We start from the raw sequence: 72,089 nt of genomic DNA, 5'->3' as shown, positions 1-72,089 counted from the left end.
CACGTACGACTATAGATTGTTAAAGATAGAAACAGCGCCGCTCAGTGCCAGTGGCGCTGAAGCCGAGGGGTGGTGAACACGACATCTGGAGCAGCGCCCTGAGAGCCGAGCCCTGGGTCCTCGTGTGCTGTGCAACTCAGTTCCAGCAACTCAGTTCCATCAACTCAGTCCCCTCAACTCAGTTCCATCAACTCAGTTCCAGCAACTCAGTTCCATCAACTCAGTTCCATCAACTCAGTTCCATCAACGCAGTTCACTCAACGCAGTTCCATCAACTCAGTTCCATCAACTCAGTTCACTCAACTCAGTTCCATCAACTCAGTTAACTCAACTCAGTTCCATCAACTCAGTTCCATCAACTCAGTTCCATCAACTCAGTTCACTCAACTCAGTTCACTCAACTCAATTCCATCAACTCAGTTCCATCAACTCAGTTCCATCAACTCAGTTCCCCGTCCCTAACGTTGAACCCCTCCCCATCGCACCCCAGTCCTCTCGTCCCGGAGTCACACATGGAACCCCCACTTTGTGCTTGACAGCGCTATGATGCCAATCATATGAATTCAAGTTGAACGTCTTTCGCACCGTACGTAGCCAACCGTGCTCATGGGAGGTGCGGGGAGAGGACAACTATCTAAATACAAAAAGAAGCTCTAAAAAGCTGAGTGTTCAATCTCGATGTAGAAGTGCATGTGGATGTGACGAGTGTGTGTGCGTGTGTGACGACGTCTCTAGTATGTGTGTGTGCGTGTCTGTGATGTGTGCAGTTGGGGAGCGGTGGCGCAATGGTTTGCGCGCTGTGCTACGGACTTTGTAATCCGAGTTCGATTCCCACTCATAGCCAACACCTGTGACGATTATCTGAACGAGTCCTGGGCCTCCCCTAGGTCGGCTCAGCCTCAAATGAGTAGCGTGTAGGAAGAGAAAACATCGAGGGCGGTCTAGCGTGGTGCTGGCCACCCTCCCGCTCGTGTTCAGTGGCGGCCTCCACAGGAGCCTCCAAACAGCACTTGCCCCAGCAGTCTGTGAAGGCTCTATGGGGGACCTTTGTCTGTGAGAGTGAGTATATGTGGGTGCATGTACGAGTGTGTGTATGTGGGTGCACGTACGAGTGTGTGTATGTGGGTGCATGTACGAGTGTGTGTATGTGGGTGCATGTACGAGTGTGTGTATGTGGGTGCATGTACGAGTATATGTGGGTGCATGTACGAGTGTGTGTATGTGGGCGCATGTACGAGTGTGTGTATGTGGGTGCATGTACGAGTGTGTGTGTGTATGTGTATGTGTGTGCATGTACGAGTGTGTATATGTGGGTGCATGCACGAGTGTGTGTATGTGGGTGCATGTACGAGTGTGTGTATGTGGGTGCATGTACGAGTGTGTTTGTGTAACGTGTCATTACGTCCTTAATAGACGTTGTTTTGGGTTAGATCGCGTAAATATGTAAATGTGTCGTTTAAACCGCCACCACCCGACACAGCCAACTAGTAAGGGTTGTAACGTAAACAGAACGTGCCAAATCGTCACTAGTACAGCGCTAACCGGTGTGTTGGAGAGCCAAGCCACAACATTTACAATCCGAGTACGACGTTTCGCAAGTAATTGCAACTAGCTTCATCAGGCGACAGCCAGATTTGTGGAGAACGACACGGTAACGACACATTAATATTTACGCGATCTAACCCAAAAAAACATTTCATGGATGATATTGGTCGCGAAAGCCTGCTACGTGTTAAAGTGTCATTACGTGTTGGCTATGTGTTGTATGTAACACACTGAACACCCTTGTTAAATGAGATGTTCCATCTGCAGCCATTATCCAGGTAAACGTTTTAATTGTAATAGTAATAATTACAAACAAAGAAGAGTGCTAAATGGTGGCGTCGCCCCTTGACACAAGGAACCCGGTGCTCGTGCCAGCCCAGCTCGCCAGGAGGAGGCAGGAGAGCAAGTGGACGTATCGCCATCTGTATCCATCTGTACGGGGACGGAGCGTTGTTGTGTGTGTTGTCTCCGGGTGCTCCGGGTTCCTGCCAGGTGCATAGTGAGCACAACTAACCATCGAGTGGCTGACACATGTTGACAATAACAACCCAACGTGGCAGGACCCTCCTAAAAGGTCGCACGACTCAGCGTGGCTCTCGTTTATAAATAAGAACATTATTCAACTTAAAAAAATGCCATTATACAGTATTACGACGATGGCAACTCGCTTATATCGGTGGCCCACGTGGGTGGGCTGAGCGCTCACCCCACGACTCGAGAATTCCCAAGGCGCAGGGAGGGGCTGCGGGGGGCGAGGGGCGGGGTGTGGGTGTCTGGGGGCGAGCCTGGAGCCATCGGAGTGAGATGAGAAGTTTACACGAGCCTGACTGCTGATGAGACACTTCATGTCGAAACCGGTCCAGGGTTGTGCTCGTGTGGAACCAATGCTGCTGGAAAAGATCGTTCACAGAATGTCTTGTGGCCGGTGGGGGATTTTTCTTCTTTTTAAGCGAAGAGACAGATGTGGGAACGAGGTGAATGCTGTTAAGTTGTTGAGATGTGTCAGGTCGTGAACACACGCGCACACACACGGATACACACACACACCCATGGACACATGGCATAAACAAAAACAAGTCATACATACACACATACACACATGCTGACTCACATACACATTCATAGACAATACACTCACTCGCATATTTACTTACAGACACAAAAGTTCACGCACACTCATGTACATCTCCACACTTACACACACACAGTCATGTCCACGCACATACACGTACTGATTCACATACACAGACACGTGAGCACCCAAGCACGCTTATATACGGCCATACACATACGTGCAGCCACACACAGATAAGGACACACGAATACAAAAACAACACATTCACATAGGCACACACTAAGACAAAGATCCCCCGTATATCCTTAACTGACTGTTGGGGCAAGTTCTGTTAGCGAGCACCTATGAAGGCCAGGACGGCACACAAGGGGCTGGGTAGCCTTCACCACACACACTTATACACACACTTACACCTACACAAAGACCACCCTGTATCCTTTATAGACTCTAAGCGACGTTTCAGCAAATGTCCCTTCTTCATAGCAGAGTGACAAAAAAGATGGCAATTGCCAAAACGTTGCCTATTACTTGTATAATTGTAATTTTCTGGTAGTAGCATTCAGGAGAAGTTTCATTTAATTCAAACCACAACTTCCATTGTGAGCCCCCCCCCCACAGCTACCCCCCCACCCACCCCCCACTTTTCCAATGTTTGCTCAGCAATTACCAGCGCCGCTCGCCTCATCGGGGTGAATGATTAAGCCGAGTGGTCCAGGGTGCAGCAGCCCCACGCATCTCACCGCCAGCAAATAATGAATGAATGAGTGAGTGAAAGAGACCCTTGTCTCTTGCAGGCAGAGTGGTTTGCAGAAACGTGAAGCTGCGCACGCGTCTAGGCAACGTCAGCGCGCGTCTCGTCACCCGATGGGGGCTGTGACTTCGTCTGCGTTATCTTCTTGTTGTTGCAGTTATTGTTGTTGTGCATCACAAGCTGATTTAAGCGAGCAAAGTCCACGATTCATGGTCGTGAGGTCGCCCAGTAGGCGGTAGTGCACACGAATACCGAATGCCATTTCAACAGAGCCGCCAATCATTCCACTCTGGCCCTGGAACAACAACAACAACAAAAGCAGGCGACGTTTCGGGCAGTGGCCCAGGGTTTGGCACCTTTACCACTGTAGACCAAACCCGGACATATGTCTCAATCAGTAAAATGACGTATTGTTATTATTATTATTATAAACATACATATTTAACAGAGAGCCACACTGAGTCGTGTTACTCTTTTCAGAAGGGGTCCTGCATTGGGTTTAATTTCAAGATGTTTTCAGTCAATCAATGATGACGAGTGTTCATACTGTCAGGTCTACGCATATTATAACAAGCGCGCAGCAAACTGTGGAATAAAGTCCATCACAGCAGTACGGCGACGGGATCTAGGAATGAATCGACTCGCGCCGCGAATCGAACCAAGACGCCCAATCCCTGGACTGTCCCGGCCAAACACGGACCGGTGGTGACCAGTCCCCTCGTGTCCCTGGAGGCGAGAGGCCGACACAAGGAATGAGCTGCGCCGGGCCGTACCCAGAACGAGCTGGCCCGCTTCCTTGTGGCCGTGGAAACGCGTCTCGCGTCTCGGGGCGTGCTTTCTAATCTGCCTCGGGTCAGGTGTAGAGCAGCAGTGCTCCGCGGTGATTAGTGAGTTTGTTTAGGGTCCCTGATAGGGGCGAGAGTCTCACTGGCCAGTGCTCTACTTCCCCCCACCGCCAAGGGCGGTCTTTACACGTGTGGGTGCTGTCGTTATTTTAGAGCTGCGGGTTTAACGAGTCTGTGGGCATGGGTCACAGGCGCGTATGATCGTGTGTCATATCTCTAATTAAAACAATAAACGGCCATTATTCGTCAATGTTAATGGTTGCCTCTATCCAGCAGCTTACGCATAAGCCTCCCCCAGGTTCTTGATGAACGTTTGCAAAACGTCGGGAAACAACTTGGCGGTTAAGAAGTCTGAGTCCGCTCGCGACGGAGACAGCACCGGGAACACGAGCGCCGTGTCGAGAAGGTGTAGGCGCAGCCCTGCAATTTCCTTCTCACGACGTTCTCACGGAAGGGCCTCGACTCGAGCGAGCCCGCGAGAGCCCCTCTACGGAGGGGTGTTCTGCCCAGATGTCTCGCGAGAGGTGGGAGATGTCCCCACCTTCTACCCCACCCCTGCCGAGCGACTTCACTGCGGCGAACCCGCTTGTACGGCTGGGTGGACACCGTCAGGTTTGACGGAGGGGGAATCAACTCGCACCGTAGTTCCAACTGCCGCGCCTGGTGGTCGAGTTGAACCCGACATCTGCGGTATGCGACTAGTCCAGCAGCAGCAGTATTCACGCTGCACAGCAAACAAACACTGTTCACCGCGTTCCCCATAAACACTGCGACCTTAAAAGGGCAACGCACAATAGGCGACGTTTCAGACAATGCCCCTTCTTCCGAGTACAACAATGACAAAGGGTTTGAGTGTGTTGTTGTTTGTTGTTGTTGTTGTTGTTATTGGTGCTTGTGCACCACTGCCGATGTGCTTGGGGTTAGAGACCACGGATTGACTGACGAGATAGCGGGCGTCAACGTGAGTCGTGGTGTAGGGAAGGTCGCGCGGAGGAAGGTTTGGCCGAGCCATGCCCGGTGTTGCTGCGCACTACAACCACGGCGGCCTCCAGCTACTGGACATCAGTGAAAATTAGCTTCATGGGTCATCGGATTCCTCCACTCTGAAACACAATTCTCACACAACAAATCAGCCGCGCTGTGTCCGCCGTGTCCGCTGTGTCCGCCGTGTCCGCCGTGTCCGCCGTGTCCGCCGTGTCCGCCGTGTCCGCTGTGTCCGCCGTGTCCGCCGTGTCCGCTGTGTCCGCCGTGTCCGCTGTGTCCGCCGTGTCCGCCGTGTCCGCCGTGTCCGCTGTGTCCGCCGTGTCCGCCGTGTCCGCTGTGTCCGCCGTGTCCGCCGTGTCCGCTGTGTCCGCTGTGTCCGCTGTGTCCGCCGTGTCCGCCGTGTCCGCTGTGTCCGCCGTGTCCGCTGTGCGTGCGGGGCTGCGACGCGCCCACGGCGGCGATAGCGCGATGGGATTTCTGATGACCTCGGTGGCTGCGTGGCTCGGGAAACAAAGGCCCCTTTTTTCAGGAGGCTAATCCATGGTCAGTGGTTTATTACCCCGTTCCGCTCACAGTCCAGATTTCACGCGGGATATACACGCGGCGCTATTGCGCCTCCGCCGCTGAAGAAACGCACAGAACGACTCCTCGCTAGGCACCAAATTCATCCCCGCACGCAATGCGAGGATGCTGCCCCGGGGGATGCAGTGAATCGTCAGCGCACCGGACTTGCAATCCAGAGGTCGCTGGTCCGAGTCGATCTCGCGGCACGGCAGCTGAAACGATGGTTTCTTAAATCGCCCTCCAGCCTCCGGCCTCTGTCCTCCCAGAAGCATGAATGAGCATAAGCACAGTGAGTCGCTCGCTATGTCACATGTAGTGGAGTGAAGTGTGGGTGCTCTCACCTCTCTAGAGCTCCCTGAAGTAGAGGCCCTTCCCACAGCAGCGGCATAGGTATGCAATTGCGGGGGTGGATCCTTACCTTTAAGATATATTTGTATACTGTGTATATGTGTTGTTATATATATATGGGGAGTGGTAGTGTTGCGGTTAGTGTGCTGTGCTACGAATCCATGATTACTGTCCAATAATCAACTAAATCTGTTATTTGAAGCGAAGTTTCAAATATCTAACGGGGGTTCTCTGCACTTACGAATCCGGTTTGATCACCACTGTTGGCTGCAAACGGGATTCGAACCCAGGCTCTCAGCAGCGGTGCCGCGGAGAGAGCTACACGTGGGGTCACCCGCCCGAGCACCTCCGTCTCACGGTATCACTCCGTGCAGAGCGGGGCCCATCTCGGGAGATGTGGGCCGCGAGCGTTGCCGGGGCGTGCGTGGACAACAGCCCTCTCAACTTTTACACTTTTTTTAATTTGATCAGGTAAAGCGACCTGGCTATCACAAATGAAAGCTCAACGAATTGGCTGATCATCACGTGGGAATGTATAGCAGCCAAATACTCTAAAGGCCTGTCTCTAAATGTGGAGGGGCAAACTGAAGGACCCCGAGAAAGTCCACGTGACCACGGGGAGAGAGAAAGAGACACACAAACTCCAAATACACAGCAGGCGTCAGGGTCGGGATCGAAACCACGACCTCGTTCGTGCACATCCAACTGCCTCGTGCAGCTCGCGGGTCGCGGGCTTCCACGTGGCCGGCCCGTGGCAGCACGGGACGCGGTTTGGCGACGCGGGGCGTGCGATCTCCCCTCCCGCGGGATCCTGGGTCGCCTCCTCCGACTTCTCTGCTTCCTTGCCACGCCAAGCCAGACACTCGCGCCTTCTCTTTTCAAACTGGCTGGTGCAGGACCCTTCTGATGGGAGAGGACTGAGACTCATTGGAGAACAATTATGTTGCATTATATATATGGGTTATTGAATGGCATCCATTAGACCGGTAACCGTTTTCATAATCGAATGGAGATGCCGAACTTTAGGAACCGATGATTGTTTCCAGTAGAATGTTCGTCATGAGTGGACTGAGATTTTGTCAGGCGAATTGTGCAAACCGCATGGCAGTTAAGTCAGCGCGCGTGGTACATTTGGCCTCGTTTCTTAGATGGGAGGTAAAGGAGCATCTCTGCAATTTCTCGCTTGTGCCACTGCCGGCGGAAATGTCTCCACAAGAGGGAGGGCCAGAGGGTATTTGGCCTACTCTTCCACGTTGACCCGGGGTGTTAGAAGAGGCGGAAGCACCCACACTTCACCCCACCACTCGCGAACTACCGATCGAATAACTGTGGCGGAGCCATTGACGCCGCTGGCTGCACAGAGGCGGAGTGGACGATTTAAGGGTTCGCACCTGCCGCGCTGGGACTTGGCAATTGACCCGGCGACCTCTGAATCGTGGTCTGCTGACCGTGACCCCCACTGTGGTAGAGGCTGACTTCGCTTCTCCGTTAAACAACATTCCCATCACGTCGTGTTCACGGCTCGAGACGGTGATCTGTGTGCAGCAAACCCGGCGGAAACCGGGCGCTTAGCGGCGTCTTCCATTGCGCCCCCCCCCCCCCCGGAGCGTTCGCTCCGGGAGGTTTGAAGGATCTCGCCCGATGTCTCTAATCGCGCACCGAGGGCCCCGGCTGTCCTCGTTACGTCGTGGCGCGCCGGACACGCGCAGCGCTCGTTCGTGACCTCGCGATATTAACGCGTCTCTCTGTGATTAGTCACTAGGCGGTGTGTGAGCGTCTCTCTGTGATTAGTCACTAGGCGGTGTGTGAGTGTCTCACTGTGATTAGTCATCAGTCACTAGGCGGTGTGTGAGTGTCTCACTGTGATTAGTCACTAGGCGGTGTGTGAGCGTCTCTCTGTGATTAGTCACTAGGCGGTGTGTGAGTGTCTCACTGTGATTAGTCATCAGTCACTAGGCGGTGTGTGAGCGTCTCTCTGTGATTAGTCACTAGGCGGTGTGTGAGTGTCTCACTGTGATTAGTCATCAGTCACTAGGCGGTGTGTGAGTGTCTCACTGTGATTAGTCATCAGTCACTAGGCGGTGTGTGAGTGTCTCACTGTGATTAGTCATCAGTCACTAGGCGGTGTGTGAGTGTCTCACTGTGATTAGGCATCAGTCACTAGGCGGTGTGTGAGTGTCTCACTGTATTTAGCCACCAGTCACTAGGCGGTGTGTGTGTGTCTCTCTGTGATTAGCCACCAGTCACTAGGTGGTGTGTGAGTGTCTCACTGTGATTAGCCACCAGTCACTAGGCGGTGTGTGAGTGTCTCACTGTGATTAGCCACCAGTCACTAGGTGGTGTGTGAGTGTCTCACTGTATTTAGCCACCAGTCACTAGGCGGTGTGTGTGTGTCTCTCTGTGATTAGCCACCAGTCACTAGGTGGTGTGTGAGTGTCTCACTGTGATTAGCCACCAGTCACTAGGCGGTGTGTGAGTGTCTCACTGTGATTAGCCACCAGTTACTAGGCGGTGTGTGAGTGTCTCACTGTATTTAGCCACCAGTCACTAGGCGGTGTGTGTGTGTCTCTCTGTGATTAGCCACCAGTCACTAGGCGGTGTGTGAGTGTCTCACTGTGATTAGCCACCAGTCACTAGGCGGTGTGTGAGTGTCTCACTGTGATTAGCCACCAGTCACTAGGCGGTGTGTGAGTGTCTCACTGTGATTAGCCACCAGTCACTAGGTGGTGTGTGAGTGTCTCACTGTATTTAGCCACCAGTCACTAGGCGGTGTGTGAGTGTCTCACTGTGATTAGCCACCAGTCACTAGGTGGTGTGTGAGTGTCTCACTGTATTTAGCCACCAGTCACTAGGCGGTGTGTGAGTGTCTCACTGTGATTAGGCACCACTCACTAGGCGGTGTGTGAGTGTCTCACTGTGATTAGGCATCAGTCACTAGGCGGTGTGTGAGTGTCTCACTGTGATTAGTCACCAGTCACTAGGCGGTGTGTGAGTGTCTCACTGTGATTAGTCACTAGGCGGTGTGTGAGTGTCTCACTGTGATTAGTCACTAGTCACTAGGCGGTGTGTGAGTGTCTCACTGTGATTAGTCACTAGGCGGTGTGTGAGTGTCTCACTGTGATTAGTCACTAGTCACTAGGCGGTGTGTGAGTGTCTCACTGTGATTAGCCACCAGTCACTAGGTGGTGTGTGAGTGTCTCACTGTATTTAGCCACCAGTCACTAGGCGGTGTGTGAGTGTCTCACTGTGATTAGCCACCAGTCACTAGGCGGTGTGTGAGTGTCTCACTGTAATTAGCCACCAGTCACTAGGCGGTGTGTGAGTGTCTCACTGTGATTAGCCACCAGTTACTAGGCGGTGTGTGAGTGTCTCTTTGTGATTAGCCACCAGTCACTAGGCGGTGTGTGAGTGTCTCACTGTGATTAGCCACCAGTCACTAGGCGGTGTGTGAGTGTCTCTCTGTGATTAGCCACCAGTCACTAGGCGGTGTGTGTGTGTCTCTCTGTGATTAGCCACCAGTCACTAGGCGGTGTGTGAGTGTCTCTCTGTGATTAGCCTCCAGTCTCTAGGCGGTGTGTGAGTGTCTCACTGTATTTAGCCACCAGTCACTAGGCGGTGTGTGTGTGTCTCTCTGTGATTAGCCACCAGTCACTAGGCGGTGTGTGAGTGTCTCACTGTGATTAGCCACCAGTCACTAGGTGGTGTGTGAGTGTCTCACTGTATTTAGCCACCAGTCACTAGGCGGTGTGTGAGTGTCTCTCTGTGATTAGCCACCAGTCACTAGGCGGTGTGTGAGTGTCTCACTGTGATTAGCCACCAGTTACTAGGCGGTGTGTGAGTGTCTCTTTGTGATTAGCCACCAGTCACTAGGCGGTGTGTGAGTGTCTCACTGTGATTAGCCACCAGTCACTAGGCGGTGTGTGAGTGTCTCACTGTGATTAGCCACCAGTTACTAGGCGGTGTGTGAGTGTCTCTTTGTGATTAGCCACCAGTCACTAGGCGGTGTGTGAGTGTCTCTCTGTGATTAGCCACCAGTCACTAGGCGGTGTGTGAGTGTCTCACTGTGATTAGTCACTAGGCGGTGTGTGAGTGTCTCACTGTGATTAGTCATCAGTCACTAGGCGGTGTGTGTGTGTCTCTCTGTGATTAGCCACCAGTCAGTAGGCGGTGTGTGAGTGTCTCACTGTATTTAGCCACCAGTCACTAGGCGGTGTGTGTGTGTCTCTCTGTGATTAGCCACCAGTCACTAGGCGGTGTGTGAGTGTCTCTCTGTGATTAGCCACCAGTCACTAGGCAGTGTGTGTGTGTCTCTCTGTGATTAGCCACCAGTCACTAGGCGGTGTGTGAGTGTCTCTCTGTGATTAGCCACCAGTCACTAGGCGGTGTGTGAGTGTCTCTCTGTGATTAGCCACCAGTCACTAGGCGGTGTGTGAGTGTCTCACTGTAATTAGCCACCAGTCACTAGGCGGTGTGTGAGTGTCTCTCTGTGATTAGCCACCAGTCACTAGGCAGTGTGTGAGTGTCTCTCTGTGATTAGTCACTAGGCGGTGTGTGAGTGTCTCACTGTAATTAGCCACCAGTCACTAGGCGGTGTGTGAGTGTCTCTCTGTGATTAGCCACCAGTCACTAGGTGGTGTGTGAGTGTCTCACTGTAATTAGCCACCAGTCACTAGGCGGTGTGTGAGTGTCTCACTGTAATTAGCCACCAGTCACTAGGCGGTGTGTGAGTGTCTCTCTGTGATTAGCCACTAGTCACTAGGCGGTGTGTGAGTGTCTCACTGTAATTAGCCACCAGTCACTAGGCGGTGTGTGAGTGTCTCTCTGTGATTAGCCACCAGTCACTAGGCGGTGTGTGAGTGTCTCTCTGTGATTAGCCACCAGTCACTAGGCGGTGTGTGAGTGTCTCTCTGTGATTAGCCACCAGTCACTAGGTGGTGTGTGAGTGTCTCACTGTGATTAGTCATCAGTCACTAGGCGGTGTGTGAGTGTCTCACTGTGATTAGTCATCAGTCACTAGGCGGTGTGTGAGTGTCTCACTGTGATTAGTCACTAGGCGGTGTGTGAGTGTCTCACTGTAATTAGTCATCAGTCACTAGGCGGTGTGTGAGTGTCTCACTGTGATTAGTCACTAGGCGGTGTGTGAGTGTCTCACTGTGATTAGTCATCAGTCACTAGGCGGTGTGTGAGTGTCTCACTGTGATTAGTCATCAGTCACTAGGCGGTGTGTGAGTGTCTCACTGTGATTAGTCACTAGGCGGTGTGTGAGTGTCTCACTGTGATTAGACACCAGTCACTAGGCGGTGTGTGAGTGTCTCACTGTGATTAGTCACTAGGCGGTGTGTGAGTGTCTCACTGTGATTAGTCATCAGTCACTAGGCGGTGTGTGAGTGTCTCACTGTGATTAGTCACTAGGCGGTGTGTGAGTGTCTCACTGTGATTAGTCATCAGTCACTAGGCGGTGTGTGAGTGTCTCACTGTGATTAGTCATCAGTCACTAGGCGGTGTGTGAGTGTCTCACTGTGATTAGTCACCAGTCACTAGGCGGTGTGTGAGTGTCTCACTGTGATTAGTCATCAGTCACTAGGCGGTGTGTGAGTGTCTCACTGTGATTAGTCACCAGTCACTAGGCGGTGTGTGAGTGTCTCACTGTGATTAGACACCAGTCACTAGGCGGTGTGTGAGTGTCTCACTGTGATTAGTCATCAGTCACTAGGCGGTGTGTGAGTGTCTCACTGTGATTAGTCATCAGTCACTAGGCGGTGTGTGAGTGTCTCACTGTGATTAGTCACCAGTCACTAGGCGGTGTGTGAGTGTCTCACTGTGATTAGTCATCAGTCACTAGGCGGTGTGTGAGTGTCTCACTGTGATTAGTCACTAGGCGGTGTGTGAGTGTCTCACTGTGATTAGTCACCAGTCACTAGGCGGTGTGTGAGTGTCTCACTGTGATTAGTCATCAGTTACTAGGCGGTGTGTGAGTGTCTCACTGTGATTAGTCACTAGGCGGTGTGTGAGTGTCTCACTGTGATTAGTCACCAGTCACTAGGCGGTGTGTGAGTGTCTCACTGTGATTAGTCACTAGGCGGTGTGTGAGCGTCTCACTGTGATTAGTCATCAGTCACTAGGCGGTGTGTGAGTGTCTCACTGTGATTAGTCATCAGTCACTAGGCGGTGTGTGAGTGTCTCACTGTGATTAGTCACCAATCACTAGGCGGTGTGTGAGTGTCTCACTGTGATTAGTCACTAGGCGGTGTGTGAGTGTCTCACTGTGATTAGTCATCAGTCACTAGGCGGTGTGTGAGTGTTTCACTGTGATTAGTCATCAGTCACTAGGCGGTGTGTGAGTGTCTCACTGTGATTAGTCACTAGGCGGTGTGTGAGTGTCTCACTGTGATTAGTCATCAGTCACTAGGCGGTGTGTGAGTGTTTCACTGTGATTAGTCATCAGTCACTAGGCGGTGTGTGAGTGTCTCACTGTGATTAGTCATCAGTCACTAGGCGGTGTGTGAGTGTCTCACTGTGATTAGTCATCAGTCACTAGGCGGTGTGTGAGTGTCTCTCTGTGATTAGCCACCAGTCACTAGGCGGTGTGTGAGTGTCTCACTGTAATTAGCCACCAGTCACTAGGCGGTGTGTGTGTGTCTCTCTGTGATTAGCCACCAGTCACTAGGCGGTGTGTGAGTGTCTCTCTGTGATTAGCTACCAGTCACTAGGCGGTGTGTGTGTGTCTCTCTGTGATTAGCCACCAGTCACTAGGCGGTGTGTGAGTGTCTCACTGTGATTAGCCACCAGTCACTAGGCGGTGTGTGAGTGTCTCTCTGTGATTAGCCTCCAGTCACTAGGCGGTGTGTGAGTGTTTCACTGTGATTAGTCATCAGTCACTAGGCGGTGTGTGAGTGTCTCACTGTGATTAGTCACTAGGCGGTGTGTGAGTGTCTCACTGTGATTAGTCATCAGTCACTAGGCGGTGTGTGAGTGTTTCACTGTGATTAGTCATCAGTCACTAGGCGGTGTGTGAGTGTCTCACTGTGATTAGTCATCAGTCACTAGGCGGTGTGTGAGTGTCTCACTGTGATTAGTCATCAGTCACTAGGCGGTGTGTGAGTGTCTCTCTGTGATTAGCCACCAGTCACTAGGCGGTGTGTGAGTGTCTCACTGTAATTAGCCACCAGTCACTAGGCGGTGTGTGTGTGTCTCTCTGTGATTAGCCACCAGTCACTAGGCGGTGTGTGAGTGTCTCTCTGTGATTAGCTACCAGTCACTAGGCGGTGTGTGTGTGTCTCTCTGTGATTAGCCACCAGTCACTAGGCGGTGTGTGAGTGTCTCACTGTGATTAGCCACCAGTCACTAGGCGGTGTGTGAGTGTCTCTCTGTGATTAGCCTCCAGTCACTAGGCGGTGTGTGAGTGTCTCTCTGTGATTAGCCACCAGTCACTAGGCGGTGTGTGAGTGTCTCTCTGTGATTAGCCACCAGTCACTAGGCGGTGTGTGTGTGTCTCTCTGTGATTAGCCACCAGTCACTAGGCGATGAGTGAGCCGCATTCACCTCCATTAGCCCACGCCTCCAGCAAAGCCGCTCGCGACAAACACAAAGACGCGTCGCCAGACCGCCTGCGCAAGTCCCGTGAGCGACGCCGCACGGGAGCACGAGGTGCTGGTGTGGACAGGCCTACGCCCACTCGCCTTCGTCTCCCCAGGATGATGGTCTACACATCGCGCAAGTTCCTCGTGTAAGGCCGAGTCCACCAAGGGGATGCACAAGACCGGATCAGACATCCCTCACCGACGTTAGTCGTGAACCGGAATCGAACTTGGGGTCGCCGTGTTCGTAGCGCAGCACGCAAACCACTACAACTCGACACGTACACGCAGACACGTGCAGCGCTCACCACCGGCGCTCACCACGAACGCTCACTAAGCTCGATTCTTGAATCAATACAATAATCGATTATTTCATCGAATTCGTCTGCACAATGTGGCTATCTCCATGAGCCTGAAGGGGACACCACCATCTGTCATTTGTCTGAATCAGCGCCGACTCTTACATCGGTGAGTGTTAAGAATCGGGATTCATCAACGCATCGAGACTTTCACGAGGCGTCCTTTTATTTGGCACCAAGTCGGTGGAGCAGCTTCCTCGGACACATGACGCACGCACCCAGACGTCCTCCGTTTGAGAGAAATGATCTTGAGATTCGTGACAGGTGGCGGCGGCATGGAGAAGGCGCTCATCCAGCAGTGGATTGGCCACGGCTGCTGCTGCTGCTGCTGACGATGAATTAGTGAACAAGCGAGCAGACAGGACCGGGTGAATGTCAACACGCGCTCATGTTGGTGGCGCCTGGAACTCCCACAATCCCTTTTCCTTTTCGCCGTCGTGAATGTTTAAGACTTCTTGCCACGCACCGGGCGTTTAATTTTGATGAAGGCTTCTATGAATATTTAAATTAACGACTTCCACTTTACTTTGATGAAAGCTCTCAGGCAATGACATCAGTCCAGCTCGCCGGCACGAGGTGGAGAGCGGAGCGGCGTCCAAGCCACGGGATGATTCTCACTCCACACGCTCGGCACGCCTGGCGTAAGGCACTAGCACTAGAGTTCAAGGTAGGCTTGTGCATATATTATGAAGTTTAAGTTAATTTTATGTAACAAGGTGAGAACTCAAGAGGCGAGGGTCATCTCATTTGCGAGATTGACGCGGGACATTAGTCTGCCAGTAGGTAGCGATTATTGATTATATTACGTGTGTATGATTATTATTTATATTGTGTGTGTATGATTATTGATTATATTGCGTGTGTATGATCCCAATTGAGTAAGTTTACAGTGTCATTTTCGCCTTCGTACGATGTGTAGTATGACAGCGGCACACAGTGGCATCCTCTTGCCAATGACGCCACGGGATCTTTAACGTGCACGATGAGTGAAGCAGACGGCGCGTAGTAGTAGTAGTATCATGATGGTTCATACACCGCAGTAATAATCAGGGCGGCCGCTGTAGCTGAACCGCGAATCTCTGCAACTAGCGGGGAACGCGCGTTGCAGGAACAGCGTTCCGTCTGCTCTGGCTGGGAGCAAGCAGTGACCCTAAGACGCATTGTGAATGGGCTCCGGTGTCAGATCGAAAATCACAGAAGACGCCCGATCTCGTCACATCTCGGTCGCCTAGCAGGGTTGAGCCTGGATAATACCGCTGCGGTGGGCGGCCACCATGCATACCAGGTATTATAGGCTGCGTGGTGAGCAGCAGCGTGCGTAACAACTTCATTGTTGCCCTGTCCGTCCATGCCTCCCACGTCTATGCTCCCCGCCTTCAACCACGAGTTGACCAGCGTGGTGAAGTATGGTCGAACAACAACCCCCCTGCACAGACATTATCATCATTAGCAGCCACGATACATCCACAGCTGGATGAAGGCTTCACCACGCCACCGCTCTCTCTCTCACGCAGGATGAAGAACTTCTAAATGTTCAACGTTGCTAATTGAACTCGCTCTCCGGTGGCGAGGGGGCCTTTAGAGCGGGCCCGAGTGGCCCATGCTGAGGGCTCCTCGCTTCAAGGATGAATGGGGAGGGGGGGGGGGTCGTAGACTCGTGGTTACGCGGGGATTACACTTTGTCCCCGCGTTTACTGCCCTATCGCTCGCACCTAATCAACTTTTAATCCCTTTATTCCTCCGCTCTCTGAGCCACTGTCAACACCATAATCCGTGTGCGTTTGCATGTATGCATTTGGGGAGCGGTGGCGCAGTGGTTAGCGCACTGCGTGAAACGAGTTTGATTCTTTGTTCACGACCAATAACAGTTGCGAATTTCTGAAATGGTCTTCGGAGGCCGAAGACCATTTCATTAGGGAGACAAAGGCGGCCAGTTGTGGTGCTGGCCACCCACCCCTCGTGTGCTGTGCCAGCCTTTCAGGTGCTCGCCAACAGCACTTGCCCCACCAGTCTGTTGCAAGCTATACGGGGGATCTTTGTCTTTGTGTGTGTGTCAGTGTGCTCACTGCGCACGTCGCTTCGATAATTACAAAACCAAACGATCCGCGCCGTAGCCGTGTCGGAACTATAAAACTATAAACGCCGGTTACGATCGCGGTAAAACGAAACGCGCCAATTAAAGTAGATTGTCTTTAATTCCCTAAATTGGAAGGAACGGTCGTCATAAAAATAATAAAACGGCGCTGCTGTCGAAAACACGGAGCGCGGTTGCGGTGGGGATGAGACGGCCCGCCCGGCGCCAACTCGTGCCGTGTCCGGCTGTGTGCCTCTCGGGCTGCGCGCCTCTCCGATGTGGCTTCGCGAGGTGCGGGCACGATGTCCGACGTTTCGGCCATCCGAACGTGCAGGTGGAGCGCGTGCGAGTGTATGGGCATGCGCTACAGGGCGATCCTTGCACGCGTAGGTGTCTATGACCTTGGTGTATGCATGTTGAGCTTCTTTCGTACCGCACGTAGCTAACCGGAAGGAAGAGCGTTCCAGACGTCCGCAGAAGCGCATCTGAAAGGGCGCGACGCAGTGATCTTTGTTCGATGGTCAGCCAACGCCGCTGCTGCTGTGATGATGAGCGGAGTTCTCTACGGAAGAGAAAGCGCGGCCCACAGGGTGCCCCACTCCATACCTCGTCACACCCCCAGGGCCCGTGCCCACCTCCTCACACCCCCAGGGCCCGTGCCCACCTCGTCACACCACCAGAGCCCGTGCCCACCTCGTCACACCACCAGGGCCCGTGCCCACCTCCTCACACCACCAGAGCTCGTGCCCAGCTCGTTACGCCACCAGAGCTCGTGCCATCCTCCCTGCTCTACTCGGCGATACGTCGAGTCATCCGGTCACACCTGAGGAGCGCGGATCCCCCGCTGTGGCCGCCGTGCGGAACGAGGAAGCGGGGAACAGCCTCGAATGACCCCCCCCCCCTGCCCCCCCGCATTGTCTGGGGCGCTCTTTGTGTCGCGAGCGCCGCTTGAACGCGCCGCGAGACGAGCCGACGGCCCCGTCACGCGCGACCGCGTGGAGGTTTATTTTGTGCTTCCGAGTCCTGCGCTGCCGCTCGCCGCCGGTGTTTTTTGCGGGTCGTGACGGATCTGGCCTCAAAGGACGGGGATCGCGGTTGAAGACCGGTGGAGGGGGGCTGAAGAGAAGGGGGTGAAGAAAGGGGAGGGGGAGAAACGTGCGAGATTGAGTGGAGTCGTTGCGGAGCGCGAGCGTTGAACACGCATGTCCAGACTGCGCGGTCCGAGCATCACCTTCATCAGAGCAACCACCCTCATTGCAATTACGGTTATGAAGCCCTAAAGGATTTTAACAGGTCTCAGAGCACAAAACCACATGATTTTAAGACGACTAGTGAATGGTAATGAACAGTGCAATTAGAATGAAGAGTAGAACTACAATAATTAATTATTATTATTATATTAACTCGTGATGCGCAGAAGAGAGAGAGAGGACGAGGTGCGGGGAGGAGGAGCCACGGACGAGCGGGGAAGCAGCGGCCACGTGACGAGCCGGCGCCAAATCTCCCCGAGCTCTGCGTTCCTCGATATACGAAGTCGCTGCCGGCCAATGAATGATTCTTTACTCGTGGGAGGTAAACTTAGAGCCCGCAGGAGACCTACGTGTGCGAGGGGGCAACACTCGATCTCACACAGACGGGACAGATGGAGTCCACAATTTGCTGTGGCGCCTTCTCCTGGCCAGCCAGGACTCAGCTGCACTCCGAGAAGCGCGCACGGAGCACAAACGCGCGCTCTCGTGCTCTCTGTGTGGCCTGTGATGTCCGTTTCGTTACATTTGTCGCCTACATTCTACACGTGTTTGGATTTTGTAATTTGCGCGGAGATGCGGCAAAACCGCGGAGTTCGTTGGCCGCTCGTTGCAGGGAGGTTCACGGTTCGAACCCCCGACAGGCCGCCCTGGTTAACGCTGCTGTGCGAGCGTTGACCGTGTAGGATTACTACGCACCGTCTGCGTCACAGTGGACGTTAAAGATCCCGTGGCGTAATTCGAAAAGAGGAGAGACCGTTGCCCTACAAATTTACCAAATTTGAAAAAAAACTACAACCACCACGACTACGAGCAGCGCTCGTTTATCCAGGAAAGCCTCGCTGGGTTTCGAGGCTCTTTTCAGGAGGGTCCTGCCAAGTTTTTGCCGTAACTTTAGTCATTTTCCGGTACAAAAAAACAAGAAAGTGTGCGCATTGGGATGCGTGGCCAACGCCACGGGTATTGTGCGTGTTTCTTCTCTACGGAGACACGGGTATTGTGCGTGTTTCTTCTCTACGGAGACACGGGTATTGTGCGTGTTTCTTCTCTACGGGGGGGGGAGGCTGGAGAACCCGGAGGGAACCCGCGCAGACCACGTGGGAGATCGTACACACGCAGAACGGCGCCCCGGTCGGGAATGGAACCTAGGCGCTTGTCGCCGTGATGCGCGACGGTTCGCGTGGCGCTGCCGCGCTGATTTGTGTTGACGTGGAACGCAGGTTGACAGCGACACCTCAAGTCGGCCGCCGGTTGATGAAGCGATCGGATGATAACAGTGTCGATGACGTCGTCTCAGTGACCCTGGATAAATAACCAAGCAAAGACAAAGATCCCCCGTATAGTTCTTTTCAACAGACTGTTGGGGCAAGTGCTGTTAGCGAGCACCTATGAAGGCCGACACGGCACACGAGGGGGTGGGTGGCCATCACCACGCCTGGACGCCTTTGTCTCCCGAGTGGCCATGTTTACACACCGCACCAGGTACTCATTTGAGGCTGAGTCGACCTAGGGGAGGCCCATGACCGGTTCAGATAATCGTCACTGGTGTTGGCCGTGAGCAGGAATGGAATTCGGATCGCCGGGTTCGTAGCCCAGCGCGCTAACCGCTACCCTACCGCTCCCCATATACAATTACAAAGATCAACCCTATAGACATACCGTGTACTGACATGTACACTTTAAATGTAACATTAAAGTTTCACTTTGTAACATTAAAGTTACACTTTAATTTTACAAAGTGTTGTTGTCTTGGTGTGGTCTGGGACTGTTTTTGTTGTTATTTTTGCTGCCTTGAACTCGCTTGCATTTCGTATTGACACATCGGAAGGAATGAATGTACACGTGCAATTTGTACTTATAAACTGTATCTAGGATTATTGTTGACCATTTCTATATTTTTCACTCCCATCGTTTTATTTGTATTTGTTGTTGTAACTTTGCTGTCCCGTCCGGATTGGACATCTGTGAACAACAACTTCATAGCTCATCGGATTCCTCCAGGATAAATACAGATTCTGATTCTGACATACACACATACACCCGTACACAGATACATTGATCCCCGTGTATGTATGTTGAACTTCTTTCGCACCGGACGTAACCAACCGTGCATATGCTCATAAAGAGGTGTTTGGGTTAGATCGCGCAAGTGTAAATGTGTTGTAACCCTCCACCACCCGACACACAGTGAGTTACGACTTCAGCCCACCGGTGTGTTGGAGAGTAAATCCACAACATTTACAATCTGAGTAGTACGACGTTTCGCTGGTAATTACATCTATCATCATCGGGCGATTTTACAAAATAGACCTTACTCGCTGTGTCGCGTGGTGGAGGGTTACGACACAAAAACCTTAATAATGAATAATATTGGTCGCGAAAGCTTACTGCGTGTTAAACGTGCAGGTGATGTGTGCAACTCGGATTATAGCGGGCATGGCGGACGAAGGGGTGGTGTTATGGCGAGCAACATATCCGGCCGCCTTTGTCTCCCCAAGTGCTGATGTCATTACACCACACCAGGTACTCATTTTAGGCTGAATTGACTTCGGGGAGAACAGAGAACGGTTCAGCTACCGCTCGTCACTGATGCCAGCCGTGGTCGGGAATCCAGTCAACTTTATAGAGGTCACGTGGGGCGAGTTTACCCACTATCAGGCGAGTGCCACGTGTCCCGACTTGGTGTGTATTTGCACAGAGAAGAAGATGATGATGTTGATGATGATGTTGATGATGTTGATGATGATGATGTTGATGATGCGGATGATGTTGTTGATGATGATGATGTTGATGGCTTCACAGGAGAAGGCAGACCGTGGCGGCTCGAGAGGACTGCAGTCTGGGAAGCCCGGGGACAGGGATCACACCGATGTTTCGTTGCAACGTTGGTTGCTTGCGGTCCTGTGGCAAAGGTGAGTGGTGAAGGAGGAAGTGGTGTAGGAGGAGATGAGGTGTGTGGAGGGTGTGTGTGTGTACGTGTGTGTAGGGGATGTAGGGTGTGTGTGGAGGGTGTGTGCACGTGTGTGTGTGTGTGTGGCGCGTGTGTTTAATTTATCTTCACGTCTTGTATATGTGTAAATCTGTATACCCTGACGCAGTGTGTAAACATTACAACGAGGGAGACAGAGGTCTGGCCTGGTGTTTGCCACCCATCCCGTGCCGGCCTTAATAGGTGCTCGCTAACAGCACTTGCCCCAACAGTCTATTAAGGCTATACGGGGAATCTTTCTACGTACATGCATACAACTCATGTGTGCACGCCCACGCGTGTGTGCACGCCCACGCGTGTGTGCACGCGCACGCGTGTGTGCATGCCCACGCGCGTGTGCATGCCGCGCGTGGGCATGCCGCGCGTGTGTGCATGCCCGCGCGTGTGTGCATGCGTGTGTGCATGCCGCGCGTGTGTGCATGCCCACGCGTGTGTGCATGCCGCGCGTGTGTGCATGCCCGCGCGTGTGTGCATGCCGCGCGTGTGTGCATGCCGCGCGTGTGTGCATGCCCACGCGTGTGTGCATGCCGCGCGTGTGTGCATGCCGCGCGTGTGTGCATGCCCACGCGTGTGTGTCGGCACGTGTCCCAGTCCGCACCGAGCGTGGCGGCCACTCAGCCGCCCTCTGCGCGAGCCGCCCCCACGCCGCCCCCCCTCGCCCCAGCGGCAGCAGCAGCAGCGGCAGCGGCGAGGGGGGGAGGGGTCACGCCGGCGTCGTGAAGCGCAGGGCACCTTGCGGGGTGCATGGGGGGTAGGAGGGGGCAGGAGGGGAGGGGCTGCTTGTACCCCTCCCCTTCACCACCGCGTGCTGCTGGGAAGCCGACTGCTGTGGAACAGTGAACGCTGATATTGGCACAAAGCGGCGATTGTGTGGAGCGGTGGCTATAAATGGTTAAAGAGTAATTTCGGCGGAAAGGTGGAGATGGATAGATAGGTAAATAATTAAATAACGGGGCGCAAGAAATTCTACACGGGGGGGGCGGGCGGGGCGCGGCCATAAAGATCCTCCCGGGCTATTGGCGACCTGAGCGAGGGCATCGCTGGGAAGGTGTTTGCCTCTCCTATGCACAGCGCACAGGTGTGTGCCGTGGGGCGGGGTGGGTGAGACGTGGGGGGGGGTGAGACGTGGGGGGGGGGGGGGGGTAGCTTCCTTCCCGCTGTCTACCCAGCAGCACCGCCACGAGAGGCCGGCCTGCCGAGCCCATGTGGTGTGATTGTGTGTGGTGTGATTGTCTGTGGTGTGATTGTCTGTGGTGTGATTGTCTGTGGTGTCATTGTCTGTGGTGTCATTGTCTGTGGTGTGATTGTCTGTGGTGTGATTGTCTGTGGTGTGATTGTCTGTGGTGTGATTGTCTGTGGTGTCATTGTCTGTGGTGTCATTGTCTGTGGTGTCATTGTCTGTGGTGTCATTGTCTGTGGTGTGATTGTCTGTGGTGTCATTGTCTGTGGTGTGATTGTCTGTGGTGTGATTGTCTGTGGTGTGATTGTCTGTGGTGTGATTGTCTGTGGTGTCATTGTCTGTGGTGTCATTGTCTGTGGTGTGATTGTCTGTGGTGTGATTGTCTGTGGTGTGATTGTCTGTGGTGTGATTGTCTGTGGTGTGATTGTCTGTGGTGTCATTGTCTGTGGTGTCATTGTCTGTGGTGTCATTGTCTGTGGTGTGATTGTCTGTGGTGTGATTGTCTGTGGTGTGATTGTCTGTGGTGTGATTGTCTGTGGTGTGATTGTCTGTGGTGTGATTGTCTGTGGTGTCATTGTCTGTGGTGTCATTGTCTGTGGTGTGATTGTCTGTGGTGTGATTGTCTGTGGTGTGATTGTCTGTGGTGTCATTGTCTGTGGTGTCATTGTCTGTGGTGTCATTGTCTGTGGTGTGATTGTCTGTGGTGTGATTGTCTGTGGTGTGATTGTCTGTGGTGTCATTGTCTGTGGTGTCATTGTCTGTGGTGTGATTGTCGGTGGTGTGATTGTCTGTGGTGTGATTGTCTGTGGTGTGATTGTCTGTGGTGTGATTGTGTGTGGTGTGATTGTCTGTGGTGTGATTGTCTGTGGTGTGATTGTCTGTGGTGTGATTGTCTGTGGTGTCATTGTCTGTGGTGTGATTGTCTGTGGTGTGATTGTCTGTGGTGTCATTGTCTGTGGTGTGATTGTCTGTGGTGTGATTGTCTGTGGTGTGATTTTCTGTGGTGTGATTGTCTGTGGTGTCATTGTCTGTGGTGTGATTGTTTGTGGTGTGATTGTCTGTGGTGTGATTGTCTGTGGTGTGATTGTCTGTGGTGTGATTGTCTGTGGTGTCATTGTCTGTGGAGTGATTGTCTATAGCCTCTATGCGCTGTAAATATTTGCGTGTTTGCTTAATAGTCCTTGGACGCACGATGCAAATTCAAAGCATCGTCAGCTATGACGGCGACGTGCACAGTGGAAGCAGAGCGCCACAGAGGCGAGACGGCGCCCCAGCACGGTGCGCATCTTGATTCGAGCCTTATTTTCAGAAAATGTTTTCTCAGCAACATTTCCCTTCGCGCTGCTCGATCACAGGTCACCTGCAGGGCGCGTTCAATCATCAACGGCGGTGACGCGGCTTTGCCTCCTGTACCGCAGCGTGAGACACTTCGAGATGTAAACCAAGAAGACCAACATGCAACATATTCGCGGTTTAAGACGTTGAAGAGTTTTGCGACCAATATTATCCATAACAAACGTTTGTTCTGGGTTAGATCGCGTTAATATAAAATGTGTTTTTAAACAACCACCACCGACACCGCCAATTGGTAAAGATTTCCACGTAAACAAACGCGACAATTCGTGACTACTTCAGCGCACCGAAACAGGAAGACTTCTTCACAATTCTCGCACATCACCTGGTGAAGCTGGTTGCAATGTTGTGAGTTTACTCTAAACACAAACCGACGCGCTGAGAGAGTAAGCACTTGGCACGCTTTGTCGACGTGACAAACATTACTTATTGACTGTGTCGGGTGGTGGTGGGTTAACGACACATTTATATTGACTCAACACACCAGTCAACGACACTGTGGCCTTCGTAGGATTATAAATCTTTGAAATAGGCGACGTTTCGGGCAATGGCCCTTCATCGTGATGAAAATACAGAGTGGCCAGAGAGATGCCCTGAATGAGAGCTGGAGCCTGCGGGAGACGCGCCGCCACGTCCCGGGGCACACGGCACGCGGACTCTCTGGCTAGCCGGGCACATCACATCTCCCTGTCGAGGACGTGGATGTACAACCGCCTCAATGCGCATGGGTCTTCCCGTGCAGTCGTCCTTAGATGGAGATAGACAAATACTCAAATACACGGGGGGATACATCGCATGTCGCGATCTTAACGGATTTCGCGTGAGATTTGCGTGTGTACGGATGCGAGGTGGAGCGGTGCAGCAGCATGTGCTCACATCCTCCCACCGGAGGCTCATTCCTTGTCACGGCTGACATCAGTGGCGAGTGATATTTTAAACGGTCATATGCTCCGCATGCCCTTCAGCGGGTCGCACTAGACCAGATTGGTGAAGTATGGACACAGCAACCCCTATGACCGACACGGCGTGGGAGGCCTTCATCCAACAAACGGTTGAAAACAATTCGTCTTCATTTGATCGAAATGCACTCTGCAGTACCAATTATTTATCATATTTGTGAATTTAAATTATTCGCGCGCTGAAACTCTATGCCGACGTGTATCGTAGCTTAGTAAACATCCTCCGGATGCGGCGGCGTAGCTCTGCAGCGTGCAGGCGGTGCAACTGCGCCCGGGCCCACGGGCCCGATCGGCGCAGGGGCCTGGCTACCACGAGTGGGGTCCGTTGGGCAGGGGGCCGTCGTATCCCTGGCACCAGCAGCCAGGCCAACGGCCCACGCCAGCGCTGTTGAGATGAGAAGCAATTGGAATTCGAGAGTCGGGTTGTGTTTAAACGCTGGTCACGTGGTGTGGTGTGATGTGACGCTCAGTGAACAAGGACGTGTCTGAGAGTAGAACACGTTGAGAAGGGACGAGTCGTTGTAGGATGCTCAAGCAGTGACTTCTCACTGCAACGGCCCCCGCCGCGTCAGCTGGGTGGAGTGGCCTGCAATACTGCACTCGCTATAGATAGCGCGTGACACAGTCCTGGGCGGAAACAACAACAACAATAACAACAGCCGTCATACACCACTAAAGTGGCGGTGACATCTCCAACCGCGCCTGTGCCAGACTAGGTACACACCGTGTGGCTTAGGAGGAGGTCACGAGACGAGACCCAGGTGTGATGGGCAGTTGCGTCACATCTTACCCCCCCCAACCCCTTACACAGACAAAGCTCCCCGTGTAGCCTCCACAGACTGTTGGACAAGTGTCGTTTCGTGAGCACATGCTCGCATTGACCATACGAAGATCCCCCATATAGCCTTTAAAAGTATATCCACCCTAACGACACATATAGGGACAGATACGGCATACAATGCAATCGCTGTACATTCACACAACAAAGGATAACAGATGAAACGTTCCGGGGCGATCTGCGGAGCTGTGCGGTAAAGTTATACGGGGCGAGTCCGCTGTAATGCCGGCAATCGCCGCTGCAGTAAATGCATGAAGGGATCTCTGTCGAGCCCGTTTACGATGCGAATCATAAACGAATCTAAACAAAGAGTCGCTCTGTCCGAGTTTTTAGGGCCTCTGAACGAGCCTCTTACACACACCTGAATCATCATTACCACCACCACCACCACCATCATCATCACCACCATCATCATCATCACCACCATCACCATCATCCTCATTATCACTACCACCACCGTTATCATCACCACCACCATCATTACCATCATCATCACCACCACCACCATCATCCTCATTACCACCATCATCATTTCCGCCACCACCACCACCATGACCATTACCGGCTGTGTCGTGCACATCCGCACGTCCCGACTGATGAGTCCTAATAAGGGCGAAGGCGTCTCCACTGGTCCCTTGTGTTTCATTGCCGCCGGTCGCGATGGCCGCGTCTTCTCGGTGATCTCTCACTCGTGGCGTCAACGACAAAATGTCCACGCATGCAGTTCACTTGAGCTGATGGTCTGGACGAGGCTGAGTTGAGAGATGTTGTGTATGCGATGCCCCACACCTATGAGTGTCGTTAAATCTACAGTCGTTGTGTCTCTGCCTGCGCTGTTGTGTTTGTTGTGGTCGTGTTTGTGTATCTCTGTGTAAATGAACAGTGATCCTGTGTGTACACACAGAGTGTGCTTGTGTGTAAACATGTAGAGTTGTCTGTGCGTTGTGTTATTATGCATGTGTTATTATATCAATATGTGTACACGTTCAATCGTGCGCATGTAAATGTGTGTATATGTGTACATACGAAGTGTTGTTGTTTTTGTCTAACCGCGAGAACACTTGTGGCAACGCAGCGGTAACACCTGAGCCTCACATCAACAAGCACCTGGGTTCGATTGCGTCCCCCTGTTTCTTCAGCGTGTGTTAGTTAGAAATGTGTGTGGAGTTTGTACGTTCTCGCCCTGTTCTTCAGCGTGTGTTAGTGAGCAATGTGTGTGGAGTTTGTACGTCATCCCCCTGTTCTTCAGCGTGTGTTAGTGAGCAATGTGTGTGGAGTTTGTACGTCATCCCCCTGTTCTTCAGCGTGTGTTAGTGAGCAATGTGTGTGGAGTTTGTACGTCATCCCCCTGTTCTTCAGCGTGTGTTGGTGAGCAATGTGACCGTGTTGGCCAAACATCTCAATGCCGAAGCAGAACGTGTAAATGAGTGAACGCGTTCTCAGTTGGGACGCCGCACAGCAGCAGCATCGCTCCTTGATTGTTAAAACCTGGCAAGACCCTCCTGCAAAACATAGTCTCGATACTCAGTGAGGCATTCCTGCGTAAAACAGCGTCACAACAATACTTATTACTACAATTATTACTACAATAAGAAGCATTATTGTTGTTGTTCTTGTTAAATCATCGCTGTTTCCCATTCGGATGCGAGCCGGGACCTTTGACCCCAGGCTGTGGGGCAGGAGTGAGGAGGGGGCGAAGCGGCGTCCACTGGGCCCCGGGCGTCTCCCGGTGTCGCGGCCGCCCCGGGCCCGTGGCCGTGTGGCTGCCTCCAGCACACGCGGGGAGTGGACGCGCGGTGCGATGAGCAGATCAACACTCGGGTGGCTTCTTGTTCGCACGGCTGATGTTGACGAAGAGCGACAGCCGTCATGTCGCACGGCGTGCTCGATGAGCCATATGACGGCGTCAGGAGCGGGAGTGGTGAATCAGCGCCGCCGCCGCCGCCGCCGCCGTGATGGTGGTGGTGTCGCCTCCGTCGTGATTGTGGATCGGGCGTCGAGTCGTTCCGCGTCCCACGGCTCCCTTCTGGGTGGTGGCCACAGTCTCCGCACACTGCCCGGAGAGTTTTTAATCTTCCCATTTGTGCATCATCATCGTCATCATCCAGTATCTGCATCTGCTGCACCGTACGATGTGTTTACATGGGGGGTGTAAACATGTCTCTCCTGCCAAGCCGGACAGGGTCCCCTCCACCCGTTAACGAGCGGCAATTAATGGGATGTCCCTAATTGGGGGAGGAGTGGGAGGGGTTGCTGGTCCGGGGTCAGTGATTCCATCTGCCCCCAACTAACCTCCACGACCATCCCCCCCTCCTCTCTAAACCTCAGCACATCACCCCCCCCACTACCGCCCCCCGAAACCAACCCCCCGATCCCCCACTCATAACAACGCCCCCCATCCCACGCAATCACTCCCGCCCCCCTCCTCCTCTCTAAACCTCAGCACATCACCCCTCCCCCCACTACCGCCCCCCGAAACCACCCCCCCGACCCCCCACTCATAACGCCCACCCCCCCACGCAATCACTCTCGCTCCTGCGCGTGTAATTGAGAGCACTTCAATCCTTAGTGGGCGAGCGGGCGGGCGGGCGAGTGAACGAGTCCACGCTCTCGCCCCCCGTGTCTGTTCGTGCAACATTCCGCTCGTCAATTCGTGAGTTCATTCGTTCGTTATTCGTTCGTTGGTAAACTTTTGAAACGCGCGCGAATTGAAGTAAAAAACGATGTTGTCCAGAGGCGAGGGAGATTTGGAGAAGAGAGCCGAGTCGTGAGATTCTGCCGGAATGGGACCCAAGGCGAGGAGGGGGGTGACGAGGCATACAATTCCAAACGCCTGGAGCTGCGAATCCCTTTTGGGGGGCCTCACATGGCAAACACAAAGATCCCCATGATGGCCCGAACAGACTGTTGGGGCAAGTTCTGGTTGCGAAATTCACCGATGAAGGCTGTCGCGGCACACGAGGGGGTGAGTGATCAAAACCTCGCCCGGCCGCCTTTGTTTCTCCAATGACGATGTTTAAACATCGCACCAGGTACTCATTTGAGCCTGAGTCGACCTAGGGGAGGCCCAGGACCGATTCGGATAATCGTCACAGGGGGAATCGAACTTGGGTGGCGGGGATCGTAGCAAAGCGTGCTAACCCTTGCACCACCGCTCCCCTCTCGCACATACATATACAAACACCCACATATATACACACACACACATATTTATATAACGCAATGCTCTCTCACACTCAAAGTTACGCATATACACCACACTCTCAATTACACACTCATACACGTCCTCACTACTTTCACACTTACACGCATTGGTTATTCTTTTTGCGATTTCGTCTGTTAACATTTTTATTTTTTATCTGACAGCACTTTGTACGACATCTTTTTCACGAAATATTGCTATAGAAATAAAGACTTGATTGATTGAGACTTGATAGATGTACATGTGTGTCCACGTGTCGTCATTACGTGTTTGCTATGTGCGTGTCAGTTGATACCCTGGTCACCATTGCAAACGAAATTATCCCAACATCACAAAGGAATTTCCAGGTGAAATATTTTAATTCATAAAATAACATTAAATAACGCATTCTCTCCCGCCACACGGCGTCGATAGATACTTGACCATGAACGTTGTGCCAAGTATTGCCTTGCGACAGCTCCACTCCACTGGAAACCTAACAAGTATGGGATGAATATGAAGACAACAAAGGTGCTGATGAGTCGCGGTGTACCGAAACCGCTGCGGCGTTGTGCTTCGACTGCATCAATGCTGCTGAAATGATGCACTGTCGCAAGGCGGCCTTGTGGCTTATGGGATGCGTACAAATAACGATCGTTTGTCACGTGCTCAGACGGACACGTGAAGATAGTTTGCGATGCTGCTGGTGCATAAATTAACAAAAAACAAACCATCAACACATGCGTCGATAACACCGTGATCTTAACATAAACAAAACATTATCGGTGACGTTTCGGGCAGCGGCGCTTCTTCACAGCACGCCGACAACCATTTGTTGAGTGTGTTGAGTTTTTGCCAGGTATATGAACGGGAGAGATTGTCTACTCACCTATTATTGTTGGTATTATTGGTATTACGTCCACTTTTGTCGTCTCCACATCACACGCAGTCTGCAGCCTCACCAGGCGAGGGGCTATGTACACACACACACACACGCGTGTGTGTGTCTACATATATTTCCAATCTCGAATCTCACGGCATTCGCCGATGATATACTACGATATAGGAATGGGGTGACCATAATTAATTCTTTATATGATGAAATTCGCCAATCTGCTTTGCGTGAGTTATTCGCGCTGTAACAATCCGCGAGCGGGCTGGCGTGCGGTCGAGCGAGGGAGGGATGGAGAGAGGGAGGGAGGGAGATGGGGAAGGTGAGGGATGGAGGGAGGTTTTTGTTCATCTCAACCTTTCCGGCGCAATTCAATCGAAGTCGTTCGCGTGAGAGGAGCCGTGCCCTCAGGAGCCGTGCTCTCAGGAGCCGTGCCCTCAGGAGCCGTGCTCTCAGGAGCCGTGTTCTCAGGAGCCGTGTTCTCAGGAGCCGTGCCCTCAGGAGCCGTGCTCTCAGGAGCCGTGCTCTCAGGAGTCGTGCTCTCAGGAGCCGTGCCCTCAGGAGCCGTGCCCTCAGGAGTCGTGCTCTCAGGAGCCGTGTTCTCAGGAGCCGTGTTCTCAGGAGCCGTGCCCTCAGGAGCCGTGCTCTCAGGAGCCGTGCCCTCAGGAGTCGTGCTCTCAGGAGCCGTGTTCTCAGGAGCCGTGTTCTCAGGAGCAGTGTTCTCAGGAGCCGTGCCCTCAGGAGTCGTGCTCTCAGGAGCCGTGTTCTCAGGAGCCGTGTTCTCAGGAGCCGTGCCCTCAGGAGCCGTGCTCTCAGGAGCCGTGTTCTCAGGAGCCGTGTTCTCAGGAGCCGTGCCCTCAGGAGCCGTGCTCTCAGGAGCCGTGCTCTCAGGAGTCGTGCTCTCAGGAGCCGTGCCCTCAGGAGCCGTGCCCTCAGGAGTCGTGCTCTCAGGAGCCGTGTTCTCAGGAGCCGTGTTCTCAGGAGCCGTGCCCTCAGGAGTCGTGCTCTCAGGAGCCGTGTTCTCAGGAGCCGTGTTCTCAGGAGCCGTGTTCTCAGGAGCCGTGCCCTCAGGAGTCGTGCTCTCAGGAGCCGTGTTCTCAGGAGCCGTGTTCTCAGGAGCCGTGCCCTCAGGAGCCGTGCTCTCAGGAGCCGTGTTCTCAGGAGCCGTGCCCTCAGGAGCCGTGCTCTCAGGAGCCGTGCTCTCAGGAGTCGTGCTCTCAGGAGCCGTGCCCTCAGGAACCGTGCCCTCAGGAGCCGTGCTCTCAGGAGTCGTGCTCTCAGGAGCCGTGTTCTCAGGAGCCGTGTTCTCAGGAGCCGTGCCCTCAGGAGCCGTGCTCTCAGGAGCCGTGCCCTCAGGAGCCGTGCCCTCAGGAGTCGTGCTCTCAGGAGCCGTACTCTCAGGAGCCGTGCCCTCAGGAGCCGTGCTCTCAGGAGCCGTGTTCTCAGGAGCCGTGTTCTCAGGAGCCGTGCTCTCAGGAGCCGTGCTCTCAGGAGTCGTGCTCTCAGGAGCCGTGTTCTCAGGAGCCGTGTTCTCAGGAGCCGTGCCCTCAGGAGCCGTGCTCTCAGGAGCCGTGCTCTCAGGAGTCGTGCTCTCAGGAGCCGTGCCCTCAGGAACCGTGCCCTCAGGAGCCGTGCTCTCAGGAGTCGTGCTCTCAGGAGCCGTGTTCTCAGGAGCCGTGTTCTCAGGAGCCGTGCCCTCAGGAGCCGTGCTCTCAGGAGCCGTGCCCTCAGGAGCCGTGCCCTCAGGAGTCGTGCTCTCAGGAGCCGTGCTCTCAGGAGCCGTGCCCTCAGGAGCCGTGCTCTCAGGAGCCGTGCCCTCAGGAGCCGTGCCCTCAGGAGCCGTGCCCTCAGGAGCCGTGCCCTCAGGAGCCGTGCTCTCAGGAGCCGTGCTCTCAGGAGTCGTGCTCTCAGGAGCCGTGCCCTCAGGAGCCGTGCCCTCAGGAGCCGTGCCCTCAGGAGCCGTGCTCTCAGGAGTCGTGCTCTCACCTCCTCTGGGTTCGCGACCTCCCGCGGAGCCCGCGGGACACCGCGAGCCGCTGACGAACAGCGCAGAAGCGCGGCGCCTCCCTCGGCCCCACGAACCGAATGAGAGGGGACAGAATATTATTGGCGACGTTCATGACGTGATACTGCCGCATTTAGCCAAATCAGCGCGGTCTACGTGGACGTTCAGAACGTTCGAACGTTCAAGCGCTCTGCATGGGAGGCTGCTACTTCCTGCGTTTTCAGGCAGCGGCATTGGCAGCATCGCCGTAGTATTCTCTCTGTGATCCACCAACCCTTGCATCACTAAGCGCTCGATCGCAGGCTCGAGCAGCCGCGTCCGAATTTAAACCGCGCGGTAGATCCGTAAAATATTATGACATAACGAATACATCGACATATGAGTTCAGCTATTCTATGAAGGTAAAAGCCGCCCGACGGGGTGCGTGGCCTACTCCTCCACGCTGCAAGAGGTGGCATTACCCACACGTTACCCCGCCACACGTGGGGCATTACCCACACGTTACCCCGCCACACGTGACGCATTACCCACACGTTACCCTGGTACACGTGGGCATTACCCACACGTTACCCCACCACACGTGGGGCATTACCCACACGTTACCCCGCTACACGTGGGGCATTACCCACACGTTACCCCGCTACACGTGGGGCATTACCCACACGTTACCCCACCACACGTGGGGCATTACCCACACGTTATCCCGCTACACGTGGGGCATTACCCACACGTTACCCACCACACGTGGCGCATTACCCACACGTTACCCCACCACACGTGGCGCATTACCCACACGTTACCCCACCACACGTGACGCATTACCCACACGTTACCCCGCTACACGTGGGGCATTACCCACACGTTACCCCGCCACACGTGGGGCATTACCCACACGTTACCCCGCCACACGTGGGGCATTACCCACACGTTACCCCGCCACACGTGGGGCATTACCCACACGTTACCCCGCCACACGTGGGGCATTACCCACACATTACCCCGCTACATGTGGGGCATTACCCACACGTTACCCCGCCACACGTGGGGCATTACCCACACGTTACCCCGCCACACGTGGGGCATTACCCACACATTACCCCGCTACATGTGGGGCATTACCCACACGTTACCCCGCCACACGTGGGGCATTACCCACACGTTACCCCGCTACATGTGGGGCATTACCCACACTTTACCCCGCCTAACTGTGGTGACTGACGTCCCCATCGATGGTGCTGGGTGGATCCTGTGGCGACTGCCGCGCCGGGAGAACGGACTCCGCCCCCGCTCCGACCCCCGCGCCGCGCGGCGGCAGCGTCCCAGCGGCGAGCTGAGATCGAGGTCCGGGTTCCCTGTCAATCTCTCGCCTGAAACCCAAATCTCCACCTATCGACTCGCAGTATCCCCATCTCATAATTGCTTATAATAAACTTACATTCCATTTTCTAAATGCATCATAAAGTTATCAGTAATAATGCATTATTTTAATGAATTCGCCAGAAGCAATTTTGCAAACAATTTCAAATGACCCGCAAGTGCTCCATCACGCGGTGACGGGCACGGGGGGGCGGGGGGCGGGGGGCAGAGGCTGGGGTGTAGGGTGGGGGTGTGTGTGTGTGGGTGTGTGTGTGTGGGTGTGTGTGTGAGGGTGTGTATATGAGGGTGTGTGTATGTCGATGTGTGTATGAGGGTGTGTGGGTGTGTATGAGGGTGTGTGTGTGAGGGTGTGTGTATGTGTGTGTGTATGAGGGTGTGTGTGTGAAGGTGTGTGTGTGAGGGTGTGTGTATCAGGGTGTGTGTGTGTGGGTGTCTGTATGAGGGTGTGTGTATGAAGGTGTGTGTGTGAGGGTGTGTATATGAGGGTGTGTGTGTGTGGGTGTCTGTATGAGGGTGTGTGTGTGAAGGTGTGTGTGTGTGGGTGTGTGTATGAGGGTGTGTTGTGAAGGTGTGTGTGTGAGGGTGTGTATATGAGGATGTGTGTATGTCGATGTGTGTATGAGGGTGTGTGTGTGAAGGTGTGTGTGTGTCGGTGTGTGTATGAGAGTGTGTGTGTGTGGGTGTGTGTATGAGGGTGTGTGTGTGAAGGTGTGTGTGTATGAGGGGGAGCGATGGTCCAGTGGTTAACTCGCTACGAACGGTCCTGAGCCACCCATTGGATGACTCAACTTTGAATGAGTCCATGGGGTGGTGGGTAAACATCAGCGCTGGGAAGACAAAGGCGGCCGGGCGTGGTGCTGGCCACCCACCCTCTGGTGTGCCGTGCCGGCCTTCATAAGTTCTCGCTAGCAGCGCTTGCCCCAACAGTCTGTCAAAGCTACACGGGGGATATTTGTCTTAAAGTCGTTGTGTATCGTTGTGTTGGGCTTGGTGTTTGTATTTATATTTGTATTTGTATGTGATGGGTGAAAGGTGGGGGGGGGGGGACCAGGGGGCGGGTGCGATGGGGAAGGTGGAGGAGGAAGGTGAGGGGAGGAAGGGGGCTGGGTTTATGCGGGGTCCGGGCCCCCTTAAATCATGAGACGCGTCTTAACCAACGCTCGCGTTCTCCATCATCTGAATGATCAGCGCGTCCGCATAGGAATAACACTCGCGAGCGCGTGTGCGAGAGTGTCTGTGCGCGTGTGTCTGTGCGCATGTGTCTGTGTGCGTGTGTCTGTGCGTGTGTCTGTGCGCGTGTGTCTGTGTGCGTGTCTGTGCGCGTGTGTCTGTGCGCGTGTGTCTGTGCGCGTGTCTGTGTGCGTGTGTCTGTGCGCCTGTGTCTGTGCGCGTGTGTCTGTGCGTCTGTGTCTGTGCGCGTGTGTCTGTGCGCGTGTGTCTGTGCGTGTGTCTGTGTGCGTGTGTGTCTGTGTGCGTATGTCTGTGCGCGTGTGTCTATGCGCCTGTGTCTGTGCGCGTGTGTCTGTGCGCGTGTGTCTGTGCGCGTGTCTGTGCGCGTGTCTGTGTGCGTGTGTCTGTGCGCGTGTGTCTGTGTGCGTGTGTCTATGCGCCTGTGTCTGTGCGCGTGTGTCTGTGCGCGCGTGTCTGTGCGCGTGTCTGTGCGCCTGTGTCTTTGCGCGTGTGTCTGTGCGCGTGTGTCTGTGCGTGTGTCTGTGCGCGTGTGTCTGTGCGCCTGTGTCTGTACGCGTGTGTCTGTGCGCGTGTGTCTGTGCGCGTGTCTGTGCGCGTGTCTGGGCGCGTGTGTCTTTGCGCGTGTGTCTGTGCGCCTGTGTCTGTGCGCGTGTGTCTGTGCGCGTGTGTCTGTGCGCGTGTGTCTGTGTGCGTGTCTGTGCGCGTGTGTCTGTGCGCGTGTGTCTGTGCGCGTGTCTGTGCGCGTGTCTGTGTGCGTGTGTCTGTGCGCGTGTGTCTGTGCGCGTGTGTCTGTGCGCGTGTGTCTGTGCGCGTGCGTCTGTGCGCGCGTGTCTGTGCGCGCGTGTCTGTGCGCGTGTGTCTGTGCGCGTGTGTCTGTGCGTGTGTCTGTGCGCGTATCTGTGCGCGTGTCTGTGCGCGTGTGTCTGTGCGTGTGTCTGTGCGCGTGTGTCTGTGCGTGTGTCTGTGCGCGTGTGTCTGTGCGCGTGTGTTTGTGGATGTTGGGTGGCGCAGTGGTGAGCGCGCTGCGCGACGAACCCGGCGACCCGAGTTCGATTCTCGATCACGGACAACACCAGTGACGATTATCTGAACCGGTCCTATGCCGTCCCGAGGTCGACTCATTCTCAAATGAGTATCTGGTGCGGTGTGTAAACATCGCCACTACGAAGACAAAGGCGGCCGGGCGTGGTGTTGGCCACCCACCACCTCGTGTTCGGTGCTGGTCATCGCCGTTCGCTAACAGCACGTGCCCCAAATATATAATCATGCTATACGGGAATCTTTGTATTTATATGTGAGCATTGCTTCATCTCAGCCCGAAACATTGTTCCTAAAATGATTTTGACCACGCCACATTAATCTCGCCTTATTCTGTGCTGAATATGTTTTTTTTACCAGTGTTACTTCTAAATAATCTAAGAATATTATGGATTGGCGTACTTTAGTCATATATAGAATGTCCATAACACTTTCTAATCGACGTGTCCCCTTTGTCTCTCGGGCTAATTCCCAGTGTGCATCTCTCCAAGCTCTCTTGGCACTCTTAACTTCTCTCCCGTGTTCTTGGTCGCAGCGGCAATAATTCCGATCCACACGCAGTGGCACGTGGGTGGCGCTGATTGTACAAAGTCTTCACGAGGCCACACGATGGCAATTGGTCGCGTTCCGTGTTCAAGTTTAACCTTCAGAAAGGGCTCCAGTCCTGCTCTCCCCGCCTCACTCACTTCCCCAAATGACAAATCACAGACCCACCACCAGCCCCCTGTTACCAGGCGTGTTTAAACTGACAGCGAAGCACGGAAAGACGAATCTTCGTTCACGTCGCCGCCGACCAAGCAGGCGAGCAAGTTGGGATTAGAAAGAAGATGTTGAAGAAGAGACATTTCCTCAAACGTCACCGATTAGAAATTATTTTCTTTTAAGGGTACGGATTTACAGACGAGTATGTTCAGTTTTTTTTAACACATGTATGTTTAACTTCTTTCGCACCGTACATTGCCACATGTGTTCCGAATTAAAGTCTGCATTTGTTTACACCACGGGGTGAGATGACAATTCACCTTTGAGCATGCTTTCTGATGACACCTATTTTTTTAAAGGCATATTTACATGTACTTACCTATAGCAGCAATTTAGTAAAAGACAAACCATTCAATAATCACAAAAGTGTTACTTCTGAATAAACACATTAAAATGACAAATCACGTTATCAAATGTTTCTGGCGCGTTGCATTGTGGGAATATGTGTTCGTGTGAGAGGGCAAGGCCCAACCACCATGTCAATGAAAGGGATTTACCTCTCCTACATCTGCAAGTGATGAATTAACATCAGACATCACTGTGATGTGATGTCTGATGTTAATGTGTAGCCTACGAGCGTGCGTTTGATTCAGTGGAAAATAATGCAGGAGTTTAAACTCGCACCAACAAGGCCTGAAAGAATAAACAAGTAGAAATTATGAAAATAACATATAAAGATGGAACAGATGCACTAGAATTGCATTTAGACAGTGAAATGTTACAAATCGCAAGAGAAATCAGAAAACTCAGTAGAAGCTACGATGAGAATATTGGATTTTACAAATGAAGACATATATATAATTATGAACTAATGAACTCAGTTCAAAATAGCTGACGACGTTCAGTAAGATAATACGCACAGTAAATGAACTCCAAGGGAATTACGTTGGATAACTTAACAACGAAGGCTGCAGATTGGGACTCAAGATAAATGTGAGCAAAGCAAACGTCACGCGCAACAAGTTCGCACAACTCAACTCAACTTCAGCTGCTGCTGCTGCTGCTGCTGCAGGGGACGCTGCGAGACGGCGTGGCGCGTCTTGACCCCTCCGGCCCAACGCGCTGTTCGTATGGAGGTCGCTCCTGCACACACCTCACGCACCTGATGGTTGTTAAACACAGAAAGCGGTACAGTACCGTATCGTTGGCATAACGATGAGAGGCGAGTTTGTTGAGTCGGGGCGGAATGGCGCAGGGAGGCGAGGGAGGTTGGGGAGTTGGAGGGTGAAGGGGGGCGGGCTGGGGGGCACAAGGGGGGTCGAGGGGGCTGCGGTCACGTGACGCGCGAAGCGCGCACCCGGGGCGCGCGACCCGGCGCGATGCCTCCGGACGCCGGGCGCGCGGATTAAATGCGCCGGTGCGAGCGCGTAGCAGCAGCAGCAGAGCACACACGCGGGCAACACGCACATAGTATGAAATATTAAATAAAGCAATCGAGTAGAGCGAGTGCGGAGAGCGTGAGAGGCAAGGAAAAAAACCTTTTTAATTCAATCTAATTTGCACATTTATGTCAGACGCGATGACTGATCCGCCGAAGTGGATTTTGAAATATTTTGTGAAAATCGCGATCCATAAAGCTCCGATGAGCAAATGCACTCCGCTGAGCGCGCCTGTAATTTCCCCAGAGCCAATTAAGTCTGTATCACGCGCCAGAGTGGAGCCGCGCGGCCTCTCCAGAGGAGCTCGCGGGGAGGAGGGGGGGGCGAGGTCCGAGGGAGTGGTGGGGTGGGTGGGGTGTGGGGGCAAGTGAGCGTGCTAATCAAAGCGATTGGCGGAGAGCGAGTGGTGGTGGTGATGGCGGTGGTTGCCGGGCGTTGCAAGAGGTGGAGAGGGGGGGTGATGTAGTGTGGGTGGTGGAGGTCGAGGTTGCATTGGTGCATGGTGCCCACCCCCCCGTTTCATTCCCTTCCCATTCTGTCCACCCGCTCTCGGCGGCTCATTTCCATTAGTCGTCAGCGAGACAGATTTGTCATTGGAGGGGGAGCTAATCTAGAAAAGGCAGTAAAAACACAGACGTATGATTGCCTGTCGCGAGCCGTGTGATGAATCACACAGCCCAGCCCCGCCCTTCCCACCCCATCCAGCCCCTCCTCTCCATCCCCACTACCGGCTTCTCCATCACCCCCCCCCCCCGCCGTTCTTCCTGCCACTGCCGCATCACATCTTCGACATTTTACTCAAGCCAATTTCGCTCATGACGTTCAAGATATTCTCGTGAGGGTTGTGCAAAGTTAACCTACAGCTTCAACAGCATCATCATCATCAGCAGCACCATGAGACTCGTCATCAAGTGTGGCATCATCCGCTCTTCAGAGCCACGTGATCATTTATGCCAGTGAAATATTGTGCGCGTTATAAATTTAATTATTATTACCATCATCAGCAAACGGAAAAAATACTATCAGCATAATAATCATCGTGTTTATCATCATCTGCAACGGCATCAGTAAAATCGTCATCAGCTGCAGCAGTAGAATAAACAACTTGTATCATAACCAGCTGCAGCAGTGAGTATCATCACCATTATGGTCACCAGCAAGAGCAGCAGAATAACCATTGACAGCAGCAGCTTCAACACTATGATCATCCTCATCCGTGATCTATCCACCGCAGGACGAAGTCCTCACGCCGTCGGCATTCATGACTGAAGGGAGGGAACCGTGGTGGGACCCCGTGGCGTTCTTGTGCAGCCCTTTGATTGTAGGACATGCGTCGTTGAAAAACAAACTCAGACACTACACGAATCCCACACGACGTTTAACAGTGTAGGAGCAGTGAGTGACCCGGAGATGAAATTCAAACGTTTCAGCCGAGCTACCTCCTGCGGAGCCGATCCGTGGAAGAAAACACACCGTAAAGTCGTGGCCCACTGCGTCCGTGTTGCTGGAGGAGGAGCTACGTTTGAACACGAGGCCTCCGGATGATGCGACTGGCCTTAATTATTCTGGAGAAGGTTATTTCTAAATTAGCGACAAAGCAGTGACTGCCAATATCTGATGTGAAAAAAACCAGTCTAAACCATCGCTTCATAATTGGTGGTAGTGAAATTATCTTTGAAGGATTCCTGCAGATCGCTGGCATTCATTCTCCAGCAAAATGAGAACTCATTTCTATTTTATTTTTTGGACAAGCAGGTTTCCGCCAATGTTTGGCCAAAAAAACGGCAAAATTCGTTGCTATCTAATCAAAATTTGGTTGTAATGCCTTTACAAAAATGTTAAAGTTTTTTTAAAAATTTGTATACATATATTACATGTGAATTTTATGTCCTTAGTTCCTTCCAAAGCTGAAGCTTTCACTGTTCTGTCTCCTCTGGTAATGCATCAATCCCGAGAAGATGCATCGATTGTTGATGGATTATTTCGCCCACGATAATATCTGCAACACTCAGTACCTGTCGCGACACGCGGCCCACTGGCGCAGACATGCGGCAGTTGTGTACAAACACACAAACCATCAATAGGACGCGAGGGTACACACGGAAGTAATTTTAATCTCCGATTTGGTCGTTCACCCTAAACGTTAGAATTATTTGAATTTTTTGAAATTTAGTAATGAGGAAATTCATCATTCATAACCACACCTCTCCATTACAGTATACCGACTATTCACTGTAATACTGTAGCGCAGTGATTAACACATACCAAATATATATATATACATCATAATGTATTTAATTTTACTTTTAGAACATTCTACAATTTTCAATTTTATGAATATTCTTTACTTTTGTAAAAATACGCACGTGGGTTTAAGTATATAATTCTTACAGTCGAATGTTATAGTGTACGTATATATATACAAACACAAATACTGTACACAGATTCCCAGTTTAGCCTCATAACAAACTGTTGGAACGCGTGCTGTTAGCGGGTAGCACCGATGAAGGCCGATACGGCACACGGGGGTAGGTGGTCAGCACCACGACCGGCCACCTTTGTCTCCCTATCGGCGATGTTTACACACCGCACGAGGTACTCATTTCAAGCTGAGTAGACCTTGGGAAGGCTCATGACCGGTTCAAACATGCGCCAGTATTGTTGATGGTGAGCGGGAATCGAACTTGGGTGCCCGGGTCCAGAGCGCAGCGTGGTAACCACCGCGCCAGCGCTCCACCCAAACACACCGCACCGTACACACCGCACCGCACACACCGCACCGTACACACCGCACCGCACACACCGCACCGCACACACCGCACCGCACACACCGCACCGCACACACCGCACCGCACACACCGCACCGCACACACCGCACCGTACACACAAACGCGTGGATACGTGGCAGTGGCGCACAACCACAATTAACAAAACACTCAACACACCTGTCAACAACACTGCTCATGTGCTATGCAAAAGGGCTATTGCCCGAAACGTCGTAGATTACATTTTTTCTTTTAAGGCGTTATTATAGACGAATGACGTCACAACTACGCAAAGCAGTCTGGGTATTTCAAAGGTGGCAGCAATGTGTGTATGTTGAACTTCTTTCGCACCGTACGTTGCCAACCGTGCTGATCTGAGGTGCGGGGGAAGGACAACACACTATGCATGCACCTGGATGCAGCAGCATGGGAGGATGTGATGGTGTAAATCACACAATGCATCTCTACATACACCCATCGTTACTACATGGCAACTATGGCTTTGCAATGATGATGATGAAAATCACAAGGCGTACTATTATCAAAGAAACATGGAGAGCCGCATGCTTGGAATAACACTGAGAGACAGGGGGGCACGTGGATGAGAGAACGCACGGAGTTTAGAGGCGTCATCATATTGACTCGTCGTGTTGGCGATTTGACTTCAGCAGGACACCTCGATCGAAGGAAGAAGTCGGTGATAGAGACCAAGGACGGAGTGGCAGTCAAGGGAGAGATCAGGCCCGAGAAGAGCACCACGGCCGAGGTGGGCTCGCAGGAGAGTGAGAGAGATGGGGATGCCTTCATTTAGCAGTGGAGGGATCATGGCTGATGATAATGGCGACGTTTGCATGTAGGTGCATGCATGTACACGCAATATGATGATGATGCTTACGATAGTGTCTGTGTGTGTGTCTCTGTTTGGCCCACACCTCCCTCACTTCTGCAAATTGGAGGCTGATGTCTCCAATCAGCGGTGACCCACGCGCCTCCGCCCCCCGCCCACCTCAGGCCCCCCAGCCCCGCCCCCACCTTCATCCCAGCCCCGCCCCCCCCGCCTTCCCGCTAGCCCCACCGATCGCTCCACCCGCCCCTCCCAGCAGAGCGCGAGCCGATTGATGAAGGCGGACTGCAGTGCATGACGTCATGCGGCACGAGGGCTGACACGTCGTCACGTGTGGGGGGAACGTCTCACACACACAGACACACACACAGACACGTCTCTCATACACATAGACACACACAGACACGTCTCACCCACACACACACAGACACGTCTCTCATACACATAGACACACACACACAGGCACACACAGACACAGTCTCTCTCTCTCTCTCTCACACACACACACGTCTCTCATACACATAGACGCACACACACAGGCACACACAGACACAGTCTCTCTCTCTCACACACACACACACGTCTCTCATACACATAGACGCACACACACAGGCACACACAGACACAGTCTCTCTCTCTCTCACACACACACACACACGTCTCTCATACACATAGACGCACACACACAGGCACACACAGACAAAGTCTCTCTCTCTCTCACACACACACAGACACGTCTCTCATACACATAGACACACACACACAGGCACACACAGACAAAGTCTCTCTCTCTCACACACACACACGTCTCTCATACACATAGACGCACACACACACACACAGACACGTCTCTCATACACATAGACACACACACACAGGCACACACAGACAAAGTCTCTCTCTCTCACACACACACACAGACACGTCTCTCATACACATAGACACACACACACAGGCACACACAGACACAGTCTCTCTCTCTCACACACACACACACGTCTCTCATACACATAGACGCACACACACAGGCACACACAGACAAAGTATCTCTCTCACACACACACACAGACACGTCTCTCATACACATAGACACACACACAGGCACACACAGACAAAGTCTCTCTCTTCATAATCAACGATTTTTGGGTTTAGATCGCGTTATTTATAAATGTGTCGTAACCCTCCACCACCCGACACGGCCAATCAGTAAAAAAGTGTCACGTTGACAAAAGACAAATAGTTCACTGCTTTAGCCCACCGGTGTGTTGAAGCGTGAAACCACAACATTTACAATTTGAGTACGACGTTTCGCTGGTAATTGCATCCAGCATCATCGGGCAATTCGCCAGAATGACCGTGTCGGGTGGTGGAGGGTTACGACACATTTATAAATAACGCGATCTAAACCCAAAAATCGTTGATTATGAATAATATTGGTCGCGAAAGCCTACGTGTTAAACTGAAAGTCTCTCTCTCTCACACACACACACGTCTCTCATACACATAGACGCACACACACACAGACACGTCTCTCATACACATAGACACACACGCACAGGCACACACAGACACAGTCTTTCTCTCACACACACACACACGTCTCACCCACACACACACAGACACGTCTCTCATACACATAGACACACACGCACAGGCACACACAGACACAGTCTCTCTCTCACACACACACACGTCTTTCTCTCACACACACACACAGACACGTCTCACACACACAGACACGTCTCACACACACAGACACGTCTCTCTCTTACACACACACACACACAGACACACGCACAGACACGTCTCTCATACACATAGACACACACACAGGCACACACAGACACAGTCTCTCTCTCACACACACACACGTCTCTCTCACACACACACACACAGACACGTCTCACACACACAGACACGTCTCACACACACAGACACGTCTCTGTCTTACACATACACACATACAGGCACACACAGACACAGTCTCTCTCTCACACACACAGACACGACTCACACACACAGACACACACACAGACACGTCTCTCATACACATAGACACACACAGGCACACACAGACACAGTCTCTCTCTCTCACACACACGTCTCACACACACAGACACACACAGACACAGTCTCTCTCGCACACACACAGACACGTCTCTCTCACGCACACACAGACACGTCTGAGAATCCGGATTTGTGGGTGGAGGAGCGGCCCAGACGGCCTCGCCCCGCCGAGTTCACACCCCCAGGCCGCGCGTGCTGACGCCGGCAGCACTCGAGAGATCTCACAACAAAACAATATCCGACGGAAATCACAAGAAAGAAAGAAACACTCAACACATTTGTCAATAACAGGGTGGCCTTCAGAGGGTACACATATATACAGGGTGGCCCAAAATTCAGGACACATCGGATTATTTCATTTCACCACTCGCATTTAACACATTTTAATTATTTATTATTTAAGTTCCTATTTTATTTATTGTCCTTACGAATATATATGTTTCTACTTTTTTAGATGACATTTAAAAATGGAATGAAAATCAACGAAATACAAATGAGTTCAATTTTTTTACATGTATGCTAAATAAGGCAGCTGGAATCGTTTTAATTGATAAAGTCTCAAATTTATTTAAAAAAATAATTCATGCATGCATTCATCTGAATGCAAGTCAGATTGAATATTTGTTAAAGAGATCAAATAACCCTATGTTATATTTTACATAAATAGAACAACCCCGTGTATCCTGACATCTGGGCCACCCTGTATAACAGGCGACGTTTCGGGAAATGCACCTTCGTTAGCATAAAAAACGAAGAGCTGTTGTGAATCGAGACCGTTTTTCTCTAAAGGGTAACTGTGTATATGGACACGCGTGTGTAGGTGTGCGCGCGTGTGTGTGTGATACCCTAACAGTCCGTTAAAGGCTACGCGAGGGGTCTCTGCCACGAGCGATACGCAAGCCGGGCCTTCTTCCCGTTCACCAACCCGCACGGACCAGGGCGGTGAAGTATTGCCAACATCCCCCAAATGACCGCCACGGCGCGGGGAGGCGGATTGGCAAGGCTGTGGATTATTATTATATTAATGGTGTTGCCTATAATGTTGAAAATACTTTATTAGGTGTGGCATCAGTTTTATAATCAGAAGCCGAACAGCTGACCGTGTTTATAGCGACAGTGAGATAACATTTCAAGCTATAAATCCTGCATTACAATCATATTTGTTGTTTTACTGCGGCAAAGCTGTGCGTGTGTATATGGAGTAGCGCTGAGCGCGCTGTACTACGAGTTGGATCCTCGTTCCCGACCATCATCACCGCTGATGATTATCTGAACCGGTCCTGGCCTCCCTAGTTCAACTCAGTCTCAAATGAGTACCTTGTGCGATGTTTAAACATACCCTCTCGTGTATGTATGTACGTTGAGATTTAGAAGTGCATAGCTCCAGTGTCTTCATAATATCGGAAGGAAGAGCGTTCCAGACGGCCGCAGAAGCGCATCTGAAAGCGCCACGCGATGCGGCGACCGTCTTTGCTCGATGGCGAGCAGCCACTACGATGCCCGGAGTTCGCGTGATGGCTCAAGCTCCTTGACGACATCAGCGAGGTGTCGTGGTTCATTTGTGGCAAGCACTTTGTGTGTAATGAGTGCGACCTCATAAAGTATTCGTTATAGGGTCGGGTGCCGTGCTGTGCCGACCTTAAAAGGTCTCCACTAGCAGCACTTGCCCCAACAGTCTGTGCGGACTATACGGGGGATCTCTGTCTTTGTATGACTCATATTGCAGAATATACTGTACAGACAAATGTCAGCGGAATGAGCTACATATAATGAAATAATGCTGCTACGTTATCACAATTAGGAGCGACACATTTTAACATTTGTTTCACAAGCCTAACTCTGCCGATCAGACACAGATGGTCGAAACCTTCTTGAATAAATGCCGCTGGATAATATCGATGTGGCGAGTCGATGGATTAAAGTAATATTCGTGTTTGTATGTGGAGACAGAATTGGGCTCTTCACACAAACATTTGTCCATGATACACAATGCGATATGTTCTCAGTGTTGGTGTATTTCTGAATTCATGTTGTTTTGTCAACACTGTATACAAAAATCCTAACGTTCTCTTCCAGATGGAACCTGTGCGCTCGTAGCTAATGTTCAACACGCCACCCTTGCAAAATTAAAATAGCAATACATTATTGTATCAGACATTTGTCTTGAAATCTCTCTGCTCATGATATTCTCTGCCCACGCGTCCATTGTGTAGATATGTATATACATTAAAAAAAAAAGTACATTACGTTTATTTAATCACGTGTACACGTATTCGTTACCTACATGATGCTATCACATACACACACTGACATTCGAAAGCTTATGTTACAATGCTTTGCTACATGTACCAATTTTAATTTTCAAGACCATCTCTATGGTATTATATATATGTCTCTATAACCAGATTACTCATTTGGGATTACATACAGCAGCAGCAACCATCGCCCGCTACTGGCAGACTAATGTCCGCTTGCAGACCAGGTGCTGAGTGACTGCTGCCGCTGGGGGTGCCCTTTCAAATGTGCTGAGATGATGAGATGATGAGATGATGAGACGGTGAGATGATGAGATGATACGATGATGAGATGATGAGATGATGAGATGATGAGACGGTGATATGTAAGTCGCTTATCGCGCGAGGCGCTTATCGCGAGAGCGAGTGGTAGATTAGCGGGGCGCATGGTGGAACGTGACGATGTCATCGGATGAAGCAGCTGCAGTTGTGTACGCAGTGTAGCCCGGGGCTCAACGCAGGGCGTGTCTTGTTTATAATGAAGCATGCCAAACGATCTCAAAGGCGATTCATCGTTTGTCTCAAATGAAATATATTGATGAATGGAAATGTGCTCACTTACCCCGGAGAGCCACGCTGAACTCCACCATGGCTCTTTCAAGATGGCCCTGCTGCTATATTGGGTTCTTATTTTAAAATGTGCTCAGCCAATTAATGATGAGTTGTCTTCATTATACACGTGGGAGGAACCGGGGTACCCAGGGAAAATGCACTCGCGCGAGGGAGCAACGCTCTATCCCCGTGCAGGTGGAAACAGATGGAACATTGTCCACTTACTGTACCGCCTTCGCCTGGCCAGCCAGGGTCGGGCTCTTCCTCGACGCACACAAGAAGCGCGTTCCACACAATCTGTGTGTGGTCCACCAACCCTCGCTGCTGCTTCCACAGCGTTGGGTTACAGGCCGCGTGCGTAGCTACCACTGCGCGACTCACACATATATATTATTAACACTGTATATATTAACATACGATATATTCACATTTTCATATATGCATACGGTATATAAATTGTGATTATTATGATTGTAGTGATTCTTTTTTGGGTGTAAATGAATCACCCCCAACCCGAGATTATATTAAGTAGCGATATTCAGTGTCGCGAATAGATGCAACATTTATTTACTTTTGCTAGATATTGTGGTGAATATAGCGGCCTCTAGCGTCTGTAAAGGCCCGCGTGAATCCGTAATTTGCAACATATAAGCCCACGTAATCGATACAAACGCAACACATTCGTGAATGACACTGCGGCCTTAAAAGGAACAATATGAAGAGTCGGTGACGTTTCGGGGGCTGGCGCTTCTTCATTGCGCAGAGGCGCCAGCGGAGACCGGCAACTCGCGCTGACGACTCGGGCGCCTCGTGAGGAGCGCACACGGAGACTTGCACGCATCTTCTCACGCGCACACGCGCTCGGTATAGCTATGTACGTGGAAACGCGTATTTTCATTGTATATATACACACGTGTGTATTGTATATATATATGTGTGTATATGACTATTCACTTATTTTTATTTGAAGGCACACTCAACAATATTGCTCTTTTTTCAGAAGCGACCTGATCACAGATGATAAGCTCAACGAAGCGGCTTATCGCCATGTGGAAATGTATAGCAGCCAAATACTCTAAACGCGTGCTTATATATGTGGAGGGTTAGACCGGAGGACCAGGAGGAGAATCCATGCGACCACGGGGAGCGAGAGACATGTCGACTACAAATCTACAGGCGTCAGGTTCGGGATCGAACCTTCGGCCGCCTGCATCCAGGCAGAATACATCTACAGCGGAGAGCGCACTGCGCTACAAATCCGGCGACCCGAGTTCGATTCCCGCTGACGGCCAACATCACTTGCCCCAACAGTCTGTTGAAGGCTGCACGGGGGATCTTCGTCCTAAGATCGCCACTGCAGATAGAAGGGCGGTCGGGCGTGGTGCTGGCCACACCACCCCCTTGTGTACCGTTCCAGCCGTCATAGGTGCTCGCTGACAGCACTTGCCCCCACAGCCTGTTGAAGGATATACGGGGGATATTTGTCTTTGTGGAGGATGAGGAGGAGGGGGCGTTGATTGGCCTGGCCCCGCTGTCTGTGGGAATCAGATCCCACGAAGCCCGCGCTCCTCCGCCACGTGGCGCAGCGCGCGCGCGCTCCCGGGCGCTAAAGTCGCACTAACGACGGCGTGATTCGCTAATTATATCGATTATCCCTCTCGGGGAGAGGCCGAGACCCCACGCCCAGCCACCCACCCATCCCTACCCCAACCCCCCTCAGTCCAGACCCCGCCTCTCTCCTCCTACCCCTCCCGCTCCCCGATCCCTTTCCCCAGACGCCCACTCCTTCTTCCACCCCCCTCGCCGCTGGGGTCCAGCCGGGCCAATCCCTGCCGAGGCGTCGGGCGATCAGACACGGACATTGATCGCCTCCGTCTCCCCTCGCGCATTCGGACAGCAGCCGGCTTCACGCGGAGGGAGCGGCTGCTCGGTGTGGGTCGCATCGAGAGTGGAGTGAGAGACAGAGAGGAGGGAGCAGAGGGGATACAGCGCACTTCAGTCATCAACGCGTGTACTGACATGTATACACACACGTACGCAGCGTGACATACACACCACATGCATCGGTAATCATACGCGCATCCTGTGCATACACGTGCGCATGTACGTGCATGTGTAATCCACAAGCACACACACGTGTAACCGCACATATACACAACCTGACGCACACACAACCACACGCACACGGCTGAATACCCCGTTACACACGCCGTACACGTAGTGATACACACTCACTGCACACGCACGCACATTGTGACACTCACACGCATCGCACACACGAACGCACATTGTGACACTCACACGCATCGCACACACTCACGCACATTGTGACACTCACACGCATCGCACACACGCACGCCGTACACACACTGCAGCACACGCGCACGCCGAACGCCTCAAGGGCGCGCCCCGCGCCTCCCCACGCGCGCGATGGAAAAATCCAAGAATTTCCGCATCGACGCTCTCCTGGCGGACGAGCCCCCCAGAATCCGGCTCCTTCAGGGGGGGCTCTCCCTCTCTGGCGGGGGGCCATACCAGACAATGGGGGGCCTCTCTCCGCCCCGACGGGGCCCCGATAGTCCCCGTGGCATCGTGAGCTGCGCTCTCGACTTGCAGCAGCAGCAGCATCAGTCCCGCCTCCACGGCCGCCTCGCCCGGACGCCGTCTCCGCCGTGCGGCGCTGCGGCGGGGGGCCCCCCCCCGGGCCTGCAGCCGCTCTCCCGCGGGGGGCTCGTCCCCAAACCGGGGGTGCTGGGCCTGCCGCACGTGGGGCTGCCGGCCGGCTCCCTGCCGGCGGTGGCGGCCTTCTACGGCTCCCCCGTGTACGGCTACCCGGGCTCCACGCTCGCCTACCCCGCCTTCCCGCACGTGGAGTCGCTCAAGGCGGCGGCCGGAGGCGGCGGCATGCAGGGGGGGATCTCCCTGGAGCACTGGCTGCGCGCCTCGGCGGCCGGGGTGGTGCTGCCTCGCCTACCCGAGTACACGCGCGAGTGGCACACGTGTGAGTACGCGCGGCGTGAGTGACACACACGTGTGAGTACGCGTGGCGTGAGTGACACACACGAGTGACACACGCGTGTGAGTACGCGCTGTTGTTGAAGTTTACACACCGTACCAGGTTGAAGGATGAGTCGACTTTGAGAAGGTCTAAGCTGGCTTCTGATATCACTCACCAACGATGACATCCGTGACGGACGGGCGTGGGATCGAACTCAGGTCACCCGCTTCGTAGCGCAATGCGCTAAATACGACGCAAGCGCTCTCCACACACTTAGACAAAGAGAAGGGAATTCACTGAGACGCGCATCTGCAGCACACGCGCGCGCGAGCACACTTGAGCACACACGTGGGTGTGCTCGACCTCCACACGCACTGAGTAGTCGCACTCGGGTGTCCAGTCACAAGGACACACGCACAGGCAGACGGCCGTGCGAGGGCGTGCGTGTGTGCCCGCGTGTGTGCCCTGCGTGTGTGCCCGCGTGTGTGCCCGCGTGTGTGCCCTGCGTGTGTGCCCGCGTGTGTGCCCGCGTGCGCACGCACTGACGGGCACACAGACGGGTATACAGACGCGTGCACACAGATTTGGGGACGCACAAAGGCACCGATCCGTCGTATCGTCTTGTCGAGATGTTTGAGGCAAGTGCTGTTAGCGAGCAGCACCTATGAAGGCCTGGACGGTACACGAAGTGGTGGGTGGCCAGCACCACGCCCGGCCGCCTTTGTCTCCCTCGCGGAGATGTTTACACATCGCACCAGGTACTCATTTTGAGGCTGGGTCGAGATGGAGACTGCCCTTTACACAATGGGGCATGATCAGAATAAATAAAATAAAACACGTTTATCAATTAACAGTTATTTTTTCTTACGAATAGCTACCTCTCAGCAAGTGTTGCGTAAAAAGCCTTAAATATTGACAATTGTGTTCATACTCTTTGGTTCTTTCGGTAAAGTCACGTAAGTATAAAACAATTAAAATCACGACGTTTCGGGCGCAACACAAGCGTCCGTCATCAGGTGGGACACCCATTGTGGTCCCAGTTCTTTGTAAACAGATGCCAGTAAATCGGTCGTGGCCCTGAATCGCTTTTTGTCGGCTACAACGTCACACTCCCCGGGTGGTGACTACCTCGATCGCTGATGGCGAGACAATTGTACAGCGTGTGTAAGTGTACAGTGTGTGTAAGTGTACAGTGTGTGTACAGTGTGTACAGTGTGTGTAAGTGTACAGTGTGTGTAAGTGTGTTAATGAATGAGAGCTCTCAAACTCCGCACCATCATTTTGGAGTCTCAAATTTTAAAGACAAATCGGTGCTCCAAATGTTCCCCGCTGTAAGCGTGGAATCGGCTCCATCTCACCCTATAACTCACCCTATAACTAACCCTATATCTCACCCTATAACTCACCCTATACCTCACCCTATAACTCAGCCTATAACTCACCCTATACCTCACCCTACACCTCACCCTATATCTCACCCTAACCCTGTACTTGCGCCAACTGTCCCCTCGCTCGCCCTTCTAGAATGTGATCGTAATGTACCTCCAGAACTCAGTCTCGATGGTGTGTGTTTGTATTCGCGCAAACAGCAACAGCAACAATAAGTCCACGACTATGAACAAGAGAGGCGAGGGGGCTCTGGGAGCACTGTGCTTCCACCTCCGTCTTCAACACCCTGAGACGTGGCGGTGGATTTGATGTCGTCGTCGTTGCTGCTGCTGCTCCTGCTGGGGCTGGGTGTCTGTTCGCTGCTGCTGGGGCTGGGTGTCTGTTCGCTGCTGCTGGGGCTGGGTGTCTGTTCGCTGCTGCTGGGGCTGGATGTCTGTTCGCTGCTGCTGGGCTGGGTGCTTGTGCACTGCCTGGGCTGGGTGTCTGTTCGCGTGGGTGCCATTCCCAGCAGTGATTGTGGAGCAGTCACGGCGAGGCGGCGCCCTGCCGGCAGAGTGCTCGTGCGGGCGAGGGCCGTGCGAGAGTTGAGGGACGCGGAGGTCCTCAGGAGGGCGCGGGGGTTGACTGAGGAAGCGTGGTTTGAGGCGGACGGCAGCCAAATGTGTGTACGTTGAACTTCTTTTGCACCGTATATAGCCAACCGTGCTAATTGGAGGTTCGGAGAAAGGACAACAAATGAAACACAAAAAGCCGTTATAAAGAAATGAGTTTTGAATCTAGATGATGTAAGAGTACGTAGCTCCGGTGGTTTCCTAACATCGGAAGGAAGAGCGTTCCAGACGGCCGCAGAGGCGCATCTGAACGCGCGCGATGCAGTGGCCGTCTTTGTTCGATGGCCAGCAGCCAGAAGCCGTAGCGAGGATAACCGGAATAGCATGACCAAATCATGTGGGAGGCCATGGGTTGACTCAGACCGATGATCTGAGACATGTCTCACCCGCATCTCAGTGATCACACAAAGACAAAGACCCCCATACAGGCTTAACAGACTGTTGGGGCAAGTGCTGTTAGCGAACACCAATGAAGCCCGGCACGGCACACTAAGGGGTGGGTGGCCAGCACCACGCCCGGCCCCCTTTGTCTCCCGAGTGGTGATGTTTAGACATCGTACCAGGTACTCATTGGAGTATGAGTACACCAAGGGGAGGCTCAGAACCGGTCCAGGTATTGGTCGTGCTCAGGAGATGCATTTCATTTGTCTCAGTGGTAGCCAGTGGCAGCATTTGGGAACGATGGACGGTGTTGTGTGATCTGTCATATATATAATAGGCGATGTTTCGGGCAAGGACTATTTCCCGAAACGTCGGCCATTATTTATTTTATAGATTTTTCCTTTTAATGACACATTGTAATTGATTAATGTGTTGATATTCGTGCTTGTGCACCAATGACAACGCAGCTGCAGAAAGCATCAGCAAATAATTGCTGTCTATTCGATGGCCCTGTCGATGTTACAGTCTGTCACTGACACCGTCACTGTGTCTGCCACTCTCATTAGAGGGCTGTGTGCGTGCGTTACTGCATACGCGTCTATTACAGCTTGCAACGCAGGTATTGCACGTGTACGTCGTATCAGTTACGCATATGATACGATGCACATTGACGTCTCCGTGTAGCGATGTGTAGTTGCCTTCACTGAGTAAGGTGCTGGGTAGGGGCGTTTCTTTCCATGCGTAATTCACTATATTTGTATGCATTCTACTGTGCGATACTGCTATTTACTTGTCAGTCCGTATTATGTGTACGTTATTACGTATCTATGTGTGCGTAAGCCACTGCGCACACCTATATGTGTCTGTGTGTAAACTCATCTGTGGCATGCAGCATGTCACCGCCGATGTCTCTGTGTTGGTCGGCTCTAGGTATGCGTATTCGCAAGTGCTCGCGAACAGCACTCGCCCCCATGCTCTACTCGGGCACGCGTGGGGTCTTTGTGCCGCTGTGTACTGTGCATGTACTGTGCATGTACTGTGCATGTACTATAGTGCAGAGACGCCTTATGTGGATAGTGCGGGGGGGGTAGGTTGTAAACCAAGTTTAAAGACGATTGATGATGAGTTGTGTTCATTACACACGTGAGAGGAGGCCGGAGCACCCGGAGAAAACTCGTGCGCGTCCGCGGGCAACACCCAAGTGTAATGATTGATAAAGTTTAGATACTTTAACTGTATTATGATAACGGAGACTTACATGCAATCAATGCTACTTCCAGAAATTATTTCCCCGCCCCCCACGAATTGGTGCTGCTCTCTTCGCCACCGACGTTCCGCATCTGCCCCCTTCACCAGGGCCGCTTCCCTTACTCCTCCATCGAACGCAACTCAACAGCTGAGAATCGGCCGCCACGGCGTGCGGTTCGAGCACAGCACGAGTCGCGGCGACTCTCCCTGCACCTCAAATGGGCATTCCACATTCCTACGGCGGGGGCGAATCTCGCCATAGGACAACTACTGTTGACCTCCCCGCAGAGTGGTCACGTGCTTTTCATTGACACCCAGCCGAAGGAAGGGACGGATGATGGGCTGAGTCAACCCACCCAACCAGGGTTTGAACTCGCGACCTTCCACGTGGCCGGTGACTCTGTACACGCGAAGCAGATGTACGGGTTGTGTCATGTGTATGTATGTAGTTGTGTATGTATATATGTTGAACTTCTTTCGCACCGTACGTAGTCAACCGTGCTAATCGGAAGTGCGGGGCGAGGGACAGTGAGCTAACCACAAAAGAGCAGTTCTGAAGAAAGTAGTTTTGAATCTAGATTTAAAAAGTGGAAGCAAGAGCGTTCCAGACGGCCGCCGAAGCGCTGTGGCTGCCTGGAGCGAGCTGCACCCCGAAGGGGCGGCTTGCTGTCAGCTGCAGACGAGGATAACGCGGCAACCTACTCAAATAGACACGTGGCACACATTCGGGAAGGCGCGTCTGCCGAAACGTCAGCTCGGATGAAACGTTTTAGTGTCTCAATACGTGCAGTGTAAACGATAACGGTGATAATATAACGATATTGTCGTGATTAACTTGTGTAAGCATTGTGCCGTGTATATGTCTACTTCCCAGGTATACTGGTTGTTGTATCACTGGTGATCTGGCTACATCACTGGTTACGCGACTCGTAATATGGTTAAACACTCGTTATAGCCGTAAACAAAATGTAAGACAAGAGTGGACCTGCACATTGTCCATCCACTGCTGGATGAAGGCCTCCCTAAGGCAGTATTGGTCACCGGGGTTGTATAACCACCGCTGGCCAGAGTGCTCTTTGACTAAGAAACTATTGGCTTGGTCAAGACCGGCTCAGGCATCATGTGCCACTGATGTTAGCCGCGATCGGCAATTGAGCTCAGGAATATCGCAGGGTTGATTGCACAGTGCGCTAACCACTGCGTCACCGCTCCCCGTGCACTGCTCGGGGCTCGCGAACGTTGTGAAGAGAGAGCGGTGGCGCAGCGGTTGGCACACTGCGTGAAGGGTGATACCGGAACCGTTTGTTGGTCTCGCATAGGTCTACTCAGCCTTAAATAAACACTTTGATGTGGCGTGTGAACATCAACACTGGGCAAACAGAGACAAAGGCGGCCGTGCGTGGTGCTGGCCACGCCATCCCCTCATGCCGCGCTGGTCTTAATAGGTGCTCGCTAACAGCACAAATAGCATCCTCCCGCTGAACGGGGGCTATTTATCTGTGGGTGCTGTTGACAAAGAGGACGCTCACCGTGGAGATGGAGCGATGACAGCCGCTAGATGTGCAGGGGCAAGACTGACGGTAGCAGCAACACTGCACCGTGATGGATGGCGACAGTGTGGCGAGGCCTTCATCCAGCAGTGGATAAACACTGGCTGATGAGGTGACGATTATGCTGATGATGTGTGCGTGTGTGTGCAGCCCAGGTGCAGGCCAGCCTGCTGGGCAAGTGCCGTCGGCCACGCACAGCCTTCACGTCTCAGCAGCTGCTGGAACTGGAACATCAGTTCAAGCTCAACAAATACCTGTCCCGGCCCAAGCGATTTGAAGTGGCGACGTCGCTCATGCTCACTGAGACACAGGTGAGATGTGCGTCTAATTATCACTGAGACACAGCTGAGAAACAGGTGAGACGCCTCTCATGGTCACTGAGACACAGGTGAGATGTGCGTCTAAGTATCACTGAGACACAGGTGAGACACAGCTGAGACGCCTCTCATGCTCACTGAGACACAGCTGAGACACAGCTGAGACGCCTCTCATGCTCACTGAGACACAGGTGAGACACAGGTGAGACGCCTCTCATGGTCACTGAGGCACAGGTGAGACGCCTCTCATGGTCACTGAGGCACAGGTGAGACACAGCTGAGATGTGCATCATCATCACTGAGGTTGAGGTCTGGTTCTGGTTCGTCTTGTTTCAGGTTTAATTCGGCACGTGGCAATTCGCTCAGGAGCTCGATGCCAATATGGAGGTCTGCTGGCCATGGCGAGAGGGGGAGAGAGATATTTGTTATTCCTCCTTTGACAACTCGTGCAGGCCACAGTGGTTGACGTTGTGGTCCAGAGTTTGTGTTGTGTGCCCATCATCTCCCCATTTTGGCTTGTCATCAATGTGCTGTTCATGAACGAGACGTGTGCATCGATCTGTTGATGTCCTGATGCGGTTGATGGCTCCACCGCTGTCATCGAGGAGGAATGTCCACGCCAGGTGGTGGGACGATGTTTGGTCCGCGTTGTTCCACTCTGTGTCTCACCTGTGTCTCAGTGAGCATGAGCGACGTCGCCACTTCAAATCTCTTGGGCCGGGAGTGACAGCAGCAGCAGCACAACTATCGAGCAATTTTGTGTAAGAGTTCTAGGACGCGGCTGGAGGGAATTGACTCTGAGTTAATCATAAGCTGAGGTGCCCCCAGGTCGTTCCTGTGAGTTTCTATAGCAGGGCGATTCTTGATTTGATCTTTTAACAGTTATATGTTTAGTGTGGATCGAAGGTCAGGCTTCTGTCCATGATAACATCTCGATATCCACTCTCACGTGTTTTCATGTTAACATGAACGTAACGAATACCATCATCTAGGTGAAACGAACGTCCTTAGATATGGTAAAGTTGGTTTACATGTGGCTCGTATAGATTCTGATGGGGCTCACACGGCGTTTAGATTCACTGATGATGCAGGCTGAGGATCGGTTTGGTGCAAATGGAGATCTGGTCTCGGACATCTGTAAAAAAAGGACTTTATATCTCATCTGATTCCTCCATTATAAATACAGATTCTGATCCAGATTCTGAGATATGAATCTGCTACTAACCCCGTTCCCGCCGGCGCTGCAGGTTAAGATCTGGTTCCAGAACAGGCGCATGAAGTGGAAGCGAAGCAAGAAGGCGCGCGAGCAGCAGGCGGGGGGCGCGGACAAGGGCCCCCGCGGGGGGGGCCCCGCCGCCTCCGCGGGGGGCAGCGGCAAGGAGCGGGCCCAGTGCAAGGGGACGCCGCCGGGGCCCGGCACCCCCTCAGCCTCCGAGGCGTCCAAGGAGCGCGGCGGGGTGACGAGGGGAGCCCCGGCTCTGGGAGCCGCGTGCGGCGAAGGGGTCCGAGGCGAGGAGAGCCGGGGGGCCGAGGCCCGCGCCGGAGGTCGCGCGGGGGCGCCGTCCCCCGCGGCGTCGCCCTCCGTGGACGGAGACGACGAGGAGGAGGAGGATCTGGAAGACGACGAGGATGAGGAGGAGGAAGAGGAGGAGTACGAGGAGGAGGAGAGGGTGGGGGCGATCCGGGCTCGCTCGCCGCTGCTGTGGGGCGAGCAGGAGGAGCTGTCTATAGGGCCGCTGGCGCAGGCGGCTCCGCGCCTCTACTGAGAGATTTGGGGGGGACCAGTGGCGATTCTCTGGGGGGCCGCGTGAGGGGGGCACGCACCTTCCCCCCCGACTCCCTTCCGTGTACCCCCCCCCCCCCCCCCAATGCCTAAGTGGCTCCTCCGGGCGGCTGGGGAGGCACTCGAGCAAACGAGGCCATCACGGACAATGAAGTTGATGTCATCACCACACCTCGCTCGGCATCGCTTCCTTCCTCCTGCAAAATCCAGCAGCAGCAGCAGCAGCTGCCGAGCCCGGACCTCCAGGTTGAGCTCTTCCTCTGAGAGTGTCCCCCACGCCAAGTGGGCCTGCTCACGGGGCTCTGGACTCGCCACTGTTGTGAGTGTGGAGGGGCCCCAGAGACGTTGACTGCTCACTCGAGACAGGATACGGCAGCTGAGGATCCGCGAGGGTTGGACAGCGCTGCTTACTGTACATACGGCAGTATACAAACACAGTATATGTACAGTACAGAGCGCGTGCATGTGTGCGCAGTGCACGTGTCGCGTGCGTGCGTCAGAGGTGCGCGCGCTCTTCATAACTCGGACGCGTTCCACGGGAACCTGCTGTGTCAGGACACACGTGTACACCTACAGCTCGCTACTTCGACGGTACATGGGGTTTCGCGGGTTGTACCACGCGTTGTTCGGCACGATGTCCGACGTTTCGCCTATCCGAGGGAAATCGGTTCAGTTGAGAACAGCTCGCGTTGCAACGCGACATCAGATCGCAGATGTTCTGCAGCACGACCGCGACATCTACGCAGCAGCGGCGGCGGCGGCGGCGGCGGCAGCAGCAGGAACAGCAGCAGCGGCGGCGGCGGCGGCAGCAGCAGCGGCAGCGGCGCCAGTGGTGGTCGTCACGTGAGAACGAACTCTGGAAGATTCGTGACGCTGCGAGAATCTCTCAGTGGGCGCTCGCGTGCACGAGCCCCGACACTGGCCCGCATCCACGTGGGACGCTTCCTGCCGCTGCTTAGCTCCGGCCAGGATGACGAACATGCGACGCGGACGCAACAAACAGCACCAATACAATACATTGTGTCTGAGAGTGAAAACGTTTCACGCATTCGCCAAAGCACGTAGACGAGGTGAAGTTGAACAGCTCATTCCTCCCAGGCCACATTCACTTCCGTTCAAATACAAAAAGAATTCAGTCCTTACATGCCTCACGAGCCTGATGATTGCTAAACACATATAACGATCCCCCGTATAGCCTCTAATAAACTGTTCGGGACAGGTGCTGTTAGCGCACCTGTGAAGGCCAGCACGTCACACGAGGGGGTGGGTGGCCAGCATTACGCCCGACCGCCTTTGTCTCCCCAGTGACGATGTTTACAAACCGCACCAGGTACTCGTTTGAGGCTGAGTCGATCTAGAGCAGGTCCAGGTTCTGAGCTCAGCCGTCTAACCACTGCGCCACCGTTCCCCCGTTGGTTGCTCAAGACTCCCCAAGTGACACACGCGCACACACACACGTACACACACACACGCACACACACACACGCACACACACAGGTACACACACACACGTACACACACGTACACACACACGCAGAAGGCCTCCATAGCCATGTTAATTATCACTCTGTGGGTCATGTGGGACGTGTTTAAACATCATCAGACGCGTGCAGTGTGTGACGACTGAATATCAAGTTTTAGAAGCGTGTGAACTTGGTGAAGGCGCGGTGGGTCGCGAGGACTCGGGTCCCGCTGGCTCGAAGCAGTTGCCACTGAGAGCCACCCTCGATGACGTGACGGCGATGACGATGATGACGATGACAATGATGGCACCGCGATGATTGTGATGTTCCTTCGATGCTGCACTTTCCGTCTTGTTCGTTTGCACGAAATCGCCACGGGTCGGATCACCACTCTCAGCAACAGCGTTACCAGCGGGGGGAGGGGGAGATGGAGGGTGGGGGGTGTACAATACGTGAAATGTAAACAAAACGTACAGTGAGCTAGTCTTATTGCTATCGCTAATATACCTGAGTGTGTGTGTACAATGTAGGCTATACGGGGACTTGTGCATATTTTATTTTTTATATCTTATTTAAGTGAATGTATTCGCGTTGTATTACGGTGTGCATGTTGTGTTGTCGTCTCCCCTGAAAGTCATCGCCACTAGCACCACCACCGCTCGCGACGGGAATCCACGCGGCCAGATCCACGGCCACGCGAATCGGGGGGCACTCTTCCAAAATCATCCCCCCCTGCACCCCCCCGTCCATTGCCGGTGATAGAACGGGTACAAGCGCACTTCCACCGTGGAGATGGAACGCTGAAACCGGTTCCTGTGCAGGCTGAACTGAGACGGATCGCGAGAGCGTGGGGAGGGCGACCTTCATCCAACAGTTGATTGACAACGGCTGCTGCTGATTACGATGTTCGCTGGTGATGTTGAAGAGGAGAAATCGTCAAGTTTTCGTGAAACATCGCACGGACAAGGCCCCGCCCGCCGCGCCACGCGAGGCCCAGCGCGGCGCGCACAGAGAGCGCGTGGTGGCACCGTGCGGCACACGGCTTGTGTGGGTACAGGTGTGTGTGTGTATATATATGTGATGTGGTACACAGGTGTGTGTGTGATGTGGTACACGAGCAGGTGCGAAACCTCATAGCTACAAGCCACGGACACAACACCGGTGAGACATGGCGACTTACTCGTTGCCGTTCGTTCTCCCGACGCGGCAGCCGCAGCCGTGGGTAGATCTCCACTCCCCCCGTCTCTGCACCCAGCAGCATGCATGGGTCACCACCATCGGTCGGTAGGTCGCGAGCGGTGGAGTAAAGTGTGGGTACTTCCACATCTTCGAAGACGTTTGGCCAGCGCGCCGGAGCCGGCCGGTATCGCCGTTCCTCTGTGGGGCCCTTCCACCAACAGTGACGCGAGCGAGCAACTGCAGCGCTGCGCCTTCACCTTATTCTAATAAAACATGTTTCTCCTTCGTCTCAAGCGCTGTGTCCTGCATGCGTTTGTCCTATTTATGTACCATGAAGAAGGGCCATTGTCCGAATCGTCGCCTATTACTTTTTTTTTTTTATTATTTAGAGGCTACACACATTGCTTGTGTACCACTGCCAACGCCGTTGTAGCAGCAGCACCAGATGCATTGTTTCGCACAGATACATTGTAGAACATGTTCATTGTAAATTAGATGTGTATATAAGTTTAGCTGGTCCAATACATTTCCCCCAAAAAAACTTGTATCACAATGAACAAAAGGCAAAATGTATAAACAGGTTTCGCTCGCTCTATGCGGTAGCAGGAGATGCGGTTGTAGTAGGTACGGTAGAAATAGTAGTACAGTAGTTGGGGTAGTGGTAGTACACACAGCACATACACAGTACATACACAGTACATACACAGTACATACACAGGACATACACAGTACATACGCAGTACATACACAGGACATACACAGGACATACACAGGACATACAGCACATACACAGGACATACACAGTACATACACAGTACATACACAGGACATACACAGTACATACACAGGACATACACAGTACATACACAGTACATACACAGTACATACACAGGACATACACAGTACATACACAGTACATACACAGGACATACACAGTACATACACAGTACATACACAGGACATACACAGGACATACACAGGACATACACAGTACATACAGCACATACACAGGACATACACAGTACATACGCAGTACATACACAGTACATACACAGTACATACGCAGTACATACACAGGACATACACAGGACATACACAGGACATACACAGTACATACACAGGACATACACAGTACATACACAGGACAAACACAGTACATACAGCACATACACAGGACATACACAGTACATACGCAGTACATACACAGTACATACACAGTACATACGCAGTACATACACAGGACATACACAGGACATACACAGTACATACACAGGACATACACAGTACATACACAGGACATACACAGTACATACAGCACATACACAGGACATACACAGTACATACGCAGTACATACACAGTACATACACAGTACATACACAGTACATACACAGGACATACACAGGACATACACAGTACATACACAGTACATACACAGGACATACACAGTACATACACAGGACAAACACAGTACATACGCAGTACATACACAGTACATACACAGTACATACACAGGACATACACAGTACATACACAGTACATACACAGGACATACACAGTACATACGCAGTACATACACAGTACATACACAGTACATACACAGGACATACACAGTACATACACAGTACATACACAGTACATACACAGTACATACACAGGACATACACAGTACATACACAGGACATACACAGTACATACACAGGACATACACAGTACATACACAGTACATACACAGGACATACACAGTACATACACAGGACATACACAGTACATACACAGGACATACACAGTACATACACAGGACATACACAGTACATACACAGGACATACACAGTACATACACAGTACATACACAGTACATACACAGGACATACACAGTACATACACAGGACATACACAGTACATACACAGTACATACACAGTACATACACAGTACATACACAGGACATACACAGTACATACACAGGACATACACAGTACATACACAGTACATACACAGGACATACACAGTACATACACAGTACATACACAGGACATACACAGTACATACACAGCACATACACAGTACATACACAGTACATACACAGCACATACACAGTACATACACAGGACATACACAGCACATACACAGTACATACACAGGACATACACAGTACATACACAGTACATACACAGTACATACACAGCACATACACAGTACATACACAGTACACACAGTACATACACAGTACATACACAGTACATACACAGTACATACACAGCACATACACAGTACATACACAGTACACACAGTACATACACAGTACATACACAGGACATACACAGTACATACACAGTACATACACAGGACATACACAGTACATACACAGTACATACACAGTACATACACAGGACATACACAGTACATACACAGTACATACACAGTACATACACAGGACATACACAGCACATACACAGTACATACACAGGACATACACAGCACATACACAGTACATACACAGTACACACAGGACATACACAGTACATACACAGTACATACACAGGACATACACAGTACATACACAGTACATACACAGTACATACACAGTACATACACAGTACATACACAGGACATACACAGTACACACAACGTTGTCCCACGTCCGGCCACACAGCACGGAGAGGGGAAAGGGGCTGGAACTGACGAGGCGAAGGGGATGCAGCTTTGAGAGCGGTGGTTCTAAACAGCACTGGGGGGGGGCGCCCCCCCAATCGAGACCACTGCCCCCCTCACCCCTCAATACACACAGAGGTCACGTGCCCACGCCTCTCGTCAACGTGATGAAGGCACCACCACTCACATGTACCGTTTGACCTCAATGGGGTGACAAGTGGAGTCGTTGCACGCTGCTCGTGCCCGGTGTGTGCGAAACATCCCACGTGACGCGCAGGCTGCCGTGTCAAATGGATGTCTTTGTGTGCCAGTCCCACGTGGCCTGTACGTTACATCAATGTTAGTCAATCGACGTGTAGTATAATACCTCAGGAGGTTCCCGCACTGGGGAAGGTTGAACAATTTCGTTAATTCGTGTTTGTGTTCCCGTGGGAGGATATCGGCGAATCCGGAGTATAGGAGGGGGTGACACTGATAACTCCGCACGGATAGATTTAAGTATCCACCACCTCGCCCTCCGCCTCTCGGGCCCCACTTCTGCAATTGTCAGCCTACACTTGTTCAGCAATGTTTGACAACACCAGCGACAGTACGGTCCGTGTGTGTGTGTCAGTGACAGTACAAACCGTGTGTGTGTGTGTGTCAGTGACAGTACGGTCCATGTGTGTGTGTCAGTTACAGTACGGTCCGTGTGTGTCAGTACGGTCCGTGTGTGTGTGTCAGTGACAGTACAAACCGTGTGTGTGTGTGTCAGTTACAGTACGGTCCATGTGTGTGTGTCAGTTACAGTACGGTCCGTGTGTGTCAGTACGGTCCGTGTGTGTGTGTCAGTGACAGAACGGTCCATGTGTGTGTCTGTCAGTGAGTCGAGCGTCCTGGGGCACGGCTGTGACCCAGAGCTTTGGATGGAGGGTTGGTGGATCACGTGATATCCCCTATCCAGGTACCCTAAACCCTACCCAGGCACCAGGCTCAGACCTGCTCAGCTTCCAAGACCCAAGGAGGTCAGGCGAACTCAGGTGGGGTTTTGTGCCGCAGGTCTGTGGGTGTGAGTGGGTGCGCGTGTGGGTGCGCGTGTGTGGTGTGTGGGTGCGGGTGTGTGGGTGTGTGTGGGTGCGCGTGTGTGTGCGCGTGTGGGTGCGCGTGTGTGGTGTGTGTGAGTGGGTGCGTGTCTGTTGATGCGTGTGAGTGGGTGCGTGTGTGTTGGTGCGTGTCTGTTGATGCGTGTGTGAGTGCGCGTGTGTGGGTCCGCGCGTGTTCCTACAGCGGCAGTGTAGTGGCTAGCGCACTGCGCTACGAAGCTGGTGACCACTCGTGGCCAACATCAGTGACAAATGTCTAAATCGGTAATGGGATTCCCCTAGATCGACTCACTCCTAAACGAGTACCCGGCGCGATGTGTCAACACCAGCACTAGGCAGGGAAAGGCGACCGGGCGTGGTTGTTGCCGTGCCATCCTCTCTCGCGTCCTCCATCCCTTGTACGTGCGTGTGTTGAACTTCTTTCGCACCGTACGTAGCCAACCGTACGAAAAGGCGCCCGCAAAGGAAACTTGCCCCACCAGCTTGCGTAGGCTATACGGGGGATCTCTGTCTTTGTTCGCGCTGATTCTCCGCAGGCGGAAGCGGCGAGTGTGGGCGCCCGAGAGGATAATGAGGAGGACGCGATTGGAATTTAGCGCGGAGTCGTCAAAGTCGCTCTAGGTCAGAGCGCCACCTCTCCCGGCCCACCGGGCGAGGAAGGGAGGGGGGTGGGATCCAGGGGGAGGTGGAGGGGGGTGTTGGATGCTTGGAGCCGGCAATCTGGCGAGACAAAGGGGGCTCCTCGAGCCAGTTGATCTGCGAGCACGTGGACAAACAGGGCGAATTCTCCACTCGCCCGTCGCTCTCATCAACGCCCGCGCACTCTTTCTGTAAGTCTGCGCGACTATATATACAGTATATACATTTAGACACACAGTATTTACAGTATATACATTTAGACACACTGTATATATATACAGTATATACCGTTATAGTGCGCGCATACTCATAACATACCGACACGTCGCTGCACCAAAGGCAATTATCAAATAAAAAGCTTCAGAAACCAAACAAAAGCGACTGGGCAACATGCCGGCGCGGTAGTTGAAGCAGTTGTGCAGGCGCTAGGACGCGCTTTGGTTCCTAGATGGACAACGACAAACCCGTCCAGCTCGTACCGCATGTTGCTGCTACTCCAGAGGGCAGAGACCCGCCATAGGAATGTGGAATTTCCACCAATGTCTACAGGGCTGTAAGACGGGAGATGGGCACCATTTGAGCCTAGAAAGCGCTCAGACTGGCGCGCGTTGTTTGGCTTCCGAGAGAGCGCGGAGAGCATTCCTCGCGGGGGGGTGGTGGAGGAGGAGGAGGAGGCTTTGCTTTTGGCGCAATTAGGGCAAAGTTAAACTTCCATCAGCGCGGCACCCCTGTGTGTGTGCGTGTGCGTGTGTGTGCCTCCGTGTGTGTGTGCCCCCGTGTGTGCGTGTGCCCCCGCGTGTGTGCGTGTGTGTGCCCCCGTGTGTGTGTGCCCCCGTGTGTGTGTGTGCGTGTGTGTGCCCCCGTGTCTGTGTGTGCGTGTGTGTGCCCCCGTGTGTGCCCTCCCGTGTGTGCCCATCGCGCGCCGCAGCGCCGCCTCTGCGCTCGCGTGTGCCCGAGAGGGGCCGCGGGTTGATGTGTCTCCAGGCGCGTTGCGCACAGATTCGTGAGCGGTTGTAACTTTACAGGCGCCCTCCCCTCTCCTCGGTGGCTGTTTGTTTGGTGCCATTTTCTGTGATTGCCCCCCCATACCCCCAGCACCCCCACCCCTGGTAGAGGTGCAGCCCTGCAATTTCTTACCGCTGCTGACGAAGAGCCTCCGCTCAAGACGTCTTGGAAGAGGAGGGAGCACCCACACTTTACCCCACCACACGCGACCCGCCGACCCACTCACGGTGGTGGACTCAAGTATCTACTCGCCCTAAAAGGAATACAAGATAGAATAGGCGTCGTTTCGGGCGAATGACCATTCTTCACAGCGCATGAATCAAACAGCGCTCTATGGAGAAGGGTGATTGCCCGACACGTCGCCTATTGTTTTCATTTTAAGGCCACGGTGTTGTTGACGAACGCGTCGAGTCGGTGTCGCTGGCTCTGCTTGTGCACCGCTGCCAACGCAGCAGCAGCGGCAGCGCCGGGCGATTTGAACGCCGGAGAGGAATCTGGGGATGAAGTTTTGCATCCCCCGCATGTGGCGATACTCGATGAACTGTACTCACAACACGGTGATTCGATTCTTACGCTCACAGTAGATGCATTCACATCGTCTGTAAAATCATCGATCATTTGTCGCTAGTTGATGTTACATGTACAGTAGTTGGCTGCCGTTATTCGTACAGCCACTACAGCCACGGCATTCACAATGATGAAGACAATCCCATTAAGGATAGATTTGTTGAAGTGAAGCTGTGACTCCGGATCGCTAAGAAGAGACGGTATCTCCTGAGCTCTCTGCCGCGTGTGTGTATAAGTGTGTGTGTAAGTGTGTGTAAGTGTGTGTGTGTAAGTGTGTGTGTGTAAGTGTGTGTGTAAGTGTGTGTGTAAGTGTGTGTAAGTGTGTGTGTGTAAGTGTGTGTGTAAGTGTGTGTGTAAGTGTGTGTAAGTGTGTGTAAGTGTAAGTGTGTGTGTGTAAGTGTGTGTGAGTGTGTGTGTAAGTGTGTGTGTAAGTGTGTGTAAGTGTGTAAGTGTGTGTAAGTGTGTGTGTAAGTGTGTGATCTACAGTTGCCACCTGTCTTTGTTTCCCAAGGATCGTCGCCGTGCTGAGTGGGGCAGCTGCTGCCCTGGTGCGTCTATCGCTCTTCCCGAGACATTCACAGTCCCAGTGGTATTTGTCACACGCGAAGTAACAATACAAATAATACCGCCCGTACACATCCACTCAAGAACAACGCACTCGCGGTCAGTGCTCCCCTCTGCTGGTATCGCGGGCGATTATTGTCCCCCCATGAGATGTTCCGGTTTGTTTGGTACCTCGAAAGGTAGCACCCCCCCCCCCAGACACCGCAGATGTGAGGCCTCGGAACAACTGCGCCCCTACCCCGCAGCCACCTTTACCCTGCCCCCTCTGCGCCCCCATCCCTCCCTCCCTCCCTCCCGGGGGACTCTCTCCGTGTGCTTGCCGGGCCCGTGGCACCACTAATGGCGGTGAATGTTTGGTGGCAATCTGGGATCGCGCAGCAGCCGCGCTCCTTCGTTGCTCGCGGGGCGCAGGAGGAGGAAGCACAGACGAGGAGCGGGAGGGCAGCAGGAGCAGCCACGCAGCGACGAGCCGGCGCCAACCGCCCAAGCTCTGTGGTCCTCTATATATGAAGGTGTCATCGGCCAATGAGTGGGGGGGGGGGGGGGAGCCGGAGCACGGAGGGGGGGGGGACCCACCGCCTCCGAGGGGGAGGAGTCGCCGGGGCGAGCCCAGCCGCGTGCTCACTCGCGCCACGTGATGCGAGTGGGTGGTGGGGGTGGTGAGAGTGGTGGGGGTGGTGGGGGTGGTGAGGGTGGTGAGGGTGGTGAGAGTGGTGGGGGTGTTGGGGGTGACAAGAGTGGTGAGGGTGGTGGGGGTGGTCGGGGTGGTGATGGGGGTGGTGGGGGTGGTGAGGGTGGTGGGGTTGGTGGGGGTGGTGGGGGTGGTGAGGGTGGCAAGAGTGGTGAGGGTGGTGAGGGTGGTGGGGTGGTCGGGGTGGTGAGGGTGGTGGGGGTGGATGGGGTGGTTTGCTGGAGTAAATCAATTCGGAGACGCCCTCGATGGGACGACTCCCGCGGAGATGGAGCGGTGGGATCAGATTACGGGCAGGAGCGAGGTGGATTGCCGCGCAGCGCAGCACCGTGTGGGATGTTGACGGCGTCGGGAAGCCATCATCCATCGGTGGATAGATCATGGCTCATGATTTGAATGGTGCGGGGAGGCTTTAATCCATCAAGCAGTGTTTAAAACGACGCATGTGTTCTGTATGTCCCTAATACATATACCCAGAGCCGGCCCAGCCACTAAGCGACCCTTGCAATTGCAAAGGGTCCCGTGGCCAGCAGAGGGCCCCCTAGAGTCACTGCTAGCTAGTGGGTGAAACAAATCATACATCAAAGGGGCCTCCAACCAAATTTTGCTTAGGGCCCCCAAAGGTCTAGGTCCGGTTCTGTATATACCGCGATATGATCACGTTACGAGTCATCATACTCCATCTCCAAGGGCAGAGGGAAGATTGTGCGTGCGAGTGTGCAGGGGGAGAGGCGGTGATGGTGTTGGCGGTGATGGTGTGTGATGGTGTTGGCTCTGATGGTGTTGGCGGTGATGGTGTTGGCGGTGATGGTGTTGGCGGTGATGGTGTGAGTGATGGTGTTGGCGCACGACGTCACCCCCCTCGCCCACCTGGGCCCGATATCCAACAACAACAACCGACATTCGCCACTAAGTGGCGGTGACGTCACCACGACGCTTGTGCCAGGCCATGTGCACCTTGAGGCCACGTGAAGTGTCGAACACCTGCTGGCAGGAGGTCACGGGGCCACGGGTCGACTGACTGAGATGACCGAGATGACTGGCTGATGCACCACCTGTGCCCCCTACTGTGCCAACTTGCTGTGCTTTAGCCACCTGGCGTTCCCTCCGGTCTTGTTGGAGGGCGACTGCCTCCAACTGCCCAGTAGCGTCCTTCACGAGCCTCCTCCACAGAGGCCGATCTTGACACCGCTGGTACCGGTCATCGTCCCGATACCCCCCCTCACGCGCACGCGGGGCAGCCCCTCCCCTCGCAGCCCCCCCCCCCACGCAGCCTCTCCCCCCCACGCAGCCCCTCCCCACGCAGCCCCCCTCCCCACGCAGCCCCTCCCCACGCAGCCCCCCCCTCCCCACGCAGCCCCTCCCCTCCCCACGCAGCCCCCCTCCCCACGCAGCCCCTCCCCTCCCCACGCAGCCCCCCCTCCCCACGCAGCCCCTCCCCTCCCCACGCAGCCCTCCCCTCCCCACGCAGCCCCTCCCCCCCACGCAGCCCCTCCCCCCCACGCAGCCCCTCCCCCCCACGCAGCCCCCCCTCCCCGTGCAGCCCCCCTCCCCACGCCGCGCGACTCCTGAAACCACCCGCGTCGGATGCAATCAATTACAGCAGTTTACCCAGAGCCATCTGCGTGTGTGTGTGCGTGAGGGCGTGTGTGTGAGGGCGTGTGTGTGTGTGAGGGCTTGTGTGTGTGAGGGCGTGTGTGTGTGAGCGTGCGTGAGTGTGTGTGAGCGTGTGTGTGTGTGAGGGCGTGTGTGTGTGAGGGCGTGTGTGTGTGTGAGCGTGTGCGTGTAGGCTACACACAGCCTGTGTTACACACACAGCCTGTGCTACACACAGAGGCTGTGTGTGTAACACAGGCTGTGTTACACACAGAGGCTGTGTGTAGTCTACACGGGGTATTCTTGTCGGTGTGTGCGCGTGTGGCGACATACGAACCCGGCGGCCGCGGCTCCTGAACCTGACTACAGCATCGCCTCGGTCGACTCAGCCAGACAAGCGAGTGCGTGTTGTGTGAACGCTCGCAACGGGGAGACAAAGACGGACGGGCGTGATGTATTGTCCCGCTGCGCTTTGTTGAGCGCAGCGCCGACGCCCGCGCCGCGAGTCCATCGCCCCCTCGTGGCCGCGAGCTCCACGATCGCCAACTCACGAGACGGCAAACGATTATAATGATCGATTAGAATAATCGAGACAACCAATCGATGACCATCGCCATGACGACGCGCGTCATGGCGATGGTCTCGCGACTCTGCATGCCACGGGTTGCTGTTGGCGGCTTGCCGCTTTTGGGGCCCCCCGCTGTGCGCTCGGCAAGCTGTGCGCTCGGCAAGCTGTGCGCTCGGCAAGCTGTGCGCTCGGCAAGCTGTGCGCTCGGCAAGCTGTGCGCTCGGCAAGCTGTGCGCTCGGCAAGCTGTGCGCTCGGCAAGCTGTGCGCTCGGCAAGCTGTGCGCTCGGCAAGCTGTGCGCTCGGCAAGCTGTGCGCTCGGCAAGCTGTGCGCTCGGCAAGCTGTGCGCTCGGCAAGCTGTGCGCTCGGCAAGCTGTGCGCTCGGCAAGCTGTGCGCTCGGCAAGCTGTGCGCTCGGCAAGCTGTGCGCTCGGCAAGCTGTGCGCTCGGCAAGCTGTGCGCTCGGCAAGCTGTGCGCTCGGCAAGCTGTGCGCTCGGCAAGCTGTGCGCTCGGCAAGCTGTGCGCTCGGCAAGCTGTGCGCTCGGCAAGCTGTGCGCTCGGCAAGCTGTGCGCTCGGCAAGCTGTGCGCTCGGCAAGCTGTGCGCTCGGCAAGCTGTGCGCTCGGCAAGCTGTGCGCTCGGCAAGCTGTGCGCTCGGCAAGCTGTGCGCTCGGCAAGCTGTGCGCTCGGCAAGCTGTGCGCTCGGCAAGCTGTGCGCTCGGCAAGCTGTGCGCTCGGCAAGCTGTGCGCTCGGCAAGCTGTGCGCTCGGCAAGCGCGATGTAATACACAGGGTCACTGCCGGAACGTCAGGCACGGGTTTGCTACTGGACATCTGTGAAAAATAATATCTGTGTCGCTCATCGCAGTCGTCCAGTGTAAATGTTGTGATTCTGAAGACGCCAAGCTGTCGTAGGCCGCCCTCTCGCGGCCGTCTCGGAGACGTCGCAGCGCGGAAGGCGATGCGAGCAGAGAGCCACCCGGGGCAGCGAGGGGACCCACCCCCCCCGGGGACCCCCCCCCCTCCCCCCCGGCTGTGTGAGGCTCGCCGTGGCTGAGACGCTGCCAGGAGGCCTCTCCACGTGATGCGTCTGTGGCTTCACATTTCCCAGTAATTTTCCGATTGTCCTGCTGCTGCTCCCCACGCTATGCCGGTGTTGGGGGGTTGTCTGACCATACTTCACCACGACAGTGAGTGTGGCTTAAGGGGGGGGGGGGATGGGGGGCCGCCAGGACCACGTGTTGCCATCACTCGCCCCTGACGCCAGCAGCCGTGGCTGGGAGTCGTCCCCGCTGGTCGCTTTGAGAGTTGAGCCTCGGGACAGCAGCAGAGGGCGCAATGCGCGCAGGGAACAACTCCACGACGGCTCCCAGACGCGCGCGGCCCACAGCTCGCGGGCCACAGCAGGGCGGGGGGGGCTGTCACCTCAGGCAGCACGGGCAGCGGGGGCAGCGGGGGCAGCACAACCTGAGCGGTGCTTGTCTTGGTATTTCCGCAGTGAGAGTGACTCTCCTGGCGACTCAGTTCAAGCGCTTATCTCGGAACTGGCGGTTGTTGGTTACGAAGAGAAATGAGAACCTCGAACGCGTTGCCACCTCAAGGATGAGCGTCTTGCCTGCTCACCTAGTCCGCGGCTGTTCACGGTGTGAGCAGTGTTCATGACTCGCAGTAACATCCACGTGTTCAGCAGCAGCAGCAGCACCTGAGGCGTGGCGTGCGGTTTGTGTGTCGATGTGCCAGTGGTTAGCGCTACGCTGCCCGACGATTCCCGCTCACGGCCAACATCAGTGGCGATTATCTATAGCAGTTATCGGGGTTCCGCAAGGTCGACTCAGCCTTCCATGAGTACCTGGTGTGGTGTATAGAAAACATCAGCACTGGGGATACAAAGGCGGCTGGGCGTGGTGTTGCCCCCCCTTTTGTGCCCCAACAGTCCATTAACGTCTATACAAGAATCGTTGCCTTTTTACGTGCCATTTAGAGCAATGTTAGATGATATGGTTTTTAAAATAGATATTTGAGCAATTCCGTTCACGCGCTTTTGGCGCGTGGGAGTCGCAGCGAAACTCCACGCATAGGAAGGGATTATACACAGAGCGCCACACAGATAGATTCAAGATTCCGTTGCTGTACTGCCATCTCCTGGTCAACTCGCTGCCCCACGCCTACAACACCAACACAACCGCCACAACCACCTCGACAACAACCGCCACTACCATCGCCTCCATCATCACATCACCGCAACAGCAACGACCACCAATTAACAACAACAACCACAACCACCATCACCACCACATCATCCACCACCTTCACAACCACCCCAATCGCATCACAATGTCCATCACAACAGCAGCCATCACTGCAACTAAAACCACGGCCACTTCCTCCTCCACTCGCAACATCACCACAACCACAACAACACAACAACACAACAACCACATACCCCACTAACAACATCTCCACAACAACCACAACAACACAACAACCACAACAACCACATATCCCAATAACAATCTCTCCACAACAACCACAACAACACATCCACCACATACCCCACTAACAATATCACCATAACCACAACAATCACAACAACACAACCACCAAATACCCCACTATCAACATCACCACCACAACCACAACAACCACAACCATCACATACCCCACTAACAACACCTCCACAACAACCACAACAACAACAACACAACAACCACAACAACCACACACCCCACTATCAACATCTACACAACAACCAAAACCACAACAACCACATACCCAACTATCAACATCTCCACAACAACCAAAACCACAACAACCACAACAACACAACAACCACATACCCCACTATCAACATCTCCACAACCACAACAACCACATACCCTACTACCAACATCTCCACAACAACCCAACAATCACTCCCACCCCACCACCAACATCTCCACGACAACGAAACAAAAACAACATTAACATCACAACCACAACAACCACCACACCGACCTCCTCTCCCACTATCAACATCACCATCACAACCAAACAACCACCACCACCACTGCCACCACCACCACAACCACCACCACAACCACCACCACAACCACCACCACTACCACAACCACCACAACCACCACCACAACCACCACCATAACCACCACCACCACCACAACCACCACCACCACAACCACCACTGCCACCACCACTGCCACCACCACCACTGCCACCACCACAACCACCACCACCACCACCGCCACCACCACAACCACCACCACAACCACCACCACAACCACCACCACCACCACTGCCACCACCACTGCAGTCTGCCGCAGAGCGCACGAACCGCGTGCCCCGTGTCGCCCCGCCCGGCTCTGGCCCCGTGCGCGGCTCGATTCGTGTGTCACGCACGGCCCCGACAAATGATGGAGACGCTGGAAAAGTCAACTTCGCCTCTTGTTTAGATTCCAGGCGAGGATGCACACCCATTAGCGGGGGGGGGGGGGGGCTATTCGATTTGACAGCAAATGACGTGGCCTCTCTATGTACCCCTCTCTCTCCCTCCCTCCCTCTCTCCCCTACCCCATCCCTCTCTCTCATTCTCTTCTGTCACCCCCTCTCTCTCCCCCCTCTCTCGCTCTCCGCAGCAGCAGCAGCACTTTGTGAGCGCGTGACATTTAGCGACATTTGCCGGCAGACACTGCGTCCTTTCAGGGCCGCGCGGCTGACCGCTCGCGGGGCGCGCGTGGGCGAGGCGCGCGCAGGAGGCGCTGCTCTGGGGAGGCCGCAAATGCTGCCCGCGTTTGTTTTGCGTTGAGCCTCGCTCGAGGATCTCTCGCGCGTGAGACGGAACATGGGGGGGGTGGATGGGGTGGGGGACCCCGTGGGGATGAGATCCCATCCACAGATAAGGCTTCAACGATTGACGATCCACACACGCATGTATGTACGCATGCATAGCTCCACCCCGCTCCCCCCCCCTCCTGCGGTCCTGTGTGCCCCCTACCCCCCTATTCACAGTGGCGAGATGTTAACTACCTCGCCGAGTATACAGGAGGTTAATCCCGACCCTGGCACCTGTATATTTGGAGTTTGCTAGTTCTTCCCATGGTCGCGTGGATTTTGCTCCGGGTCCTCGGGTTTGTTTCCCACATTTAGAATCACGCGCTTCGAGTATCTGGCTGCTATAAATGTCCACGCGGCGATAAGCGACTTCGTTGAGCTTAAATTTGCGGCCAAGTCACTTCTGAAAAAGTGCTGTATAGTTATGTGTGCCTTACCTGGTGACATAGACAGTAATTCATAGTTTAGACTCTACCGCCCCACCACCTCTGGCGACGTGGTGGGGTCTCGAAAGCCACGATTTTGATGCTTAACCTTCCTACCGTAGCCTCGTCTATTTGTATCTCACCAGTTACGGCCCACTGAGCTATATAGATACTTTTTTCAGACGCTACCTGGTCACAAATCTGAACGAAGTGGTTCACATCACGTGGGAATGTGTTGCAGCCAAAGACTCTGAGATGTGGACGTCGGCTCTCTTCGCAGGCGAGAGTCCTTCGCCGCCGCCACGCGCTCAGCCCATTCGCCGCGACGCAGATGCACCCCACGTTTGGAGCAGTGTATGCCTCTGTAGATCATCATCATCATCATCGTCGGGCATGGTCGGTCCACTGCTGGATGGAGGACTCCCCAACCCGTCGTCACAATCCGCCCAGCACCCTCAAGTCATCTCGGACGCGTTCCATCCCTCGGCTGCCTCTCCGTCGTTAGTCTCGACCATCAGCGTGACG

At 53.6% G+C, this 72,089-nt stretch overlaps 1 protein-coding gene across 1 annotated transcript; it reads left to right on the top strand.

Moving 5' to 3' along the window:
- Positions 1 to 46,839: 46,839 nt before the first annotated feature.
- Positions 46,840 to 55,392, top strand: MNX1 (motor neuron and pancreas homeobox 1). The gene is made up of 3 exons (XM_078603636.1): positions 46,840 to 48,036; positions 53,363 to 53,523; positions 54,777 to 55,392. Exons 1-3 carry the CDS (start codon positions 47,466 to 47,468, stop codon positions 55,293 to 55,295), a joined length of 1,251 nt encoding a protein of 416 aa, XP_078459762.1. The 5' UTR covers positions 46,840 to 47,465; the 3' UTR covers positions 55,296 to 55,392.
- Positions 55,393 to 72,089: the final 16,697 nt, after the last annotated feature.

This window comes from Lampetra planeri, chromosome 2 (genome assembly GCF_965212315.1).
Source record: "Lampetra planeri chromosome 2, kcLamPlan1.2.h2, whole genome shotgun sequence".
NCBI lineage: Eukaryota > Metazoa > Chordata > Hyperoartia > Petromyzontiformes > Petromyzontidae > Lampetra > Lampetra planeri.
Note: the sequence above shows the minus strand (reverse complement) of the source record. Positions and strands in the feature narration are given on the sequence as shown.

What these genes read in the sequence shown, in the direction of transcription:
- MNX1 (XM_078603636.1), top strand. Translation starts at nt 47,466, where the DNA reads ATGGAAAAATCCAAGAATTTCCGCATCGACGCTCTCCTGGCGGACGAG. An exon ending in CACGCGCGAGTGGCACACGT is followed by an intron (nt 48,037 to 53,362) that starts GTGAGTACGCGC and finishes GTGTGTGTGCAG; the next exon opens with CCCAGGTGCAGGCCAGCCTG. An exon ending in TCATGCTCACTGAGACACAG is followed by an intron (nt 53,524 to 54,776) that starts GTGAGATGTGCG and finishes CCGGCGCTGCAG; the next exon opens with GTTAAGATCTGGTTCCAGAA.